Below are 72,089 nucleotides of genomic sequence, written 5' to 3'. Positions count from 1 at the left end.
GATATCATAAATGGACATATATTGATTGCAAACATGGGGCAGGATACAAGTCTAAATGCTATTGCTATTGCTAAAAATGCTTGTGAAAGTAATGTTTGTGCTGATTATGATATTCTTAGAGGATGTATTTATTTATTGTGAGGGGATGTATATAAACTACAAGGATGCATGACAAGCATTAGTTTGGCTTATTATGTTCATGATCTCCTCTGTAAAGTAGCCAATGAGTTGCTATGGGAAGCTGGTAATAAACTAAAGTTCCGTGGAACAGTACTGGGCCACGGCATGCCAGCAACTGGTCCGCATAAATAAGCAAAGCCCCATCCACGAGATACAGACAGCACACAAAACCACGCACCTTCCAGACCGTGGAAAAACCTCTCTCCATGGAACCGGTCCCTGGTGCTCAAAAGGTTGGGGATCTCTGCTCTAGCCCGAGTGGACAGGGAGACTTCAGATGGCAAAACAGGAAAAAGGGTGGAGCAAAGCACCCCAATATCATTTGAAGGTAAGTGGGGGATTAATAGAAGGTCATAGGTCCAGAAACAGTTACCTGTCTGTTCCAGCACTAGAATGGGTACTGCAGAAAAGCCAGCTTGGGTCAATCTTTTGGGTGACTTCTAGAAGCGTAATAATTTAATACTCTCGATCCTGCTTGATTTCTCAGTGGTTTTGATATGGTCTAGCTAGCACTTTATTTTCTTCAATCCTCTGTTTGAGATTGGAGAGTCATGTTTTAATAGTTCCACTCCCAGGAGCAGGAAAACTCAGAGAAAGATGCTTCTCCTTGCCCGGCTATCACAAGACAGTATTTTGTTGGCTGTTTGATGCCAGTTTCAGAAATGATTCAGAAGTGCTTTGGACCTTAATGGAAAAGAAGCACATTTCTCTGCTGTTCATTAGTTCAGCCTGACTGTTTTTTCTCAAGAATTAACTCCTAACCTCCTCCTCCTCCTCCTCCTCCTCCTTCCTTCCTTCCTACCTTCCTTCCTTCCTTCCTTCCTTCCATCCTTCCTTCCTTCCTTCCTTCCTTCCTTTCTTTCTTTCTTTCTTTCTTTCTTTCTTTCTTTCTTTCTTTCTTTCTTTCTTTCTTTCTTTCTCTTTATCTACTTTACATTCTTTACCTTACTTTGTTCAGGAGTGCCCCTGTCCTTCTCCTGCTTCCTCGGTGATTCATACTGCTTTCTTTTCTTCCTGGTAATGTCTCCATATGGCTAACAAATGTATGCGTGGTTGAAATATTGGATCATTGTGTCAGCTTTTGTACACCTATTCACCACATATCTGCAATGAATCTAAATGCATCACTGAGATGATGAAGTGAATTCCATACCAACTGAGGGTCTGGAACAGGCAACGTGCAGAAATACCAACCTATCTGCGTGCAGCATGTATGTAGAATATTAAATGTGCCCTTTCTGTGATATACAGTATGTAGGAATGCATAAGGACAGAAAAATCCTGTACACAAAATATTGAAAGTCATAAAGTGGAAGGTTGCCCAGTCACAATTTCCTGAATCCTGCATCACTTGCTGCATGGGACTCAGGGGCTAAAATTTAGGAAAAATGGATCGTTGCTTTCCTTTTGACATTTTTTTTCTGTAATATTAAGAAGATACAGGGGTCCATGTATCTTGTAAAATGAGACATTGCAGAATCATTTTTAATCTGATTGTCAAAAATAGCAATTTTTGACAGTTGATTCTTAATCAGTGATAGAAGAGAGTTTCCATACATATATACGGAGTGTTTGTATTTATGTGTGTGTGTGTGTATGTGTGTGTGTATGTACGTGTATGTGTGTGTGTGTACATACAGTATACATATGAGATAGGTAGGGTGGAATAAAAGGAATATAGTAAAATTGGAAGGATTTGGGGTTAGCTGTCATAGAATTTCTCCCTTGCAAACCTGTGTAAATATCTTTTAAGTCACTGCAGTGCTTTCCTGTTCATTCGCTGGTGTAGCATCTACAGTGACACCTATCAAGGTGAAATGACTGTAGTTGTGTGACTTGAGGTCATCTATTTGTCCTTTGCTGCTCTCTAGCCATTGGAGTTCTAAATAAATCATTATATTTATTTTCCTGTTGTCCAAATTCTATTCTATTCTATTCTATTCTATTCTATTCTATTCTATTCTATTCTATTCTATTCTATTCTATTCTATTCTATTCTATTCTATTCTATTCTATTCTATTCTATTCTATTCTGTTCTTTCAATATCATCCACTGTTCTGTTTCCTTTTGCTTGCTTTTAGTTTGAGGCATGCAATTATCATACGCCCACTCTTTTTCTTCGCTCCTGGTCCTTTTCATGGCTCGCTTAATTCTTTGTGAAGGTTGATGTTTCCAGCTTGCTTAAAACCTGCAATTATTTGAAGACACCTAATGAGATCAACAGTGATATTCCATGCTAGGCAGAGAGAAAGGGTTTCCCCCCCCCTCCTAATGGAATAAACAAGGAGAGATGACAGCTAGAGCACTGAAAGCAAATCTTCACATTAGACAACTGGAAGGAAAGGTCAGTTTTCTAAAAATGAGCATGCATGTATGTAGAATATTAAATGTGCCCTTTCTGTGATATACAGTATGTAGGAATGCATAAGGACAGAAAAATCCTGTACACAAAATATTGAAAGTCATAAAGTGGAAGGTTGCCCAGTCACAATTTCCTGAATCCTGCATCACTTGCTGCATGGGACTCAGGGGCTAAAATTTAGGAAAAATGGATCGTTGCTTTCCTTTTGACATTTTTTTTCTGTAATATTAAGAAGATACAGGGGTCCATGTATCTTGTAAAATGAGACATTGCAGAATCATTTTTAATCTGATTGTCAAAAATAGCAATTTTTGACAGTTGATTCTTAATCAGTGATAGAAGAGAGTTTCCATACATATATACGGAGTGTTTGTATTTATGTGTGTGTGTGTGTATGTGTGTGTGTATGTACGTGTATGTGTGTGTGTGTACATACAGTATACATATGAGATAGGTAGGGTGGAATAAAAGGAATATAGTAAAATTGGAAGGATTTGGGGTTAGCTGTCATAGAATTTCTCCCTTGCAAACCTGTGTAAATATCTTTTAAGTCACTGCAGTGCTTTCCTGTTCATTCGCTGGTGTAGCATCTACAGTGACACCTATCAAGGTGAAATGACTGTAGTTGTGTGACTTGAGGTCATCTATTTGTCCTTTGCTGCTCTCTAGCCATTGGAGTTCTAAATAAATCATTATATTTATTTTCCTGTTGTCCAAATTCTATTCTATTCTATTCTATTCTATTCTATTCTATTCTATTCTATTCTATTCTATTCTATTCTATTCTATTCTATTCTATTCTATTCTATTCTATTCTATTCTATTCTATTCTATTCTGTTCTTTCAATATCATCCACTGTTCTGTTTCCTTTTGCTTGCTTTTAGTTTGAGGCATGCAATTATCATACGCCCACTCTTTTTCTTCGCTCCTGGTCCTTTTCATGGCTCGCTTAATTCTTTGTGAAGGTTGATGTTTCCAGCTTGCTTAAAACCTGCAATTATTTGAAGACACCTAATGAGATCAACAGTGATATTCCATGCTAGGCAGAGAGAAAGGGTTTCCCCCCCCCTCCTAATGGAATAAACAAGGAGAGATGACAGCTAGAGCACTGAAAGCAAATCTTCACATTAGACAACTGGAAGGAAAGGTCAGTTTTCTAAAAATGAGCATGCAATCAATTACTGTGCAGTTGTCTCCTTCCAAAGGTTTTTAACCAGGCTATTTTTATTTGTACTTTCAAAACCTAATTGGAAGACCTTGGTAGGTTTTAAGCTGTAATTACAGGTGATGTTAACGCTGCCTTTAAACATCTTTCAGTTCCTGCCCTGCATTAAAAAAGAAAAAGAAAAAAGGTAACACTGTATCAAGGTTAATAATAGTTCCTACTTTAAACATACAGGCCATCTGGGTCTGGAAATGAGCTGAAGGACAACTGTTGTTGATTTTGAAGATGCAAAATTTAAAGTGAAATATGATAACTCTAGCCTCATACAATTTGACAATCTGGAAATCCTGATAAAACAAAGATAATTTATTCGGGGGAATGATTCCTCCCACTTCAGATGTGGAGGCAAATATCAGAGCTTCTGCATTGTTCAAGCATAAGTCCAAGGGTGTGTGTGTGTGTGTGTGTGTGTGTGTGTGTGTGTGTGTGAAATTCTACCATGAAAGAAAGGAATTATGACTGAGTAGAGACTGAGATAGATATTGGACTAAACGGAGGCAAAATAGAATAGACAGCTGCCTTTAAAGTATAACCTGTGATACACGTATGAAATTTTCTCTTGTATACGAGTAGAGAAAGGGCAAAGACCATGTCTATTCTGTATTTGGCCACCTTACTGTACATTAAGCCTCAAATTTGGTTTTGGTGCAGATACTTCTACAATATTTCTAAAACTGTTTAGGATTGTAGGCACCACCTGCAGTTAGAAATCTAGTATAGTATAATGTGAGAGCAGGGGTCCCCAACCTTTCTGGGTTGATGGGCCCAAGGTGCCTTTCCATGTGCGAGCATGCGCGTATGCAAATGGGTCCATGGCCCGCATGAATGGGACCGTGATTGCATGCGCGATGCAAATGGGGCCACGAGTGCACGTGCAATGATTGGGTGATGCTAGCACCCACGCAATGCTGCAATACTACCACTGCTCTTGCAGTGACAATAGCACAGCATGATGCTGTGACGCCAGTGTGAGTGGGGGTTGCACTCGTGGTGATGCTAGCACCTGGGTTCTGCCATGACACTAGCGCAAGTGGGGGAGTGCGAGCACACGCACATGTGTGCACTGGCCAGCCACTCACATGGCCCAGTGACCACAGCCCATGGCCCAGTAGTGGGCCACAGACCACAGGTTGGTGACCCCCTGTGTTAGAGAATCTGTGCAACATGTTTCTAATAGACTTGGACTGTGTCAGAAGTTGTAATGATACGTGGGGAAGGCCCTTTCCTGGGAAGAGGGAATACATCCATCGGAAAAAAGCCCAAATTAGTGTGAAGAGATGCTGCCTAGGGAGCAATCAGGTAAGAGAAAAACATCATTGGGACAGCCATGATTCGGATGATTGAGAATCTCTGTAGACATTCTGTTAATGTAACTTTACAATAAAATAGCATTGAAGATGTTATCTAGCTTGGGTAATGAAATGCCTGCAAGGAAACAACAAAACTCAAAGAGCACCAAGGACCCCTCAGACTTAATTTAGCTGTTTGTGTTTTCTGTCTCATCTACCTGTTAAGACTATCAGAAGTTCAGAGACATGACACATACTAGCCACAAAAGCCTATATATAGACAAAATAACAGTAGTGTTGGGCCAAAGTCCAAAAATAACACAATAAAATTCAATCAAGTCCAATCCTTTATTTGCTTATAGCTAATGGACAGAATCTTGCCAAACTAAAGCTGTAATCTCCTACCCTAACAGCTATGTCCTGAGAGATTCCAGGGTGTGGATCTCCTGAAAAACTTTCGATTCCCCTCACCTCCACCTCAGGACAATGCAGTCTCTTAATTTGGGCTTTTCTCTGATGGATGTATTCCCTCCTCCCTGGGAAAGCTTTGTGCTGCCAAAACTCCTCTCCCTGCTTTGACAGGTGCACATTCCATACATTTATTATGTTTACTTTTATTGGATTTCAAATTGCTTATGTTATTTATGCATTTATATAAGCAAAGCAAGGTTAGTTACATATACTGTATAGTTTCTGCAAGGCAACAGATCATTATTCCATTTCAATGTCCTCACTCCCCAGGACTACATCAAGATGAGTTGCTGTCACTGACATGAAATTCTCTCTCTCTCTTTCTCTTTCTCTTTCTCTTTCTCTTTCTCTTTCTCTCTCTCTCTCTCTCTCTCTCTCTCTCTCTCTCTGTCTCTCCCTCCCTCCCTCCCCCTCCCTCTCTCTGATTCTTCTTTTAAAGAAATATATATGGAATACTATTTCAAAACATATTTTTTGGGTGAATTCCAATTCAGGGATTGGGATTCACCCATAACATCCATAACAATCACTAAAACATGAACACAGTTTGGCAAGATTCTTGATTAGAGTTAAGAACTGATTTTAGACAAAAGTATGTCAGATCCATTTACAATATGTATCAATGTACATATGATTTACATCCTATGTAAATCAATTTATTTATTTATTGAATTTTATTAATTCACATTCACAACAAGAACCAGACATATCACAGAAACCACTGCTATCATAGAAATGTGATAATATCACCGGGCTATATAACTAGTCATATCTGGCTACATGATGACACTACAGAGGTGATTCAAACTAAGAATGCTTTTAGTTCTTAATAGGTATGGGCTTTATAGAAACAAACGGACAACCCAAGATCCACTAGATCATCTTTTCAGAGATATTTCTTTACTTAAACAGAGAAACAGAATGACCATAGGCAGATTGATATTGTTTTGGTTTTAAAAGAAGAAAACATCCTTTATTAAAAAAGAAAGGTGCAAAGCAAGACAAATGTAGATTTTTTTTGTATGCTTTTGATGACAACCTTTGTAGTTGATCTGCCATTTTTTAAGAATAGTGTATCATTTACACTTCTTTTTCCTCAGCTTAAAGCAATATGCAGCTGATCATGCTGGAATACTGTTTTTTCCAGATAAATCAGAACCATAAAAATGTCATTTTTGAATCCACCAATGTTTATCTTTACTACAATAAAATTCTTGTGGGGTTCTTCCACAATCATCTGTGTTCTATTGCAAAGTCTTGAAAAATCCAAGATCCTCATTAAAATGATGGTAGATACTATCTTCAATCTAGCTAGCTAGCAAAGTTACTATCTTTGCTACAGCACAAAACATTGGTATTTCCCATTCTCTAACAAGATAAGAACTAAGAAATCCCTTAGGCAATGATTTGAGAAACTACCCCACAATCTTACATCTTGTCTATATGACATATACCTTCCTGGGGATTTGTCACCAATACCCAATGTCTTCTAAAAATTATCTCCTTACTTACTGGTAATTGTGAAAAAGTGGGCTTTCACCAAGTAAAATGACAGCACAGAGAAAAATTGTATTATTTTCTAATTTTAACTGGCTTTTCTAGGCTTATCTAGTTTACAATTAAGAACTTCAAGCTAACTGGAAAACACAGGGTTGAAACTGCTGCTCTGTTAGAAGATTGTATACACACAGACATACACACACACTTTGAAGTTCCAACCTCCCTTTCTCTTTAGAATGTCTTAACAAAAAAAGGAAAGGGTTCTTTCTAGTAAGCACAATATGAATGTTGTTGATCATACAGAAGAATAGAGTTGAAAGCAGTACTTCCTTTCCACTTTTCTTCTCTGAATAGCATAAGCATGAAGAAAGACACCAGGAATTGGTGATTTCTTCACAGAATAGGCATACACAACAGTGAGGGCAGACAGCAGCAGAAATATTACATCGTACAAACTGTGCATTTTGCCTCGCTCTTTCTCTGTTGAACTCTTCTTGTTGAAGGTGGGTATTGTCATACTGAGGAATGCTCTCAGTAATTAATATGGGCCATATATTCTTGAGTTGACCTTCCCTTTCCTCCTCCAATTCTCACTAAGCCATAGAAAAGAAACAATGGAACTTGTGCCATCCACATGTTTTGGGCTATCATCAGCCCAGTGAACCTGGTCAGTAGTGAATGGATATAATTGGAGTTTTAGCACAAATAAATGAAAAAAAAACCCCACCAGAATCTATCACTTTAGATTATAGAAAATCTAAATTGCATAATCTAAACCTTCTCTAAATGGCAGTTTCCTTATCTGTTGCCCATTTCAAATTTGCTTCCAATACCTACTGTTTCTCATTTTTGTTCATGTAGGCTGGACTGATGGAAGGTATCCAAAACATCAAGAGGACACCAACAAAAGTGCCTGCAACTGATTGCAGTGCTTCTGAAATGATACTGATATATCCTGAAAATCTTGCCATTATGTATTTTTCTATCCCAACATCTAATTTAAGTAGGAAATCATGGCATTTGCAATAGTGATGTTATGATCTTTTGTCATGGAGTCTCCCACTTGTACCTTACCTTTGCACCTTGTTTGTGCCTATATCAAATTGGGAAAGATATATAAAGTTCATTTGGAAAAACAACATCTGCATTGTTCTGGCTTTCTTGTCAAACCAGAAGGTCCCGCATAATTTACTGTCTCCTCTGTTTTATTTGGGGTACAGTAGTCATAGTCCCATTTCACATGGATTTTGTTGGCTGGTCCAAATTTCTACTTGCTGAACTTTCTAGGCAAAGTTTTGCAAGATTGCTATTACAATTATAAGGCTCTGGGTTAGATTGTATGGGAGCCAGTTTGGACTAGTGGTTAGGGCACCAGGCTTGAAAGCGGGGGACCATGAGCTCAAGTCCTGCTTTAGCCATGAAAGCCAGCTGGGTGTCCTTGGGCCACTCATCCTATGTCAGCCCAACCCATCTTACAGGGTTGTTGTTGTGAGAAAAATAGGAGGAAGAAGATGTGTTGGGTATGTTCACTGCCTTAGATTTGCAAAAATAATAAAAGACATACATACATACATACATACATACATAAATGGTGCTGTCTTCCTATCCTGTCCCTTCACTAGAGCTTTTAGAATACTATGTGTTTCCTTTTGTACATTGCTTCTTCTTATGCATTGTAGAGAAATCTGGTTTTTTGTATCTGGCAGTAGATTAATAAAGTTCACGTTCTGTATATTTTCTTTACAAAATATTGCAGCTGGAGGTCACATTGACACGTAACAACAGTTTTCTTTTTTTCATAAAAAAGCGTGAACCTATTTTAAGGACTTTGGCTATCGAGGGCCACCCTTCCAATTATTTTTTTCATTTAGCTATTCAACAGATGAATCAGAGGTTGAAATGAAAACAGTATAAACAATTTCTCTGTATTGAAAGTGCATAAACAATTCCTGACAGAGCAGGGACTCAGTTGCTTATCTCTGCTATGAAAGAAGCAATCATGGAAACATTAGCGGGACTTAAATTATGTAGGTGTTATGGATTCAAGAAGAAGAAGAAAAGTGCAGAATAAGTGACTCAAGGTTACCACTATGAATTCCTTCTAAGAGTCAGTAGGAAAACACGGCTCACTAGAAGAGAAAAGTCTTCTGAAATCTCAGCCTGTCAGGTTTGTCCCAACTTGGCCATTTAGAAAGAAAGAGCTTTTGACTGCATTCATATTGAAAGGAATAACTTTACTAAAGCCAAGTGGTTACTAGGTAGAAAAAGCCAGACCTGAGGTTTGACCCCAAAAGCCAGTGGTGGGATTCAGCCGGTTCGCACCACTTTGGCAGAACCGGTAGCTAACCTTTTGTTGCCCAGGCCCAGAATGGACTTCCACAAATGGTATCCACGCAGAGAACTGGTTGTTCACATATTTGAATCCCACCACTGCCAAAAGCTGCGTACTTACTTACCTTTCCCCCACCCACCCACTCACCTATCACTCTTGTGTCCAATTAAATTCAAACAAAATGTTTCGGTGGACTCGGGGATGGTCCTCATTCCATTCTCATGGTTGTGACCTTGGGATCGGCTGGCCAATATCTCTGGCAGGCACTCAATTTCTTGTCATCCCTCTCTGCTTGCTGGCTCCTGATAGCCCCCCCCTCCAGATTCATGGTTGTCTGGCATCAGCAAAGGAGTGAAGGGCCAAAGCTGGGTAGCAGCACTGACTGAGCCATTGTTTTGGTATATAGGTCACATATTAGAAGCACTCTGTTTTTGTTTAACTCAGTCCTTGAACCTTCTCCATTCCCATTACTTTTTAACTTGTATTCTTTCTGCGCCAATAATTTGTGTAAGCTCTGAGACTATAAGACTTGCAATGCATTACAACTATATGTGGTGTTATGATTGCTTGCAACCGATTTAGCAGTTAGTGCTGAAGGGAACAATTCAACAGCCGTGGAAGTAAAATAAGGTGGACAAATGAGATTTGAATTCAGCAGGAACCCTTCTTAGAGGATGTGTTTCTAAAGCATCTTCTGACTGCTAAAATAATACAGAGGAATTACATAGTAGAAAGTCCATTCAGAAGACAAATGCTCCATATGGTTACTTTGCCTGAAGAGTATATGCTTGGCCTGTCTGTCAATGAATGCTAATAGATATTTATTGCAATTGAAGAAAAAAATAGATTTATTAAGAAATACCTAAGGTAGAGAACCCTTGCCTTTAAGCTGCATCTTGTAGTGAGTGAGAAAGTTTCCTCTATCTCTTAAACATAGAGACCCATTTTTCTTAAACATAGAGACCCATTTTAGCCTAGATAAGTAAAACAGAGAGAACATTTGAAAACTGTTCATCTTATATATCTGTGTCTCAACATTTACTCTAGTGGTCAAAACAGCCCATAAGAAAAAAGAGATGATGTAATCTCTCAAAGATAATCACCAAATTATAGACTTGCTGAATTAGACCGAGGAGGGGAAAATACTCTGCTAAGCTCCATAGAAATCCTTCTATTTCCAGCCAACTTGGTTGTGTTAGATTAGAATGGATCAGCTCCATGGTCTTATAAAAAGGATATTTTTGTTTTAAAAAGAAAGCTTTTGGGTTCAGACTGCAATTAGCATCAACTCTGCCATTTTAGAGAATAGTTAAATATCACTACATTAGAACAAGTGGGGAAAAGTGAGGTTTTGACTGATTTCATAATAGGATTTTGAGATGAAGGTGGCAATCACTCACCTGGGAGAGGATCAAGTAAAGGGTAAGTGACTCACCACTAGCTATAATGAAATGATAATTGATGCCAAGGAGCATACCATAATTAAATCTTCTTTTAATAAAACAAAGCAATATAATGCCCCGAAACAAACCTAAGGAACATGATTAAAAGTGCTTTAAAATGTTGCAGAGATGAAGTGTATATGGAATTATCAGACTGTACACAGGAGGAGGTTAATTAATATTAATTGCAAAATTTCAAATAAAAATACACAACCTAAGATAGATTCAGTCTTCATTCATCTCTTCTATATTCACTTATTTTGATTCTTGTGATTTATCAGCAATGTAAGCTCCTTAGGTTTAGCAAAACATTTTTTCCCTTAAGTGCGGTACCACGTGTTTTAAAAGTTGTTGCAAAATTATAATCTAATGTGACTGGAGACAAGTGTATTAAATAAACGACTCATGACAAAGACTATGAACTGAAATGTAAATGAAATCAAAATTACTCTGTATTTTGAATCCTTTCTTAAAACATAGCTTCTAATATAGACTACCAAAGGCCAAGAGTGGCCATGGGTGCAGCAAAATGATTTCCATCCTTACGTTTTGGATGTCACCTGAAAAATATCTTGGTGTCAAGCTATATGTGGACTAAGTTGAAGTGTTGTACTGTATTTGTCAAGTTTTGAAGCATGGTTTTGCTGGTGCGACAAATATTGCTTCTCAGCTTGCCATTGAACTTGGGAAGAAGAGAGAGGTTTGGAATGCAAACTTCAAAGATTGAGAAGCTAGATCATGAGACTCAAGGACATTACACAGTGGCTGGCCAGACCTAGAGATTCTTTCTCATAACAATATTTTCCACTTGATTGGGCAACATGACCTGCCCAGAGGGAGGAGGGAGAATTCAATGTTTTTACTATATGGGTTTGGGAGGGGTCTTGCCAGAGCTGGTTCTGCTTTCATTAGTGCTGAAGTGATGTACTCAATAAAGTTTTACATTAAGAGATTGAAATGTCTTGAAGGTGTTTGCTTGGTTGGGTTCATCAGTCAGAACCTTGACAGTATTTGTCATTTGAGTCAGGAGCCATCCATATCTTGACTGAGAAGTACTGACTCAGAAAACAGTGATGTAGCCTGGCCCATGCTCAGTACTCATCTGATGTGTTGGCTTAAGTATTTAGCAGTTGGACTTGTTCTTCCTATAGGATTTTTAGAGACTGTGGAAGTGAGAATAATACAGATTGAGCCTGTGCTATTTCATATACCTACATACTTGTGAGGTTGAACATTTGCTATAAATTAATTTACTCTTTCAAGAGATTGAGGATCCCTTTATATTACTAAAGCTGTGTTCACTGCTTAACACATGAGATGAAGAGAAGGAATTGCTACACCCACAGCAGTTTACAGCCTTTAAATGCCAGGAATATATTTTCTACTTGGGTGGCATGTGGCCTAACTGAACATTAAAAAAATTAGTTTCTTCATACCAAAGTAATAAGGAAATTCTGATTCAATGCACTTATACATATGGCTAGTCATTTTGATCCAGTTAGGAGAAAATATATATGTAGAAAGAGTTGAATAAGATTTTCATGAAATTAACCAAGCTTTATAAAATATTTTCTTTTTTGCATTGTCCTGAAATTAAAGCTAAATATTAAAGAACAATGAATAAATAAATAAAGGAGGAGAATAGGGGTTGGATGGGTGGAAAATGTTCCTGGACATGATGGAAATTGTAACAAAATTACCCTTGGAATTCAAAATGCAATTTGCAACGCTAATTAGATTAGCTTGTGTCTGATTTTTTTAAGTTAATGAAATAAAACTAATGTAAACCTAGGACAGAGAAGCAACAGTTACCTGATCTGCCTTTAACACTTATCAAAATATGTGGGTCCATTGTAAAGCAGAAAAGAAGATTGAAAATAGTAGTATATAAGGCTATACTACAAAAGCTGGAAAATAACTTTGGAAGCAAAATGCTTATATTATAACCATATTATAATTTAATTTTATAATATAATCATATTATATTATAACCACCAGGACCCATGCTGGCACAGTGGTTAGAATGCAGTATTGCCGGATAAATCTGTTCACAGGGAGGAGTTCGATCCTGACCGACTCGAGGTTGAGTCAGCCTTCCATCCTTCCGAGGTTGGTAAAATGAGGACCCAGATAGTAGGTACCATATGCTGACTCTGTAAACCACTGTAAAGCACTGTGAAGCAATATATTAGTGCTATTGCTATTACCTGTTCATAAAAATATTTCTTCTACTTTCTTTTATATCAGTATAATTATATCAGTATATTGCATCCTGAATTGTTTACATTTTTCTTCAGCTCATTGCCTTGAAACAAAGATGCATCTAGTGTCTATAATTGGACCACCTATGTCATATTTGGCAGATATTGTAATAGTCTTTCTTTGCAGACCCAGTTTGAACATAGGTCTGGTTTACATGGCTCCTGGATATTTACCATTGCAAATGAAATGTGTACAGCAGTGTTTCTCAGCCACAATAACTTTAAGATATTTGACTTCAGTTCTAGAATTCCACAGCCAGACATGAGAAACAATGATAGATGTCTCCCTGTTGAATCACAAGGCAGAAAACCAACCAAACTATCTAATATAATTTTAAGGGTATGGACCTGGATGAAATTATTTTAAGAATATTATACTAGTTGTATTCAAAGCTACCCACACAGGGAAATTAATCCCAAGAAGTGCAATCAAAAAATGAATACAATGAATAATTTGGCTGCAGATTCTTTTATCTAACCTGACTGGACTGATCCCAGATTTTATTTTATTTTTTTACCTTCCCATCCATCCATTCTGGATAAAGAGCAGTGTTTAAAGGCAAAAAGATATAAATTTTAAAAGCATTATTCTACAATTCTACAAACCTCTACATTTGAGGTTTAGTGCAAATCGATGTTTTCATTGCTTTCATTAGAGCTGAATTTCTTCCAGCTGAGACGTATGAAAATCAAGAGATGGAATCTTTAGCATTTGAATAGAAATTAAGTATTATAAAGAAAAAAAATCAAGGGAATCTCATTCAAAGGCAGCAATTGAAGAATAATATGCCATAACAATTCTAATTAGAAAATAATGGGACCCATCAAAAGTAAATACATTGCATGCAAATGAATGTTAAAAATAAATAAATAAAATGTGCAGAATTAATATGCAGATATTAAAATAGACCTTACTGAAGACAGTATGAATATTCACCAGGAAATCCTTTGTCAGCATTTAAATTAACATAAGGGATGGCAAATTCAGTGACAGTAATGTTTTTCTAGGAAAGATAAAAGCAATATCATGGAATGAAAGGAGTTATGATCCCTCTATCAATCAATAGACAAGGAATTAAAAGGGCAATGAGATGAAATGTGATCAAAATAAATTCCAAAAGATTTAAAGTCTTCCAATCACAGTTGACAATTCACATCTGACAATTCTTGACATAGCCAGATTATACTTTGGATGTAGGATTATTCATCTGGAATAATAACTCTAGACATAGTCTTTCAAATGGGTGACAGTACACATTATGCAGTAGACATTTTCACAGCTAAAATATAGTAGCATAATAGACATGCTTACATCTACCAAGGAATAAAATTAATTAAATTTAGAAAACCACAAGTGTGTATAAACTTATATAGGATCAATCTGCATAGTTCATTGACTCCTGTGGGACTTCGGGTAGGTGTTGAATTAAAGAGGTCCTTTGTTGCTCATTTAAAAAAAATGCCAGAAGAAAGTGCTTTTTAGTGCACTGTTCAAGATGGGATGGACTAAGAAATTATACTCTGCCAATAGTAAAAGCAAAATATATTTTCCCCAGATGTTTATATTTAGAATATCATCATTTTTTAGCATCAGAATGCACAGTATTTGGTCACATGCAGCTAACCATTGCCACATACCCATATTTTGTATACTGTATTCTGGTAGGAAGGATGTCATTCAGTGTGGGGAAAAGTCCTCTGTCTCCAGAATGGGTCTGAATGTGTCCAGAAGGAGGATAGGCTCCAGCATGAGCCCTTTGGTTCTTGTGACAGACACAGATTGGATCCTGCATCATCACTTGAAGTTTAAAACAATGTAGCCCAACCTGTAAGCAGAAATAATGCCCAAATGTTTAACCATTCCCAAATACAAAATCCTCTCTGGACCATGCTATTAAGTGGCCATGTTTCCTAACGCATTCAGCTGGTTCCTTTAAATTATGTAAAAAATATTTTTTAAAATGCCTATATACAACATCTACGAGATCAAAGGTTGAAGTTCTTTTCTCCAAAATCTTCCCCAGCAGCATCTGTGGGGACATGTGTCAAAAAGTTAACATGGCAGTTGCACATGCTATCTTAACTGTTTTGAGCTTCCCTGGGGTGATCCTTGGTCTCTTCTCTTTGTTGTGTTCATGCCTTTTCTTTTATCATATATCACAAGGAAGGTGTGTCTTTCACTAGTCAGAATAATAGAAAAACAGAGTTGGAAGGGACCTTGGAGGTCTTCTAGTCCAAACCCCTGCTTGTGCAGGAGACCCTATACAATTTGTCCAGTCTCCTCTTAAAAGCCTCCAGTGATGGAGCAGCCACAACTTCTAAAGGCAAGCTGTTCCACTGGGTTGATTGTTCTCAATTTTAATGCATTAATGTATTGTAATTCTTATTTTTCCTCAAGGATCACCTGACAAACTGCTAAACATGAACAAGAATTTGTTTGGCTGTCAGAATTTTATTTAATTAATTTTGATTTCTTTTTCTAGTGTTATCTATCACTGAATTTGGCTGGGGAGCGAAAGAGAGGGAGAGAGGGAGAGGGAAAGACAGAGAGAGAAAATAAATGAAAACAAATGCAAATTATTTTGAATCAAGAAGAAAATGCAGAGATCTCTATGTATAGAGCAGGATGGATAGAAGAATTACTTTGTAGTCTTTGTGTTTCATAGATAAAAGTCTTTGCCACACTGTGTGTGCTTAATTCATAATTTAATGCAATATTTTTAAAACATTGCAGCATTTTCCTTTTTTAATATAATTTTTTTTTGCTATGTGAGTAGTACTATGTAATAAGAAATGGTGGAGAAGGTGAATTCAGCAACTTCTTAAGATTGAGCAATTATAGGCCTCGCAGGAATACATGGAGCTTTTGACAGAAATCCTAGAAGGATTAATTGGAGGATCTTTTCTCATGTTTCCAGTTAATTTATCAACTATTTATCAAGAAACAATAGGAGGAAGTAGCTTTTCATAGGAATGGCTCTTGAAAGATGCTCAGTGATGCCAACCACAGGGGTTTCTCCCATATAAATAATATGGCAGTTGGAAAAAGAGAGTTTCCAGTGCTCATGATAAGGGATTTTGATGTGGATTTAAGTACTCAGCCTTTGTGATATGGATTTAAGTACTTTGAAATAAATGGTCTTTCTTTTCTATGCCCAGCAGTTGCCATTTAGCAGTCTTGTAAAAAAAAAAGCCTGCTGTTTAGAGTTCTGCACACAGTAAGAGCCTTGGTGGAGCAGTGGGCTAATGCCTCCTTAAGTAACACCAGCTGCCTGCAATTAGTGCAGGTTCGCATCCCACCAGGCTCAAGGTTGACTCAGCCTTCCATCCTTCCGAGGTAGGTAAAATGAGGACCCAGATTGTTGGGGGCAATTAAGCTGACTTTGTAATAATGCCGCTTGGGGGACTGTGTGTGAAAGCCCTAATAAGCAGGCATATACATAGAATGAAGGCTACTGCTAAGCTTGTAAGCCGCCCTGAGTCTTCGGAGAAGGGTGGGATATAAATGGAATTAAAATAAATAAATAAATAAATAAATAAATAAATAAATAAATAAATAAATAAATAACTGGAATATTCGGAGAGTTTTTGTTTTGTCTGCTTTAACCTCAGCAAATTGAACAAACAAAAAAAAAGCATTAAAAGATGCGTATAGGTATTCTTCTCCAGCAGCTGCGAAGGGAGCAGATTCCAAGATACCAATTAGCCTTTTGTGAGAAAGTTTGTTTACTCTACACAGGTGATGCAAACAATGTAGCAAAGGAGAAGAGCGTCAGGCAGTTCAGATGATGGAGACTGAGCCAAAATTTAGATTGATGAGATGCAGAAAAAAGCTTTTCTGTTATTTCTGTTTATAGTGTTTTATAATAAAGATTATTTTAAATATGTATTTCCCTATTGTAACATGACATGTTCTTTTTTTAACCTAAAAATCCCTTATTGTTCAGGCACATTTATTTAACAAACAAATCTGCCTTATTTTTTTAGCCAAACAAATCTGAATTTAAATGAAATGCAGTGCTATCATTAGTTTTTCAGCTCTGCGCCCATTAAAATTGTGAGATTTCTTTTATATTCTCAACTCCTCAAGTTATTCTCTTTGAAACTTCTTAAGAAATTCCAATATGACTCAAACCTCATATAGCATTTCTTTAAGTATATTATATACTTTAAAAGTTTTAACTGATTTGCAGGCAAAGCAGCTGTAGGTTACTAGAAGAAAAGTTCATATGTCTCTAAGGTTAATTTTGTTGGGAAGAACTGTTAGAGAATAGAATGTTAGTTGGACATTTTCCCCAGAAATAATCCCCTTCTAAATTGGCTAACTGGACATCAGAGATAATAAGTCTGCATTAGATCTTTAGCTGTGCCAAAACCATGGAAAAATCAGTACTTCATCTAGCTCTTGATCAATGTTGACATTTGACATAGCTGCTTTGTGAAAATCTATGGCTATTATAATTTGTGTACTGTTCTGTTAGGAATGTGTAACAGTAGAGAAGCCAATAGTTTGAGTCTAGACATGGTAAATATTGCTTGCCTTCTTTCAATAATGGAAGCATCAGGCTTTTAAAGCCTGAAAAAAGTAGCAGTTTACGATTTGAAAGATACATTAGATCAAATCACATAATCTGTGAAATTCATTACTGCGTATATGGTGCACGCACGCGCGTGCACACACACACACAGAAACATACACACACGGATATACCAATTCTTATGAATTTGCTATACTATTTACTTTAGGAATATAGTATTTGTGACTTCAGTATTGTATTAGGCCTCCTAGAGTTTGGGTGTGAGTGAAGAGTCCATACAAAAGTTGCCATTAATGGCAAATTATAATTTGACAAATAGGAAGACTTATTAGTACATTACATTAGCAAATCAACTTTATCTTTTATTCTGAATTCTTCCATTTGGGAATGGTTCTCCAGCATTCCCCTTAAAGACCCAGGCGATGCTCCATCATAAAAATGTTGTTTCCAGCTATTTTTCCAGAATAAATAATAAATAGTAGAGTTTTAGAAAGATATGTATAGTGACAGCCTAATTCCTAGGCATGGAAGAAGTCAGTGAAATAAAAATTCAGTATCTGAGATTTGTTGTTATTCAAATGCTAAATAATATTGGAATAAGCATTTCATTTTGCATTCCTTTGAGAATGACAAGTAACTCAAAAATATGAGTTTTGCATTCTGAAATGATCTTTATAAAAAAATATCAGAAAGGAGGAAGTGCGTTTTGCAATTCAAGGCACCTGTTCATTACTTTCTTTTATTTTCCAGGCAATTTGCAATCATGACGTCTCAGTGTTTTCCTATGCGAATGCCCCCTATTTGTCTTCGCCTATTAATTAGATGTTCTACAGCAGGGGTCTCAAACTGCCGGTTGCATCATGGGCCGGTTGCATCATGCGGAGGCTGTGCCCACCCTAGCTCCGCAATGCAAAAACAATTGTGATATGTCGTAACACGTCATGTTTGACACCCGTATTCTACAGGATAAAAAGTTACATAGAATATAACTAGTTATGGTTCTCTTAATGTCTGCAATGACATTGGCACTCTATGTGGTTTAAAAAAATATGTAAATCTGAAACCAGTTCATACACCATGGCTCTACTGAAAAAACTTTGTGAGTAACTATCCAAGCAGAGGCTACTCCGAATATGTTCCCAAGCTGACGTGTAAAATATAAGCTGACACTTTATATATATAGTGAAATATTAAAATTACATGATTAAATTTGGAATTTACCTTAGAGATCTTCTATGTCAGTCTGTTGTTTGGTAGCTGCAATATAGGAGGCAGTTATAATATCCATAAGGATATCCTGTTTAAATAGGTTAATTTGCGGACTACTTATTTGGTATTTATTGGATACATCAGTATTATGTATCAGAAAGAGCTGCTTTCTGCATGATGCTGGGTTACAATGATGTATGTTATATTTTAATTCTCATTAGCTATCTTATAATATTTTCTCTGAATAAAAACTCAAGTTATAAATCAAATAAGTAAACACATGTACAGTATATTTGAGGAAGTATGTTCTGAAAAGGCCCCATAATCTCATAATTTTGCATTATTGTTGTTGAACTGTGGCAGTACTATAACTTGAAAGGACCTTAGTGTCCCATAAAATGAACATATATTATGAAATAGTAAGAGACTATGAAATGCCTCTTTCTAGGGATTCGGTAGGGATTCAGTACTACTACTCAAGCGTTAACTAGGAAAAGCAGTATGGATGCTAGTTCTCAAACACACACATATATCTAAGCATTGCATATTCAGTTTTATGTGCTCAGGCTTTCTCCATGAAGACAAGTAAGGTCTGATTTCAACCATGCCAGTGGTGGTGGTAAAGAGGGGAGGAAAGATTTAATGAAAATGTTCCAGGGATGATAATATCCATACAAGATTAATGAGGTAACTACACAGCATAAGTCATGATCCTCACATGTCTGTAGAGAAGAATTGTCCAGATTTGAAGAGGTTCCTGTTACACTTTGCAAATTCTGGCTTTGACTGGTCCTTCTGAGTACAATAGTTCAAGATGGATATAGCTATAATACTGTAAATATGTACTTCACAACTGGGAAAGTCTTGTATGATTGCACCAAAAGATTTTTGCTGTTGTTATTGTTGGTCTGGTTTGTCATATTTTTTTCTGCTGTTCTAAAATAATTGGATTCACTCACCTCTTCACTTCCCATTCTGAGAAGCTTTTTCAATAATGTGCGCAGAATTCAAAATCATTGATAATACGTCCTGAAATGTGTTTAAAGAAAAACAACAACAACAATGTGCACTTTTACCAAATGAAAATAAATTGGTGGTCACAGCTAAATGCCTGCATTATATCTGATCATGCTTCTTACATAAAATGACATTCTCTATCTTCTCTTGGTGAAGTTTAAATCGATATGAAAAAGGAAGAAGGTATACAGGAACAGTCAATTCCTGAAAGCAGTGAGTTTAGAAACAAAGATGAGTCAGTATACTTTTGAGGTCACTTAATTAAATTAGGAAAAGGGGGGATTTTGAAGAATTTTCTCCATGTGTTGGGTTTGTATCTGCCATATCTTCTTCTCAATTTCCTAGAATATCAATACAAGGAATTGTGAAAATGCAAAATATGGATGAGTTTTCCAGTAAAACTGCTACTTGAAAGAAGGAGACGAGTGGAAGAATGTGGAAAGAGACACTCAGGGGCAAAAAGAAACACATCTAATTATGGGGACTCTTAAAAGGTAAAGGTAAAGGTTCCCCCGCACATGTGTGCTAGTCGTTTCCAACTCTAGGGGCCGGTGCTCATCTCCGTTTCAAAGCCGAAGAGCCAGCGCTTGTCCGAGGAGGTCTCTGTGGTCATGTGGCTGGCATGACTAGATGCCAAAGGCACACGGAATGCTGTTACCTTCCCACTGTAGTGGTCCCTATTTTTCTACTTGCATTTTTTACGTGCTTTCGAACTGCTAGGTTGGCAGAAGTGGGGACTCTTACTGCCATACAAATTACCCTAGAATTTCTCCAGTATTCCCTTTTCTGCAATACTCTCTCACTCAACAAGAATTATGGACCAAAACACACACAGTAAAAGAAATCCATTAGCCTGTTAATGACAGGAAATGAAATGGTGGTTACTAAATTTAACAGATATCTTTTTTTAGTTCTCCAGCTTTCTCTTTTTCCTATTTTAACAATATTGCAGTGAGATCAAAGCAGTCTTTATTCCTTTAATGTTCATATGTTTCAGGAGGAACAGAATAAAACTGAAAGCAGAATCATATTTAAACTGTATGAAGACAGACAATTTTGATTTAGTATTCTGACAAGAACATTGACTGGTTTTTGTTTTTTTACAATTTCTTTTGTAGCACATTGACTCATATAAATGTTGACTCTTGAATATACTGAAACTAGGCACAATAACATTTCCGTCCAAAACAAGAAGAGTTGCTTAATTATACACAGTTAACAAACTGGCATGCAAGGTGTTATATTTATTTGGGTTATAAGAGCAACTGCCTTATAAGTGCTTTTCAATAAAGTGCACTGACAGACTATCTAGATGACAACCTGAAATAAATATATTCATAAGAAACTTTTGCAATTGTAGCTCATTGGATCAATACTTTTCTTTTCGTTATATTACCGTACTTTCATTCTGTAAAAAACCCCTCAAGTGCCTTAATTTATGTATGTACATATCCTGTATAACTTTACTTGATGTATGCACATTCCTTTATTTTTTTAAAAAAAATAATTTACAGCTCCTCTGCTACAAAATCTGTTTTGTAAACATATCACAATCCTATCTTCCAAAGAACATCCACCAATAGCAAATTGAAAAGACTGTTCAAACAATGCAAATTAAAATAAAATTGGCCAGATCAAGCTTTGTGATCAATAGGGTCAGAGATGTTGCAGCCAGGTTGTTCTCACATCTAGTACAAATTCTATTAACATACAATTGAACAGACAACAGTTACAGTTATCCCACTCTTGTGAATTTTTAAAATATGGAAGTAAACTTCTCATCCTTGAAATGCACTGCTTTCATGAACTTCATATATCAAAACTAATTATGGTAAGTGTTAAGACTTGGAGCATTTAGTCAAACATAATTGTGTATTTTTATGGATTAAATATTCAGATTATGAAATTTTGTTTTCTATTATTTTCCTGTTTTTGTTTGCCCACTAATGTGACAACAAATAGTGCAATAGTATTAGCAAGATGATTGATTTTTGAATCAATGGAATTCCTCGTTTGCAATAAAACGATAGCAATCAATCTCACTGATTCAAAAATCAATTGTTTTTAATTGCTTCCGCTCTATCTGGGATTATGTTAAGAGGCAAACAAATGAAAGTATAAAGAAATGGAAAACCTCATATTCTCCCTGAGATTTGATCAGCTCTGACCCACTTTATCTTCCACACAGCTTTTATATATCTGCTAATTTAGTGGAATTGTTATGTATTCATTTTTGTCAGTTGGTTATTTGCCACTGAGATATATATATTTTTAATGGATTGTCTTATTATTGTTTTTCTAAATAAATAAAATCTCATGTTCTGAAATCTAATAGAAAAATGGAATTGAAATTTCAAATTCTCAAAATGGTAAATTGAATGCTATTTAAGATTTCTATCTTCCTAGAGAAAAAAACCCCAAACAAATCAGTACTAATTCTATAGCATTACAAATATTTTCAGACTTTAGACTGCTCGACAAAGTGCACCCGAAAACTTTTGACATAAAGTCTTGGCAGCTAGTTATCTACTCACATTTGATTGTTGAATTCTTTAGATTCTTTTTTAAAAGGTCAAGTTACAACATTTTTGCTAACAGAAATATGAAATATGAAATCACTCAACACAGTTTGCAAGTCTTACAATTACACAAAGGCTGAACAAGATAAACCTTTTCCACAAATAGTAGAATTGAAAGTATGCTGAAATCAAAAGAAGTAACCAAGCTGCTGATTTTCACCATACAGTAGTTTAGTTTGAAAACCTAGAAAAATAAGCCCAATAAGCAACTGCAAGTAAGATTTGGGATTAAAGATTAATATTAATATTAAACAATCACATTATGATAATTGTGTCATGTTATAGGGACTCATTTTATGATTGTATAAAAAACCTGGTGACTAAAATACAAACTGTATGAATTTACAAAGTGACATATAGATTTAGATCATTTTGGGAAAAAATGAATATTTTATATTTATCAAATTATATATTACTGGTACTCTATATTTCTGGCAGACGATTACATATTAAACCATTCATTATAAGCAATGGATTTAACTGGTATCATGTTAAATAATAATAAATTTGGTAATTACCACTGACATAACTTTAATAAAATGTCCACTTTATGACCAATTTTTATAGCCTGGAATGTCATTGACCATACACATAATAGCAGGCATCAATTCATTAGTTTGCATGAGTGATTTCCTAAAGATCAAATTACAGATTTAGTGTTGAGTTATGTATCTTACAGTCAAAATAAGAGTCTTGAGCCCTCTGTTTCTGAATAATTAAAAAAATAGATATTCTTTGGGTGGAAGGGGTGTTCCTCAAAATTGATTTCTGATTCCATTTTAGTGTGTGATAAAATAGTTAAAGGTACAATCCACCTAATGATACAACTACTCACCTAAAAAGTCATAGATGAATAGAATCATAAATAATATCAATTAAAGGTTACCTTCACTAATCTTTTAGATGACCATTTTGAAAAAGTTAATTATCTTGCATTTTTCCAAAACAGACTGTATAATTTAAATTGCAGCTATCAACAAAATGTTGTACTTTTCCCTAATGTAATGTCTCAGTCTGATCCCCAACATGGTAAGGCTGTTTTATTTCAATCTACTTTGCAAAGAGGAATTGTGATAACTGGTTCTTATGAGGAAATTAAAAAACAACAACAACTTCTTACTATTAATTTTGGGGAAAAGGCACTCTGACAGAATTGTATGGAATATTTATTGCTTAAAGTAATATTTAATATACTATATACTAATGAAAGATGGACTAAAATAGCTACATTAGTTATTACGCAATGAAGAATTAAGCAATTGCACCCTAGGCAAACATACATACCATACTTGAGATCTGCTTTTGTTTGTTAAAAATGAAACAAATGAAAACACATTAAATTGGAGAACCTGTGATACCTTCAAATTTTTTGGACCTAATGTATTTCAGTCTCAGGGTGGTCATTCATAGCAAGATAGTCGATTTCCAGTTTCAGATTGGACCAGCGCATTAGCATTTTAGCATATTTATTTTAAAGAATACTGGATTCAAATAGAAATGTCCAATTATGCTAAAATAGTTGATGGAAGACTTAAGATCAAAATAAATAACCCTGAAGATGTTGTTAGATTCTGACTTCCATGAGATCTTGTCAAGAATGCCAGAGATCAGATAATTATAGTTCAATTAGAGGGCCTTGCATATATGCCACAATATATACAGTATATTGTGTTTATTACATATGCACAGATAGAAGAGTGCCTTTCAACTTAACTCCAATCTAAATATCTTCTGCTTTGATCTTAATTGTACAATAAAATACTTCACTGTGTTAAAATAACAGCAAGTCTGAAGGAATCCAGAAACTTCACAAAAGCACTCTGGAGAATCTTGCATGATTTATCCTTATACTCAGGGCTTTTTTTTCTCATAGAACGCTCAGAACTGAGTTCCGGCACCTTTTTTGGATGGAACCTTGTAGGGTAGGCAAAGTGGGTTGTATAACATGTGTGAGTTCCGGCACCTTTTTCTTTTACAAAAAAAGCACTGCTTATACTACTTTAGAATGGTCAGTAAAGAATTCTGAAGGCTTGTCAGCATATAGAATTCCATGAAATGAAGACGATTTGAAGAAGATGGTTTGCCAACATATAATGGAGAATGAAGTTCTTGCCTTATACCATGCTATAATGCAAGGTGTAAAAATCAGAAATTGTCTCTGTGTGTCTCTCTCTACACTGTATACCCAGTATGCATGCTTGTCATCTCATTTTTGTCATCATATGAAGCTGTATGGAAGATGAATTCATATAAATGGATCTTGGTAGTGAGTATAACTAGTGAAATAAAGATGTTGCTTCTCCTCCAGATGTAAGAATTAAGATTAATATGATAACCAGAAAATTACCTCAGCTTCTTAAAAATCAGATGGCAGAAATCTTCATCAGGGAATCACTTGTCCATCTACAGATGTTCTCAGCATACGGTCAAATGATGAAACTAATAGGCATCAAACAAGCCTATTTTATAACTGTTCCCCATAAATCTTCAGGAATCAAGTAGAAATTTGGGATTTATAACATGGAATGAGAGTTAAAAACCAGATTCATTTCACCACTTTCTACACTATTGATTGATACCTTGCTGCTGAGTGAGAACAATCTTATCATTTGAACATTAGCACAACCCTTTGGCTTTCCATTCAGCCATGTCAGATAGACAAATTCTATCCTTGAACTGCATCCTGAAGACATAACAAACTATGAGGGCATGATTATTTTCTTTGCAGGAGAACATTATGTTACTATGTTTGAGGAAAGGTTATTTTGACAACAGATAAATTTGCAACAGACCCTAAGGATAAGTGCAAAAACAAAATGATTGAAACCAAATGTTTTTTTTTAAATGCAGTGATGATAGTTATCTAGAAACAGTAATACAAATTAACTGAAAATTATTGTGTCTTTCTCTTGTTTAATAGTTTAAAAAGAAAATAATAATGACATGGAAGCATTCTCATAGAAAAGGTAGCTTCAGCTGACCTCAAATTGTTATTGAGAAGTAAAATTAAAAACTATCAGTTAAAATACTTGAAAACTGTACTTGTATCACATAATTAGTCATTTTATTATAAGTAATATGTCAACTAAATAGGGAGGGAGGGAGGGAGGGAGGGAGGGAGGAAGGAAGGAAGGAAGGAAGGAAGGAAGGAAGGAAGGAAGGAAGGAAGGAAGGAAAAAGATGCCAATACTATTTTATATGATTGTGAGAGAATTTTGGATTAGATCCAGTGGTGGGATTCAGCCAGTTCACACCACTTCAGTAGAACCAGTAGCTAATTTTTTGTTGCCCAGGCCCAGAATGGACTTCCAGAAGCGGCATCCATACAGAGAACCAGTTGTTTACATATTTGAATCCCACCACTGATTAGATCCATACATAGTTAACCCCAATTCATTGCAGGACAGCGAAATATCATTCATTTCTAAAGAAAAAGTAGTTCTTTGTGTAAATGGATATCTTATTTGATATCAAAAAGATCTATGAGGAAAGTATAAATATGTTTAGATGGACATGGTCATAACCTTTTATAGGAGCAGGAACCTTATGCTTGGCTGTTCATTCCCTACAATTCTTTTTTTGAGGAAGGGCTACATTTTTTTGGAACGCTTGAAGTGGATTTAAATAGGGAAAATCATGCATGCAAAACAATTTTTGAGCAATGATGTTTGCAGAAGATGTAAAACGAGGGAAAGTTCGTCTGCTGAACGATATATTGAGGACAAAAACATGGTAATTTTTAAGGAAAGTTATTTAGATGCCCCAATTCTGAGTGGCTGTCACATTAATATGTAAAAGTATAGTATTCATTTGGTGTGTGGGCATGTGTAATGAAAAGAGAGAGACAGAGAGAGACAGAGAGAGAAGACACAACTTCAGATAATAAATATTCTTTTTATGATTCTAAATTCAGCTGAAATTCTCAGAAGGCATATTTTTAATCAAAGCTGAGAGATTTTTGTTTCCTCATTCTGAAAAAATATCACTTTGCATAAACCAACCAACCTTCCTTCCTTCCTTCCTTCCTTCCTTCCTTCCTTCCTTCCTTCCTTCCTTCCTTCCTTCCTTCCTCTCTCCCTTACTTATATCTAGGCAAAAAGAAAAACTGTTGCCATTTCCTCCCAAAGAGGAGAATTTCTCTTTGCCCTTATAGACGTTTATCCATACTTTCTACTCCCCTAAATAGAGTGTTTTTATTTTTTTACCCAAGAGACCATTTTCTTGCAGTTATAATTTTACCATACTACAGTTTCCTCCTGAACCCAACTATCAATGCACCAAAGGCTGAAAAAAAAATCAACAAGCAGGATAGGAAGTTAAGCCTGAACTCTTATCTTAAAATAAGAATTACATATTCTGGAATTTTTGAAGAATGGCTGCTAGTTTTAAATACAGTTGTACAGAACAGTGAGAAAGGGTCTTTTTAGGTGTGGCATTTTTATTTCATAAATTTGTGCCAAAAAAATAATAATGTTTAGAACTTGTCCAGCCTTTTTGATGTAGACCAATGGGCACAAACAGCACACTGGAAACAGGTGGAATACCAGTAAGTCAAGGGGATTCAGCGTCAGTAGAATTCAACTCTCAAGCCCATCCCAACATAACTCACAAAAGAGGAAAGAATCAGCCAAAGTCTGAATAATATACCCTTTCATTTTACATTCCTCAGTCTGAATCTTTTCTTATTATTATTCTAGAAATTTAGTTTTAATAAATTCCCAATGATACTTCCGGTTTAAGTGTTCCAGTTACTGGAAAGAAATGTCTAGCTTTGTTCAAATTCACTTGATGATAGTTTCAGACTTAAACACATTTTTTCATACATTGTTTTTTTTAACATAAATACTTTCTTAAATGAATACAATGAGTGCATAGGACTATCTGTGTGGAATCTGTGCAAATGTTTTGATCCAGTTCTGAGCACTGACAAAGGAGTCCTGTACAACATTTCTGTATACACCTCTTGAAGCTGTCAGTCAGGGCTTCAGGACCAGACATAACACAATGTTCACAATGAATCTTTTTGTGAAGATTACATTCTAGACTGCCAGCAGCCTGTATTTAGCCAGTGTACTGCAGACTCAGATTAATGCAAAACACACAGGCATTTTTTTCATAGTCAGAAAACCATAGCAATATGGTAACCATTTAGGTGAAATGTGACAGAGCTTCCTCTCTTGTGGGATGTTAGTGTAGTATAGAATTGAGAAAGACCAGAAGGAAAAGGCTAGACCTGTCCTCCAATGGACACATGCAGATTGCAAAAGATATTATCTCAAAAGATATTATCTCATACAGTGGTGGTCCTTCTCAACCACTGATATGGTGAGCCATGAAAGATTCTATATCTTTGACTAAAAATAGTGAAGCAGTATAGTTAATACTTGAAAACCACATAATATCCCCATTTTGACGTGTAAAAATGCTTTAGTGTATAAAGGGCATGAGCATCACTTTAAAAATATAAGCAAAGACATGGCCCAACAATAGTATCTTTCTTGTATTTGCACATCATGAAAGCAGTACCTCAGACTAAGAATTTGTAGATGAGATACCCTGATTCTCATCCAACAGGCTTATGTGCAATTAAGTATGACCTTGTATGGCCATATCTTAGGAAGAATAGTTATGTCTATTTATAACAGATCATGTACTTTATGTAATCACATTTCAGCAGGTGTCAATTTGATGTTACATATCAAAAGTGTCACAAAGTTGTCCAGTGTTTTCATATTTCAAGGGGATGGTAGGCATGTAAGCACCATCCTTTACTATAATCCAAACCAAATCCATATTTAAATAAAAACAAGATTATGTCTTTGTGGATATGGATGGACATATTTCATGAAGCTGAAGGAGATCCTGTAGGCTATATTGTATGCCAGAATTAAAAGGCATCCAGCTTTGCTTTGAAATTAATTACCTAAATTGCTGAACACTCAGCAGGCAGGCTTTCCAAAATATTGTCAGAAGATGATCCCAGAGATGCCAGCCTACCATTCCTCAGCTTTTGTCCACCAGCATTATGCTACATTTCAAAAAACAGTTCTTGCCTCTTCATTCATTCCCTTGCAAAAAATTCCGACTTTGTGATTCACTTCTGAGAGCTGATGAATTTATTGAGCCTCTTTTCAGCATCTTATTTATTATGTCTTTCCATGTTTTCTTATACTGATGTCGTAACAAAGAATAAACGAAGGGATCTGAAACAGCTTTACTATAGGCCAGACACTTGGAAATAACTCCCCAGTGAGCATTGATGGGAACTATTGATGACAATTCTAGTAATCTGCCAAGAAAAAAAGAGAAAGGAAAAAAAATTAGTCTCAGATAAAGATATCGAGCATTTGAATGTTCTACATTAAAACAACGTTCAAGAACTCTATCTCTACCAGTCATAACCTCTGAGAAATTTATATGCATAAGAAAGTAACAAACTATTACTGGACATAAATAAAACTGCCACTTGGTTTAATGCATGTTCTCCAATCGATATGTCTAGTCTCTAAGAAATACACTATCTTTTTTATATCAAAATGAGGTGGGTAACTTTATTCAGCCATGTGGGACCTCGGCAAATTAGCAGGCAGCTGGTTGAAGAGGGACAGTTGCCACCTCCGAGGCATGGTGCAGTCTTATAAGCATAGCAGGGCTATGAAGACATGGTGACAGGTTTCCCTCCCCCCAATCCTGTCCATCCTGGCTTCGCATGCTCTCCTTTTCCCAGGGACGACCCACTACATCACCTCCTCAGCTGTTGGCCGACCATCTATCTCAGAGGCGGCTTCTTTGAACTGCTGACAACGGGTTGCGGAGCCCCAGAGTGTGTCTGTCGAGGGGCTGGCAGGCTGTGGCTACTGACGGACACCCTTGGCCCCCATGCGCTTGCTGGCCTCTGTGTGCGGGGGCCGATGGTGTCAGGCAGCAGCTGCCCCAGCCCTTGTCTTGCCCCATGGCAATGGGACCCCACCCTGCCTCGCCTCACCCCACAGGATGAGTCTCCTGCCTACTGCCTCACTTGCCAGAGACCTCCTGGAGCTCCCCCAACCCTACCCACCCCCAGAGGTGTCCCTTCCCATGAGCAACATTGAGGTGACCACACCCACCTTGGCCACACCCACCCAATCTTCCATGACCACCACAGCCACAGCCACCCAGTGGGCCACTCCTACCTGGTACCCAGTGATAGATAAGTGGGTTTTGGGTTGCAGTTTGGGCACTCGGTCTCTAAAAGGTTTACCACCACTGTCCTAGACTTTTACAGCAATCTGAAGATCCCTGCTCTTGACTCCATTATTTAGCAAAAAAAAGTGGAAAAACAAACTGGATAACTCAGAATAAGCTCTAAATTTCTAGATTTTTCTTAATATGGAGCAGCAATCAAAATTAAGTCATTAAAATTCTTGAAGTAACAATTCTTCTGCATTTCTACAACAGCTCCCAGAGAATCTGATGAGAAAATATACTGAATTCTGCTGTTATGGACAGATTATTTGCACAATTTCAGTGAGCAATGATGAAGGCACACAATGCCCCATATTATCAGTACTAATAAATGGATGCTCATTATTTGTTAGATTTAACAAAATCTTTTCCTGCATAAATTTTATACACACACACACCTTTTAGGCACTGTACTGTCCAAGTTCAGATCCTGAGTGTAATTTCTCATGAAAATGGATGAGAGGGGAAGAAAGATGCAACAGGAATTTGAGTTCACCAAAAACACTACACAACATCTCTGAGGACATGTCTGCACCACATAGCATCGATCTTGGTACTAGCCCATTTATGAGGCAGGTTGAAGCCAAATCAAGTGGATCTGGTATATTTCATCACAAAATAGAAAAAATGTTCTCTACAAATATTCCATGTTGCACAGAGAGGAAATCTGTGGAGGGTCAATGAACTGCCCTACTTCGAGATTGCCTCTCTATCCAGCCACAGAGCACTGTTTTGGCTAACAGAGTGGACATAAACTTGTTTAATCACTGTTCCTTTTTATGGGGGGGGCAGGAAGATATTGATATTGATATCAATAGTGAAGATATTGATCTCCTAGTGACCTTTCATTTAATTTTTAATATGAGCTCTCTCCTTTTCTTTCTCCTTTAGCTGAAATGGAGACATTGGCTCTAGCCTAATCCTAGGAGGAAATGAAGTAGAAAAGTACAAAGGGGTAGTGGAAGAAAGCGTGCTGGGAATGATAACTTCAAAGAAAAGCAAATTCCTCCCTCCTCTATTGAGGCATTTGTTTTGAGTTTCCCTACAGATGGAACTATTTCCTATTTTTTGGTTGATGTTCACAAATGCTCTTTCTGGGTGAATGTGCACCCTAAATTTATGAGTTGAAGAGTCTGGCTTTTGAGACAGGAAAGGTTCTCAAGCTCCCATGCCTCACCCCCACTTCATTCTGTCATCAAAAAATGAGTGATAGTAAAAGCAGGAACAGAAATCTGCTGCCCTTATGTGAGGACCATGATTCTACTGGCCTCACTCCTGAGATCAACATACTTTCTTCCCATCTTTCAGGACCAAAGGAAAGCACATTGGTCTCTGTCTCTCCCCCTCCCTCCCTCCCTCCCTCTCCCTCTCTCTCTCTCTCTCTCTCTCTGTTTGTGTGTGTGTTTGTGTGTGTGTGTGTGAGAGAGAGAGAGAGCGAGAGGACAAATATGGGAATCTTCCTTCATAGAGAAAGAAGAGTCAAAGAACTTGCTCACAACTGCATCTGCAGAATGAACCAATACACCAAGAATATTTATGAGTACTACAATATAATGGTAGCATTGGAAAGCTGTAGCATATATGACCTTCAAGGGAACAATTAGTTCCACTTTCTTATAATTAATTTCTGTCAAACTGTCATTTTCACAATTTTCACATGCAGTGTGTGCCACTCTTATCTGTAAGATCTCTATTAAAAATATTTAAATGTATACAGGCCATTTTGGATTTTTCAGTATTCAGAAGGTTTTACAGTATTGTTATCAAAGAAAAGGAACAAGAGATTTTAAAGGAGAAGCTAAAGTGGCTCATTATAGGAAAAATATAATTCATACACTAATGTCAACTGATTTATCTTTAAGTTGACAATCTATATGTAGCTTTGAAAAAATAAATATGAGCCACTGGGACTCATTCCATGCATAATGAAATAAATATTTCAATGAATATTGAAAATAAAGAATAATGCCCTTTGCAGAGCTTGGTATTTTTTTTATGTTAGGGAATCAAGCAAGTGTCTTAGATGCAATTATGATTTGAATTTTAAAAGGGGGAATATAACTCCCTTTCTGTTTTTAGGGAGAGAGTAATAAAAGTCTACATAAACTACATGGCAAAGACAGCAAAAGATAACTTTAACCATTAATCTAAGAATAAACTCTAGGCAGTAGCTGTTATCATTATCTGATTGTGCCTTTCTGAGTCTAGATTAATGTTTCTCAACTTTAACAATTTTAAGATATAATCATAATCATAATAGTAAAGTTGGAAGGGACCTTGAAGGTCATCTAGTTCAACCCCCTGCTCAGGCAGGAAACCCTATACCATTTCAGTCAAATGGCTGTCCAGTCTCTTCTTAAAAACTTCCAGTGTTGGAGCATTCACAGCTTCTGGAGGCAGGTTGTTCCACTGGTTAATTGTTCTAACTGTCAGGAAGTTTCTCCTTAGTTCTAGGTTGCTTCTCTCCTTGATTAGTTTCCATCCATTGCTTCTTGTCCTGCCTTCAGGTGCTTAGGAGAATAGCTTGACTCCCTCTTCTTTGTGGCAGCCCCTGAGATATTGTAACACTGCTATCATGTCACTCCTAGTCCTTCTCTTCATTAAACTAGACATACCCAATTCCAACAGCCGTTTCTTATATGTTTTAGCCTCCAGACCTCTAATCATCTTTGTTGCTCTTCTCTGTACTCTTTCCAGAGTCTCAACATCTTTTTTTATATCGTGGTGACCAAAACTGGATGCAGTATTCCAAGCGTGGCCTTACCAAGGCATTCTAAAGTGGTATTAATACTTCAAGTGATCTTGATTCTATCCCTCTGTTAATGCAGCCTAGCACTGTGTTGGCTTTTTTTGGCAGCTGCAGCACACTGCTGGCTCATATTGACGTGATTGTCCACTAGGACTCCAAGATCCCTCTCACAGTTACTACTATTGAGCAAGGTACCCCCTATACTATACCTGTACATTTGGTTTCTCTTGCCTAAATGTAGAACCTTGCTTTTTTCACCATTGAATTTCATTTTGTTAGATAGCACCCAGTGTTCAAGTCTGTCAAGTCTGGACTTCAATTGCCAGAATGCTGGGAATTGAATTCTGAGACTTGAAGTCCACACTTTTTAAAGTTTTCAAGGTTGAGACACATTAGTCTAGAACAGGGGTCCACAACAGTACTGGGCCATGGCATGCCAGCAATCAGGCCGCACAAACAAGCAAAGCCCCATTCGCGAGATGCAGGCGGCACACAAACTTATGTACGCTCCAGTCTGCGGAAAAACCTCTCTCCAGAAGAACCGGTCCCTGGTGCCGAAAAGGTTGGGGACCTCTGGTCTAGACCATTTCTTGATCCAGCCATGGGATTACAAATTTGAATGGTTTCAGTATTTTCAAAAAGATCTTTGCATCTGGAATTTATCAGAGACAGACAATAGCCGAGCTCCCTAGCATGCTTGCTTTATAAAAGGAAAAATTATTTTAGCAAATTTAGAAAATACTAGCCATATATTAGTCCTAAAAGCCCTCAGAATAGTATACAGATCATCTGGTTGTCAATTTATTTATTTCCCTTCTTTATTATTTTTATGAATAATTCAAAGCAGAAAACATTCTTTTTTCTTCTTTTCTTCTTTTTTTCCTCACAATGACAACCCTGTAAGATGAATTGGGCAGAGACAGAGTGACTGGCCAAAGGTCACCTAGATTGGTTTCCCAGTTTCTAGTATGGTGCCTTAACCATTAGACCAAGGGTAGGCAACCTCGGCTCTTTTATGACTCATGGACTTCAACTCCCAGAATTCCTGAGTCAGCTATGTAGAAGCTCTGCAGCTGTGTAAACTTTGACACATGTTTAATGATGCTGTTGACTTTCTCTATGATGGTGCTAGATTATTTTTGTCCTTAAGAACATCCATTCTAATCGCTCAGTTCTGCTGTGTAGAAGAAAACAAGGTTATCATTCACATGTGCTCTTGCATTCTATTGCTACTACTACTAGCAATAGCAATAGTAGACTTATATACCCCTTCATAGTGCTTTACAGCCTTCTCTAAGCCAGACATGTCAAACTCGCGATGTCATGTGATATCGCACAATGTATCGGGATGACTTTCCCATTGCCGGCAATGGATGGTGTGGCTTCCGGATGATGTGTCTGGCTTGCGGGCCGACAGTTTGACACCCCTGCAGTTTACAGAGTCAGCATATGTTGGAACTCATTGTTGGAATGTATTTTTGTGCAACAACCACCGTAGTATTTAGACAGTAAATGGCAGTGTTTACAAGTTTGGATCTATGGTATATCTATGGTTCTCTTTGTCTTAGGTAGAGTTTCCTGTTTCCTGTTACAGTTAAATCAGATAAAGCAGCAAAGCACATGGTGACTGTACCCTTTGTTTGTTCTGCATTATATCCTTTTTTTACAACCTGACATTAGGTATCTTGTTCTCTTTGTAGAAAGGAATGCTTGAACTTACTGGCAGATCAATTGCCATCAATTTTGCCTTCTAAAAAAAGCATTTAAACAGTCAGCATAAAATAGAAGACAAAAATAAAACTACAAAATATTGCAATTTAATATTAACAGACACTCAAATGTATGAATGCTGTATAAGTAAATTTGTTTATATATTTTTAGAAATTGGTGGATAAGGAGAAATTGCCCAATACAAGGAGAAAATCTATGTTGTTACTAAGAGTTGACATGATGTAATGGCACATAAACAATTAGTAAGACAAAACTGAGATATATATTTAGGAGAATAAAACCAATTCTTGTTCAGGAAAATAGTTACAGTGAACCATTTCCCAGTACTGGTAGCCTAAATGTTCTTTAAATTTAATTATATTTGATAAAGCACATTTAACATTAACTGATCAGTACTGGTATCAGATAATAGGGTGATTCAAGTATTAGCCTATCACAAGTTATATGCCTACAGAAAACAACTAAGCACAAAAAATATTGGACACTAATTAAAATAAGTAATAATCAACCCCTGCAAGATGCTATTGGCTAGGGATGATTTAGAAGAGTTTCGGAACATGCACAAGCAGAGTACTGCTTATAAGAACAGAAAGCTGCCTTATACTTATTCCAGTGACTATGTAGAAATGACAAAGATCAAGCTATTACTTTTTTGCTAAACACAAATTCATGGTGCATTTATATGGATTTGTATATTGATTTATTTTAGACAGTATTAAATTATATTTGTTATTTTAAATTGATCCATTAGAATATCTATCTATCTATCTATCTATCTATCTATCTATCTATCTATCTATCTATCTATCTATCTATCTATCTATCTACTATCTATCTATCTATCATGATCTATCTATTGTCCATCATCTCTCTCTCTCTCTCTCTCTGCCATCTATCTATCTATACTTTATAAACACATTTTATAGTGATCAGGCAGAAGAGATTTTTGTCTTTCAAAGTTGTTCTTAACCATCTTATTTGATCATATAAGCCCAACTACATAATAGTAAATCCATCCATCAATCCATCTATCTATCCATCCCAATCTAATTTCTCTACTCATAGGTCATCTATTTATGGTTACCTCAAACTAACCACTATGGGAATGAGTCCAAGCTATAATGGAAGAGTATTTCACAATCAATATGTCAACTGACAAATTATCAAACAAAACATCAAGTAGTACAATGAAAAACAGTCATTTTGCACTATTATGTCTTTTGAGCCAGTAACCACAAAAATGAAAAATCTGATTATATACCTACTCTCCAGAGAAGAAACTAAAAGAAGCTATCTCTCATTCCAATACCTTGCAACACTAATCCATTATCTTTTCTCTCCCAAATATATCGCTCTGTCCCAACATATTGTTTTCTCCAAACACTGATCAAATAGCAGGATAGATTAGTCTTATAATGATGGGAAAAAAGAGACTCTGCTAGGTATTTTCAACATATTGAGAGTACCTCATCTTAAATTCCCTAATTAATCCCCTTAATTTCATGCAAATATGAAATATTTTAGGGGAAGAACAAATATTGTGGCCTCACAGCACAATTGCCAAGATTAAGCAATATTATATCACTGTTAGTCTCTGAAATCGACTGGGGCAGTAAGGGAAGAATTATTTTAATACAATGCCTCAGATAAATCTGGATGATGTAATGATTATCTACCAGGGACTATTTTGTTCATTTTCAGGTGTTGCTCAGTAAAATAAAGACAAGAGTCCCGATATTTGCCTCTTGAGCAATACATGTTTATTCAGCTGAATAAAGATGGGCCCCTCAAAGCAAGAGGGAACCCTGAACACACTGTGATACTCATATTTATATACTTACTACATTGCTTACTTCACCACTCAGAAGAACTGGCACTCTACAGATAAAATAAGGAACTACAGAAATAGTAAACCACCTCCCTTGGTGTCATTCCAAGGACATTGGGTAGTAACTCAGGGGCTTTGGGTGTTCCCTGCAGGACTTTCCATGACCCTAAAGGCCTGCTGAGGTAACTGGGTTAACTGCACGTATGTCCCTTCAAGACTATAATTAGATTACTGATCAACAGGACCAAAGCAGTTTTCTCTTCAAATTTGGAATTTGATTTAACATATTTTAAACAGCCTGCCTGATCTCAATGTCTGCGAATGTATCGGTAAAACAACACTCAGAATTCTCAATAGGCATAACCACAGATCATTATAACTGAAAATTTTGGACACTGAAAATATTTGAAATCCAGCAATATGGAGATACCAAGGCTGGATAAATAATTTATTCAAAGAACACTTGATAAGAGCTATTACATGTACCAGATAAACATTTCAATTCATGAGTCAAAATATAGACGTGAAAGATAAGAACTGTATTTGATAAACTCCTCATGTTTGGACATATGTACATTAATTATTAGCACCAGGAAACTAACATCAGTATGCATACTGCTTTAAGTTTCATATGTGTGCCAAGATATTCTTATTTTTTCCATTCCAAATGTTCATAAAAGCTAGCATAATCTCTCAGATTTTTGCCTCTTGTGCTGTTTCTGAAGTACCACAATCAACATTTCAATAATTTATTTCAACTAGAACAATTTTAAATGATGTTTTTGATTACAGTTTTCCCCTCAGTCTTTATTTTGCAGTAGTAGTGAGCTGTTTTGACAATCGTGGTAGAACTGAGATTTTTGTGATCTTGTGTTAGTTAAACTATACACTCTTATTTATTAATAACTCTATCACTGGCAGTCCTTGCTTACAAATTGCCTGAACTAGCAATTGTTCAAAGTTACAATACTATAAAAAAACAACTTTGCAACCAATCCTCACATTTACAAGCACTGAAGCATCCTGAAATCATATAGCTGCCATTTGTGTGTTTCCCAATCAACTTGTGATAAGCAGATTTGCTGTAATAGACAATGCAGAAGTAAAATAAGAAGTCACAGACACATGATTTGCCTCACCGTGGTTGTCAGTCTCAAATGTGGTCACTAAGCAAGGACTACCTATGCATATATTTTGGCTATATACTCCCTTCGTATTATGTTACTATTACTAGAAGCATTTTTCTAATCTTCTTTAATATATTTAGCAGTGATAAATCCTGGCTGAGGTTCCAAAGTGATAAAGCTGGGCTATTAGTAATCATCACCAAGTGGAGGTCACTCGAAATGTTCTTTTACAATAATATATTTGTAATATGGCACAGAGCAAAGATGTCACTAGTAATAGCCAAAGGGAGCAAAGTAATATGAGAGAGTGTCAGGAAATTATCCAAGGTTAAATGGCCAAACTGCTGAATTTTATTAGAGATGAACATCATAAAATACAGGTCTATAAGCATTATGGAAATATATGACATGACATCTTCCTCAAAGATGTTTGCTATGGCTTGAAATATCAATACACAAATAAATGTGGGTACAAGTATTTATGCATTACAGAGCATAATAGACCTGTTGCATTTTAGGGTCAACATTCTAAAAACTTTCTGATCTTTTTCAGTGAGAATCTCATTCCAGTCTTCACAACATTTATTGGAATATTTATAATGCAAGAAACAAAATGCAAGCAGTGTAGTGGAAAAAAAATCCTGAGCAGAATGTTGCCTAGTGAACATTGGGTATATCTTTGTTTGGAAAGGATTGAAGTGGCATAAAACTTACCTTGTGATTACATACGGTGCAAAACAAAGTATAAAAGTGCCAATAAATGTACTGATCTTCTTGGTTGCTCGTTGTCTCCGTCTCTTTTGTTCTTCTAGACATCGCTCTCTTACACTATGCAGCATTTGACACAAACAGAAAAGTCAATTATAAACTGAGGTTGTATTTCCACATTTTTCTTTAGCCAGTTCAATATGCATATTTCCAAGAGGCATTTAAATTGTGTAGGATTATTTTTCTGGATCTTAATGTTTCTTGACAAAACATTAAAGAAAATGTATCCTTTGCAACAAATTATATTATAATATAAATTATATTTATGGATATCCTACATAAGTAGATATATGGTAAGTTAATGTACCCCATGTTGCTTATATTCATGTTGTAAAAAATAAAGTTTGAATATGTATATGTGCGCTTATATACAAAATCTATGTAGGGCTGCACAGTTTTAGTTTTCAGAACCTTGCGGATTTGCAGAAAAGAAGTAGCAATAGCAATCTGAAGTCTAAAGGATACAATCCCATAAAGCCCTAAATGGCATGGGTCCAGATTATTTATGGGAGCACCTTCTGCTGGCGTTAACTTCCCATCGTCCTGTGCGCTCCCACAGAGAGGGCCTCCTCAGGGTGCCGTTGGCCAGGGAATGCCGACTGGCAGCCCCCAGGGGGAGAGCATTCTCTGTGGGCGCGTCCGCCCTCTGGAACCAGCTCCCTGTTGAGCTCCGGACGGCTCCCGACCTTCACTCCTTTTGCTGCAACCTGAAAACTTGGTTATTTGAGCTTGCCGGCCTGGACTGAGGGATTGGAATCCTAAATTTTTAGAATGTGATTTATTTGTTGGGGCTAATTTAATTTAAGTTATTTTTAACTTTGTATATTGTGTTTTAACTGCCCTGTACACCGCCCCGAGTCCTTCGGGAGAAGGACGGTATATAAATCCAATAGAATAAATAAAATAAATGAATGAATGAATGAATGGATGGATAGATGGATGGATGGATGGATAGAAGGAAGGAAGGAAGGAAGGAAGGAAGGAAGGAAGGAAGGAAGGAAGGAAGGAAGGAAATATAATAGGAATAAAAAACTATATCCCCCCCACCTCTGATCTTCAGTAGGATCCAAATGAGAGATTTTCCTATTCCGCTTTCATTTACATTAGATTTCTCCCTTTGGTCTGACATTTCAAACAATATATATGGATTCAATTATAATAATAAGCAATCTGACAATGACCTGTAAAGCTGACATAAGTGATAAATCATATATTGAGCCCTTATTGATTCAGGCTATTACCAAAAGTTTAACTAAAGTTAATGTAATAACTTTTAAATATTAATCTGAAACATGCAAGTAAGCTTGCAAATTAGAGGAGCAGGTTATTTAGAAAGAGGGATAGATGGCTCTTTAAAAATTGGCTTCACTTTATGGAAAAGACAACTTCTATTAAATATAGCTCTAGCAACATCTCTGGGAACCTTCCCTTTGGACTAACAGCAGTTTCAGGTTAGTAAACCTTAGATGAACCATGATTTGCAATCCAGTCTGGATATTCCTTATTTCACTGTTACAATGGAAAGACAGAAATACAAATCACATGAAATACAAATTATTTTTATAAGTTTTTGTTGATTTTTTAAATACAATTCAACAGTGCTTATTCAACAAATGTGTTGTCTGAGTTTATCTGAGTTGAAATACAAGTGAATTTTTAACATCAATCCTTCAGACAAAAATTGTGTATAATTCAGTATAAGAACATAATTAGTAGGTCCTGTTGTGTCATCTGACAAAATGTAAAATATTATCCTAATCTGGCAGTCCAGATAAACTGAAAACATTTATGAAGTTTATCAAGTTATCTTGGAATATCATAAATGACTTGTAAACTGAGATCTAGCTGTTTGATTATAAATTGCTCAAGCCCGATATCATTATAACTGATTCTACTTTGAGCACAATATATTTTGAATTTGCCCATACAATGTTAATTTTCATATGATGTTAATACATTCAAATAAGCTGTTCTACATATATTTAAAAATTTCTTTTGTTAAATATATGTGATAACAATTGTTAATCAAAGCAACAAGAATTTGGCTTCCTTCCTTCCTATCCTTCCTATTCTTATTTTGATAATAAGGAGCAGTGCTTTTTTTGTAAAAGAAAAAGGTGCCGGAACTCACACATGTCATACAACCTGCCTTGCCTACCCTACAAGGTCCTATCCAAAAAAGGTGCCGGAACTCCGTTCTGAGCGTTCTATGAGGAAAAAAGCCCTGATAAGGAGGAACCAATAAGTGGAGAATAATAAGAGCTAGTTTGGTGTGGTGGTTAAGGCATCAGGTTGACTCAGCCTTCCATCCTTCTGAGGTTGGTAAAACGGCAACCCAGATTTGGGGGGGGGGGCAATACGTTGAGTCTGTAAACCACTTAGAGAGGGCTGTAAAGCACTTCGAAGCAGTATATAAGTCTAAGTGCTATTGCTATCAGGTTAGCAACTGAGAAATCATGCCACCGCGGTTGTTTGGGTAATCTTGTGCTAGTCAGTCTCTTTCAACTCTATGGCAAACTACTTCTGAAATCTTGTCAAGAAAACTGCAGTCTTCTTTAGAGAGTCACCAGGAGTCGGGATTGACTCAAAGACATTTTTAAAAAAAGAACCAAAAGCAAAAAAATGGCTTGTAAGCTGCATGGCAAACGTAGGTTATTCTGCCTGGGAATGGGCTAAGGTAAGGGGATGATTAAATTTGCATGAGATGCAGTTGGATCACAATGACTGACAAATTGAGCCAATTCTGGGGTTTTTTCTGCCATGTGAAAAGCTATCAGGCTCCTAAAATAACCATGAGAACCTGATAAAACAGTTTATTTTTTGTACATAGTTTAGAAAAGTAACTGTGGTGGAGTATAATTTATGTTTGTAAATTTGTTTGTTCAATTGATGTGAAGCCAAGTCACTGTGAAATAGGACAATTGGGGGAACATTTTAGTCATCTGAGATAGGATGGATGTCTTTAATTCACCATGTAGAATAGAATAGAATAGAATAGAATAGAATAGAATAGAATAGAATAGAATAGAATAGAATAGAATAGAATAGAATCTGAAAGGGACCTTGGAGGTCTTCTAGTCCAGCCCCCCGCTCAAGCAGGAGAACCTATACCATTTCAGACAAGTGACAGCATCCAAATGAATATATTCTGATAAAGTTTATAAGTGATATACCTTATAGCCACTGTGTTCGCTTTTTTGGCAGCTGCAGTACATTGCTGGCTCATATTTAAGTGGTTGTCCACTAGGACTCTTAGCTTCCTCTCACAGTTACTGCTATTGAACCAAGTACCACCTTTTCTAAACCTATGCATTTGGTTTATATTGCCTAAATGTAAAACCTTATTTTCCCCACCACTGGACTGCACTTTGTTGGATAGGGCTAGAGTTCAGGTTTGTCAAGATCCTTTTGGGTCTTGAGCCTATCTTCTAAAGTGTTGGCTATTCCTCCCAGGTTGGTGTCATCTGCCAATCTGATGAATTCATTTTCTATTCCCTTCCTTTATCAATCTGCTTTAAATAATTAAGTGGAACTAGCATTGATATTGCTCTCAAAATATGTAACAGTCTGGATGCAATGTTTCTGATGCAATATTTTTCATATTACCAGAAAATAATTATTCTTTACTACTGAATTGGGGGAAAAATCAAGAAATCTGTGAATGTTGGGTGGTAAAAGAACAGGGAACTTAGACTGGAAAGAAAAAAAAATGACAGAGATAAGAAAAGAAAAGAAAAGAAAAGAAAAGAAAAGAAAAGAGAAAAGAAAGAAGGAAGGAAGGAAGGAAGGAAGGAAGGAAGGAGGAAGGAAGGAAGGAAGGAAGGAAGGAAGGAAGGAAGGAAGGAAGGAAGGAAGGAAGGAAGGAAGGAAGGAAGGAAGGAAAGGATACATTAGAGATATGCTAAACCTTTCAAATTCAAAATATTTTGAATGTGGAATATTATGGATTTGAAAACAATTGTTCTGCTGATTCTGGAAATGTTTGAACTCCAAGTTATAAGTTGAAATAATTTTTATGCTTCAAACTATTCAAATACTGAATGAAAGGAAGAAAGATAGTGATGAACCTGCAGATTCCATTTTGATTATAAGGTATATTTGGTTGATTTTTAGGTCCAATTTGAACAATTAATTAATTCCTTAACCTATTCATTAAATTAATACATGCAACCTTAATTCAACAGAACAGTAAATAGCTATTTTGAAACAGAGCTTTTGTGTATTTTTAAATACTTTGAATCGAGTACTGTAAAATTTGCTGCATCAGTAGGATAATGGGAGGAGTTAGTTTAAATGCTTAAAGTAGGCTAAAATAGGGATTGTGAAAGTTGGGGATTCAGGACACTAAAAAAATCACACGTGAAGAATGAATAAGACATTTTATCACAAAGAAGGCTATATGTAGATGCTATGTCTTCAGATGGTTTGCCTATGAAACATCATTCCCTTCTAATTTCATGATGCCTTAGCATTCAGTCACCAGGGAGATCAAATTAGTACATTATCTTGATATAAAGGGCCTTTGGGAATTATTTTGGGGGAAATTCTCCCAGTCGTAAATTTGCAATATACAATCAGTACAGTACTGTAAAAATACGGGTACCAAAATCAAAAAGCTGGGTGTAACCAGTGCTGAATTTTCCAGTGTGTACCAATCCTATCACAGTGGTAAATTATATCAGGCTATAGTACTTCTTGACATTTTGTCCGACTGTAATACAAATTTCAGTGCTATAAGAGGAATAGTATTTATAGCTGAGCTTTTTAATTCTTTTCAATCAAGGACTGAACTAGCCTTTAAATACTGGGTCAAGGACCAAATCTCAAGGGGTAGATGGAACAAAGACAAAAACAGGAAAAAAGCAAAGATGATCAATAAATGGGTTCATTTTTAAATGTAACATCTTAAGTTCAATTGCAACCGATAAGATCTTTATGCATCTTATCTCTTTTCATCTCATTGAAAAGTTATAATTTGACGGCACCTTTTTGAGGAGTTTTGGAGTCACGTATTGCCATGATGAGTGTCTATGAATTTATTCTATAATGAAATGTATATCCCATATTTGTGCTTGAGTAAACAATCAAGGCAACTTACAGAATTTTAAGAATGTCAAATACAATAAAAAATTAAGATCATGATCAGTAAAATGCAATAAAATAATTAACATCAAGAGCTTGGTGACAGATACTTTTTGGCAACTTTCCTAAATACTTAAAAGAGAAGAGGCTGCATCTACTTGGAAGAACACCCTCTCTTACACCATTAAAAAAGCTGAGCTTCTTATAGTGGAGGCACCTTCACATGGTCCTCTAAGTCAGGGCTTTTCAACCAGTGGTACATGTACCACCAGTGGTACTTTGGCATGTGGCAGGTGGTATGCAACCATCCTAGAGAAGTGTAGTGGGGGAGGGGAATGAGCTGAAGCAACCTAAGCCTGAGGGAGAGGCAGCTGTAGGTGCAAGACTGTCAGGGCTCAGCAGAAGCCCCAGGAACGCTGGCAGGGCTCCAGCTGATTGGCACTTCTGGAAGCAGCATGGAGCTGGAGGTGAACTGGAGAAAAGGGTGGTGAGGAGCAGATATAAAAGGAGGTGATTTTGGTGGGAAAGGGGGAAAAAAGACAAAAAGAGAAGGGGACAGAGAAGAAGCTGTGGAAGGAGAGCTCAGCAGGCAGGGAGGAAAAAGAGACAGGGAAGAAGAAGCAGTTGTTGCTGGAAGTAAAGGTCCCCTGGTCCATTTTCTCCAGCCAGGAGAATGCAATCAGCTCTGTTGAAATGAAAAGCCAGGAGGCAAGAATGTCGGAAAGAAGGTTGATTTATTTCAGAAACCAGTGGGTTTCTGGTCAACTGGCAGCTTGATTGAATTACCATAAGGATTTTTGTATAGTTTTTACAGCATTTTATAATTCAGAGGCTCATTTGTGTGCTTTGGTTGTTGGAATATTTTAGTCTGTTTCACAAAGGCTAGCAATGAGTCCAAAGTGTTGGCTTCCGTAGGTTTAATCCCTTTAAACAAATGTAATTAGTTTTACTCCCTTATCTTGAGTCTGTCTATGGCTTTTAGCAAGTTTTCTTTGTAGGTAGACAAGCTTAATTTAAAGTTATCACTTTTTGCAATTGCCGGACCCTGGTTGCTAGATTGTTTACACTGAGACATGCCTGAGGCAGCTTAAATTAAAAAAAAACTTAGTGTTTCTTTATTCTGGGAGGCTTTTTTGAGCCTTTCTTGCTTTGCACTTGATGCCTGTGTCTTTGAGGGTACAGTGAAGGGACCGGGGTGTGTGTGCATTTTTACTACACTGTGGAAGGAGCGCTCAGAAGGCAGGGAGGAAGAAGAGGAGAGGGAGAGAGGAAGAAGGGCCGACCAGCCAGCTGGTAGTGATGCATATTAATAAATATGGATAAGTTCATCATACATTTGTCAGTACAAAGGGAAAGTGATTCAGCAAAGGAACTGTCACCAGACAAGTTAAAACTGGTACTTTCCCCCTTTTTTCTACAGTTTGTAACATTTTATTAGATTATAGAATAAAATACAAAAATACGAAAGCAAAAAACTTTAAAACTTTTCAATAAAAAAAAATACGAAAGCAAATAGTAGGGCACAGTGAGGAGGAAAAGGAGGGGGGGAAATTTATTTATTTTTATTTTATTTTAATTCCATTTATATCCCGCCCTTCTCCGAAGACTCAGGGCGGCTTACAAGCTTAGCAGTAGCCTTCATTCTATGTATATGCCTGCTTATTAGGGCTTTCGCTCCCCCCCCCAAGTGGCATTATTACAAAGTCAGCTTAATTGCCCCCAACAATCTGGGTCCTCATTTTACCTACCTCGGAAGGATGGAAGGCGGAGTCAACCTTGAGCCTGGTGGGACTCGAACCTGCACTAATTGCAGGCAGCTGGTGTTACTTAAGGAGGCTCCACCAATGAGGGGGAGAAGGGAAAAAAACAGACTGCCTCTGTTGCAGTAGAAGGAAGCATTAACATTGAACCTCAACTTTTTACTTTTCCATAATATTATAAACTAGCCATCTCTATAACAACAAATGAATCTAATCAGTAAGACCCAAAATCCTCCCTCCTTTTTTTTAGTCATCAGGTTTTTGACACCTTGCTAAGCACTGGTGGTACTCAAATATAGTCATGTCCTAAAAGTGGTACAATCTGTGAAAAGGTTGAAAAGCCCTGGTCTAAGTTACCAGGCTGGTTCATAGCAGGAAAGGCAATCTCTCAGATACAAGTAGTTCTTCACTTACAACCATTCATTTAGTGACCATTCGAAGTTAGAATGGCACTGAAAAAGAGACTTACAACCATTTTTCACACGTATGACTGTTGCAGCATCCCCATGGCCACGTGATCAAAACTAGAGGTTGGCAACTGGCTCACATTTGTGACGGTTGCAGTGTCCCAGGTTGATGTGATCATCTTTTGGGACTTTTTGACAAGCAAAGTCAATGGGGAAGCCAGATTCACTTCGCACAGTGTTGCTAACTTAACAACTGCAGTAATTCACTTAAGAACTGTGGCAACAAAGGTTGTAAAATGGAGCAGAGCTCACTTAGCAAATGTCTTGCTTAGCAGCAGAAATTTAGGCTCAATTGTGCTTGTAAGTTGAGGATTACTTGCAACCAAGTTGAAAGTTGTTTAGCACTTAAAATTGTGCCCAGCAGAATAGGAGGTGGGAGTATTGGATACATATGCTGCTTTGAGTTCATAAAAAATAAAGGCAGGATAAGACAAGTAAATGTCATAAAAAAATAAATAAATGATTGGGAGCCAGAACAAATTATTGCTGTAGAAACATACTCTTTATTATACCACTACAAATCCAATGACAATTAGGTATTTAGGAGCACTCCCAAAATGGATATTCTATTTTAATTCTAATGATATTTTCTTACTGTTCATGGCCCAGAGTCCATTAGGATGGACTGGGGAAGCCTCGAAATGTCATTTTAAAAAGTAGATAAAGGACAGAAAGAAAAAAGGGCACATCACTCAGCTCTGAGATTAGATAGAGTTAGATTATTCTATTGTGGAATATCCCATATCTAACCTGTCTCAAAACCTGTTTACAAAAATAAAAGTTTCATGCCTTAATTGATTTTGATGAGTTAAAGTCCAAATCGGCAGATAGAAGGATAAGGAGAAAGGATTCTAAAAAATATAGTGATATTTTTGGAGAGGGAAAAGACAATAATAAATAAAGAGAACACTATTCTAAAATACTATACTAAAAAAATATTTTATTGTGATTGAAGAATGAGAGTATTTATGACAAATAATGGTATTAAAGGTGAAAAAAAAACATAGCTACTTGTTGATAAAAAATTTCTGGAGGTTTCAAGGACACTTCTGTGTAATTTCCTTAGCAACCGTAGGGAAGAGATTTGCCAAAGTCTTCTTTCAGCATGCAGAATTAAATAAAACATTGAACTTTGCTTTGCCAAGACTCAACTATTTCAGTTTTAAAATACTTTCTTCCTTTGTTTGGTTACAATATTGTTCAAAGGTTATTTGTTTGCTCCAAAGAAATAAGTACTGGTTACCAAAATGCGGTAGTTGGCATTTTAGCTCAAGCTTTTTAAATATCACAATATTAATACTTAGGCTTTCACTGGTTATATAGCTCAGTTAATGGTCTAATGGATTTTTTTTAAATTCCATTTATATCCCGCCCTTCTCCGAAGACTCAGGGCGGCTTACAAGCTTAGCAGTAGCCTTCATTGTATATGCCTGCTTATTAGGGCTTTCACACACACCCCCAAGCGGCATTATTACAAAGTCAGCTTAATTACCCCCAACAATCTGGGTCCTCATTTTACCTACCTCGGAAGGATGGAAGGCTGCTTTCAGTAGAATTTATTCCCAGGATATGTTACTCAAAATGTTTATAAAACTCCAAGATTAATTCATTTTGTTATATAAATAAAACAGCCTTCCTATTATTAGATCAAAGAGAAACAGAATGTGAGACGTCATGCTGTATCATTTATATATTTGTTCTACTAGTTCCACTCTATACTGTATGTACATAAATATCTTTATGTATGAATTCTGGTAATATGCAGTTTTCCTATTTAGAGTAATTTTGAGTATCTCCTCTGGTTTATCTAAGCAATGATTCAAACTTTTTGACACATCTATTTTTATAAACTACTTTCTGCTTTATCAGTTTTCCCACTAATAGTCTTTGTTATCAAGTTTCTTGCAATTGGGAATATAAATGTGCTTAAGAAATGCAGACATTCCATGGAAAATGAATTCTACGCCAGCATATAGCTAGCAGAAATAATCTTGCTGCGCAACTTTGATTAAAGTTTCCCAGCCAGCCATGAGTGTGGGAAAGCTAGGAACATGATGCTCAAGCCAACTTGTAGTTTGTTAGCTAGCACTGGAAAACAAAATAATACTAACGGTAGAGCAGTCTTTCAAAATTAATTCCATGTAAAATTGAGTTTTTGCTTTGAAATTGGAATTTGCATCTTTATATCCATACAATTTAGGAATCCAATTATATACACATAAAGCAAATTGCCCTCTTGTCTGCCATCCTTACTTAACATGATGTTCAAAAAAAGCTGTGATGGAGGAAGTTAATCCTAACAACAATGCCTTAAGTCAGAGGCATCTAAGGTTACAAGATTACGTTCATGTGGAGGTACACAATCTGTAATTAAAATCATGTTCAGTACTATATACTAAAAAGCAAATGAGATAAAGAAAATGAAGGGTGAGCTAAAACGGCAAATGATTAGAACAAAGAATGTTGAGTGTAATTTTTCATGTAATTAATCCATTTATTTATAATTATTAAAATTATTAATATGTTACTTGCTTAAGCTTCACAAATGAAATATACAGATAATAACTATTCTCCTTCTAACCATAGCCAATGACATATCCTCAAAAGACCTAAAACTTCAGCTGCTACTGCAATCTCATGTGGACATTATTCAATATGATTTTTTTAAAAATTCTAGCTAGAAGGCAAAGATGTCATCAAAGTTAATCTTCAGTCTCAACAATAATTCCAAAGGTACCATTTTCCAATATTGTTATTTGTTTTCTAAATAACAACAACAACAACAACAACAACAACAACAACAACAACAACAATAATAATAATAATAATAATAATAATAATAATAATAATAATAATAATAATAATAATAATAATAATAGAGTTGGAAGGGACCTTGGAGGTCTTCTAGTCCCACGCTCTGCTCAGGCAGCAAACCCTATACCATTTCAGACAAATGGCTGTCCAATCTCTTCTTAAAAACTTCCAGTGTTTGAACATTCACAACTTCTGGAAGTAGGTTGTTCCACTGATTAATTGTTCTGTCAGGAAGTTTCTCCTTACTTCTAGGTTGCTTCTCTCTTTGATTAGTTTCCATACATTGCTTCTTGTCCTGCCTTCAGGTGCTTTGGAGAATAGCTTGACTCCCTTTTCTTTGTGGCAACCCCTGCTATCATGTCACTCCTCGTCCTTCTCTTCATTAAACTAGACATACCCAATTCGAGCAACCATTTTTTATATATTTTAGCCTCCAGTCCCCTAATCATCTTTGTTGCTCTTCTCTGTACTCTTTCTAGAGTTTCAACATCTTTTTTACATCGGGGTGACCAAAATGGATGCAGTATTACAAGTGTGGCCTTGCCAAGATGTTACAAAGTAGTATTAACACTTCACGTGATCTTGATTCTGTCCCTCTGTTAATGGAGCTTAACACTGTGTTGGCTTTTTTGGCAGCTGCAGCACACTGCTGGCTCATATTTAAGTGATTGTCCACTAGGACTCCTAGATCCCTCTTACAGTTACTACTACTGCGCAAGGTACCACCTATATTGTACCTATGCATTTGGTATTTCTTGCCTAAATGTAGAACCTTACTTTTTTCACCATTGAATTTCATTTTGTTAGATAGCGCCCAATGTTCCAGTCTGTCAAGATCCTTCTGTATCTTAAGCCTATCTTCTGGCTATTCCTGCCAACTTGGTGTCTTCTGCAAATTTGATGAGTTCCCCATCTATCCTCTCATCCAAATCATTGATGAAGATTTGAAGAGCATTGGGCCAGGAACAGAGCCGTGGGACACCCCTTACACACTTCCCTACATGTAGATGCAGTTCCATTGAGGACCAGATATTACATATACATAGAATGAAGGCTACTGCTAAGCTTGTAAGCCGCCCTGAGTCTTAGGAGAAGGGCGGGATATAAATGTAATAAAAATAAAAATAAATAAATAAATAAATATTGAGTACAGCTGGTCAGCCAGCTACAAATCCATCTAAGACAGCTATGAATCCATCTGATTCTCATTTAACAACCTTCATCCAAGTACTCATCAGGGCTGACCCTGCTTAGGTTCTGAAATTAGTTAATGTCAGCTAAGTGCTGTCAGTTGTTGAGGCAAATTAAAATTTAACTGTTTTAAGTCAGCTGTATGTGAAAACAAACAGTGATGCAGCAAGGAGTTGTCCACCTTTGCTTTAGAGCAGGGGTGTCAAACTGCTGGCCCACGGGCTGGAGCATCACGGAGAAACCGTGCCCATTCCATTGCTGGCAATGGGAAAAAGTTCAGAGACGTCGCACAACGTCACGTGACATCGTGAGTTTGACATGTCTGCTTTAGAGGGTTTCAATTTCTCTGTAAATCCTTCACAAAAATTAACAAATTAGAAGTTTTAAAGCATCCTCAAAAGATACGTGGGCATTCTACTTTTTTTACAATTAGTGGTCAATCTTTAATCATTCAAGTGTAAAACACCAGAGATTCTCCCTTCTTACTTAAAATAGTACAACTGTCATTCTGAGCTCTTTTAGTCACTAATAGAAGGCCTATAAGTGACTTTATAATGTGCTATATAGCACATCAAGAAGTGTTGATTTGGTTACTTAGCATCATTCCTTCAAATGCCCAAATATAATCCATATTTCTGTAATAAGCATCACAGTCAGAAGGAAGCTTTATCTCATGAATTATAAGGTATGAAGGAAAAAAGAAATACAAAGGAGTGCAATTGATAATAGTTATGGGAAATAGCTGTGGTTCCCAGAAGTCATTTTAGTTGTAGAATCACTAATAACTTTGAGATCAGTTGACTGACACTGATATTTAAATATATATATATATTCCAGAGTGTAGTTCTTTTTCTTCTGAATTATTCACTTATATTTAAAGGTAAAGGTAAAGGTTCCCCCGCACATGCATGCTAGTCATTTCCAACTCTAGGGGCCGGTGCTCATCTCCGTTTCAAAGCCGAAGAGCCAGCACTTGTCCAAGGACGTCTCCGTGGTCATGTGGCCGGCATGCCTAGACGCCAAAGGCGCACAGAATGCTGTTACCTTCCCACCGTGGTGGTCCCTATTTTTCTACTTGCATTTTATGTGCTTTCGAACTGCTAGGTTGGCAGAAGCTGGGACGAGTAACAGGTGCTCACTCTGGTATGCGGCACTCGGGATTCGACCCGCCAAACTGCCAACCTTCTGATCGTCAAGCTCAGTGTCCTAACCCGCTGAGCCACCACGCCCCTCACTTACATATCACATACTAACCTCTCTTTCATCTTAATTAATAGCCTAAACTACTTAAAGGACATATAGGGAAAAATATTTAACTTAATGTTTAATTTTAATTTTAATATTCATTCTAATTACAATTATAAAAGGCCCTTTTGGTGTTTACAAAATTGGTTTCAGATCTTGGTTTTGTACTGGATTTATAATATTCCATTTTATAATTTGTCCAAAAGCACATTGTCACTTTAGAAATAAAGGAAATACTCCACTTTCAAATTAATCTCAGACAGGTGTCTGATGATGAAGAGACTCTGCATCTATTAAAGTGCTTATCCCATAATACTTTGACCTCTGATAGAAATACATGTCCCCTTGATGCAAACTTTTTTAACCAAATGAAGTTCTAGTACTACTTCAGTGGTGGGATTCAGCCCGTTCGCACCACTTTGGCAGAACCAGTAGCTAATTTTTTGTTCTGCAGGCCCAGAATGGACTTCCGGAAGCGGCACCAACACAGAGAACCGGTTGTTCACATATTTGAATCCCACCACTGTATTATTATTTTTTATTATTACATACTTGCCTTCTATCATGTGTTTTAAATTGTGTTAGAGTTCTTCTATAAATTAATTTCCTTGTTCCCAATTCACATAACTTTCATTCCATTTTACTGGAAATTCCATTTTACTCTGAAAAAGCATTCAAAATAATTTGCCTCAAAATGATTCAAGTTTGACCTAGCTGTGTTATATATAAGACTTCTAAAAGTTGTCTCTAGGTTACTAAATTATAGTGATTTATAGAATGCTGCCATTGGAATGGGTTCACTTCCATGAATGCTGCAACCTTGATCTAAATTACAGTCCGGTGTTATTTTTAAATATAAATGTATATTGGGACATTTAATCATAACTTCCCGATAGTTTGTGTACCTTGATTTTAAGTGGTCTTGAGATGTCAAGCAATGGATTGGCCATTAATCTGAATTTCATTTCTGACCAACTCCCATAGTAATGATAGACCTTTACTTCCTGTCTCATGCTAGCCTACGGCTGAGGTTTTTTTGGGGGAACGGGATGATTTATTTATTTATTTATTTATTTATTTATTTATTTATTTATTTATTTATTTATTTATTTATTTATTTATTTATTTATTTATTTATTTATTTATTCGTTCATTCATTCATTCATTCATTCATTCATTCAGTTTATATGCCACTTACTTTGGCAACCCCTCAGTTTCTAGTTCCATATATCATTTTTAAAAAAATCTTTCAGTACCCTTAATTTTAAAAATGGGATGCTCGACTAATAATAAAGCAAAGAACTTCAGCACAATATTCTTCCCCTATGGATCACTTCAATTTTATCTTAGAAAATAAGAAAGAATGGCAACAGTGACTCTATGCTTTAAGTATACTCAATTGCCCAACAAAAGGGCAAGGCCCTTAGGAACATTGTAAGAGATGGGATTAAGATGATTGGCATTCTAATAAGTTAGTATTTTCTGATTGGTTATTTATTTATTATTTAATTTATTAGGCTTATATGGTTGCCCATTTCACCAACACAACTCAGGGTGATGAATAATAATACAATAAGATAATGCCCGTGTAACAACCATAATATAAATATATAAAAATTGGGGTTAAAAATGAATACTATTAAAACTAAGAGTGAAACATACAAACGCCCCAATGACCACCATTTTATTAGTAGAAAAGTTCCCAAGCAGCCATTTTGTGAGAACACCCACAGCATGGTCTCAGAATTCAAAATCTGCTTACCACTCCCCTAAAAGTAGAGACCCATTGTAAAAATGCGTGATATTACTCCTTATTCTTTTCTCTGCATAATTGTCTATTATTTCTTTGCATTCTGTGTTATAAATATCATTATCGTTTCAGTAATCCCAAATTATTTTTTCTTGTTAGAGGTGACAAGCTACTAGAGTATATTACTTCTACTTCATTTATTCATATATGATAATTGCACCTTGTGTTCACCTTTATTTATTTCTTCCAGTGACATCTTTACAGTCAGTTTCTATATTATCCATCACATTTCTTTTTTTCCGGATGATCCTTCCCCCACACACCTCTACACGTAACACACAAATACTTTGAATTCTCAGTAAACTAAACAGATTGCTCTGTGATTTTGCCCCTTGAAATATTTCTTCATCTCCCTACAGCAAAATCTAGTTTAACTAAGATGATTAGATCAGTTTTCCCACTGAATCTTCTCACTTCTTCTCTGTAAGTCTCTATTTCACAGATCTTCCAGTTATATTTCCTCATTCTATACCCAGTTTCTACCTTCCCACTGTTTATGCTTTCTTATCATAATGATTCCTTCTTTCACCTCTAGCTTGAGATTCACCTTACTGTACATAGAAAATGTGGGTTGATTTAAGGACTCTTGAGTACACTTAACTCAACTTTCTTTAGTTGTCAATATGAATTTGAATCTTAATGCTATTTTTTGATGTATTTTTACTAGTTGGTTGCTTGTGTTTATTTTGGAATAAATATTTCTCTGGGCATTTTCCTTCAAGGAAAGTTATTGACTTTACAGTGACATTCCAAAATGCACAAAAACAAAACAAAACAAAACCCAGAATAACATGTAGTATGCTATTTTCCCACTGACATATCTTAAGGGCAACCAGAAATTTCTATTTGATTTTGTTCATACAGCATGTATGAATAACACTGATTAACATTAATGAACAGGCATTGGATCTATTCACTCACTAGCAAAATTGTTGAAATGCACTACTCTAAAGGAAATGCATTCATATGTAAACTTTGGGGTTCCAAGACTGCCTTCAAAACACATTCCTAGATGAGTTTTCTTTCTCTGCCAAACACCCCTAACACATTTTCAAAATATTATTGGCAATAAATTTTATGGCTACGGTGGAATCTGGGAATAGAAAAATGCAGAAGAAAAGCAGGGAAGAGCTGCATTTTAAAATAATTGGAATCAGACAGACGATAATTTTGTCCAACAAAATAGTAGTGTGTGATCTTGTTAGTAAAAGATGAAGGCATCTCCTTACCTAGGATGGATGTCCACAAGGAGAACAAGGGTCTGCATAGTAATCACGTCAATCCTTTTACAGTGAAAGCGTGCCACCTTCAGCACTTTCAGATATGTGAAACACAAGACTATGAGAGAGAGGAGAAAGCTAAAGGAATGAAAGATTCCTGTGAAAATCATAAACTGGGTCCTGTCCTCCAGTCTCTTGTTGCACAGGGTGCAAGAGGCATAAAGGTGGTGGAATCTTACCCAAGAAAGAGAAGTTGCCACAATTGGGAAGGATATTGAGTGTAACCACGTGTAGCTCAGTATGAGGGCAGCATCTTTGTAGCGCATCTTGGAATGGTAGTTCAGAGGAAATACCACTGCTATCCACCGGTCAATGCTGAGAGCTGCCATGCTCAGCATGGAGTTGGTAGTCAAAAAAGTCTCTAAAAACCCCACTATGTGGCAAAGCTGGTCTCCTCCAGGTGGTTTCTTGTAAATGATCCCAGCCAGAGTGAGGGGCATGTTCAAAACAGTCATCAACAAGTTGCAGAAGGTCAGGTTGAGGATAAACAATCCCGGGACTTGCTTGCGGATATCTGCACTATACAGAAAGCAGATCAGCACCAAAACATTGGACAGCAACGATACAAGGATGAGCACCACAATCAAGAAAGCCAGGATCACTTCCCAAATGTTCATGGTGCCTCCATTCACAGGAGGAACATTTCCAAAACTGCACCCAGCTGGCATCCAGAAAACATGGTGTGAGGCACTCTCACACCCTCCTCCTCCTCCTCCCCAGCCTGCTCGCACTCCTGCATGCCCTCCGTATTTTTAGAAGAGCTGCAGTCCCCCCCACCCCCTGCTGCTGCTTCTTTCCACGTCAATGCTTTTTAGAGAGAGGCACAAAAAGCAATGGGAATGGTCATTAAACTACAAAGGGGGTGATTTAAAAAAACAAAACACAAAACAAACCGTGTGGATCATCCGTGTGGATCATCCTTTCTTTCTTCTAAAGAAAGCAGAATACTCTGAGCAGCAGGTCTTCTGAGATCTTTCATTATTGGTCCTAATGCTTCTCAGCAATTCAGCAAGTATATTTATTTTCTTTTATTCCCTGCCTCCGTCTTTCTCTCTCTCTCTCTCTCTCTCTCTCTCTCTCTCTCTCTCTCTCTCTCTCTCTCTCTCTCTCTCTCTCCCTTGCTCTCACTCTCTCTCTCTCCCCCGCCCACCTATAAGCTTTCAGGCTGACTCTAACCTGCTTTTATGATCACAGATATATCTCCCATTAATGGATTAAAGTGTGTACACTGCTGGTGATTTGCTGGCATGATTGATTTTCCATCATTTTCTTTTTATTTTGCCCTTCTCTGCATCCCCAGTGAACATTTCTTATATTAGTTTCATCCCTTAGTGATTTTGGAACAACCAATCCCAAAGTACCCCCCTCCTTTTCTTTTCACCCACTTCTACTCTCTCGTGCAACCTGAAATTAATTTTCTCTTCTGTTATTTGTCCCAGAGTTTGAGTTTTCTAAAAAATGACTTGCAGTTGCTTAACTCATGCAGACTAACCTATAGGTGTTTCCAAAGAAATTTGAATCCTTTGTATAGCCGTTGATTGTAGGGAGAATAAAAGATAGATGATACATGAAAGAAATGAGGAGAGAAAGGAGAATGGAGAGGGAGACAGAGACAAAGAGGGAGAAAGAAAGAGAAAAATAAAGAAAGAGAGAGAGACAGGAAGGCAGGAAGGCAGGAAGGCAGGCAGGAAGGAAGGAAGGAAGGAAGGAAGGAAGGAAGGAAGGAAGGAAGGAAGGAAAGGAAGGAAGAAAGAAAGAAAAGGAAGGAAGGAAGGAAGGAAGGAAGGAAGGAAGGAAGGAAGGAAGAAAGAAAGAAAGAAAGAAAGAAAGAAAGAAAGAAAGAAAGAAAGAAAGAAAGAAAGAAAGAAAGATAATATAAGAGTCTTGCTGGAGGGCTCCTGTTGATTTAGACTCTAAGTGGTGATTGATTGGCCCTATAATTTTCTATAGTGATGGGGAACTGGTGGCATGATTTTAAAATTTAGAAACTCATATTTTCAAGGACTGAACATGCTATGGAAAGGCCCTCTGTCATTTAGAATTTCAAAGTTGTGGGTCCATTCTCCATCCTAATATCTAGGCTCCTCCCCTCGCACATCTTTCAGCACTGACTTTGAAAGTTTTTAACTCCTGCCACAAAAGAGATGTTTGGAAGTTATCTATTCCCCTATCATACTAATGCTAACGTACCATTTTGGTGGATTTATTTGCGGGATCATGTATAGGATAAGGCAGGGGTGGGCAATTATGGCCCCTTTATGGCCTGTGGAGTTCAATTCCCAGAGTTCCTGAGCCAGCACGGTCACAAAACGGCCATAGTTGCCCACTTCTGGGATAAGGCATGTTATATCATTTCACTTGTGTTGTAAACATTCACCGTTGGAGCGGAAATAACCAAATCTTCAAGAAAGTAACCAAATCGATCTGACTCTGTTTTCCAGTTACTAATAACTCTAATGGCCAGAAATATCAAGGAGCTTTTATGTAAGAGACAGAAATATAGCAAATACAGATATGGATAAATGAGACTTGCATCTAGGTGATAGACTTATTTGCCAGAAGGAAAGCTTGTGAACTGCTATTAGTATAACAAGAAAGACTGTTAATAAATCATATTGCTAGAGTATAGGAAAAATATTTCTCAAGCTTCTCTCTCTCTCTCTCTCTCTCTCTCTCTCTCCATATTTGTGTGTGTATGTGTGTGTGTGTGTGAGAGAGAGAGAGAGACAGAGACAGATACAGAGACAGAGAGACAGGGACAGAGAGGGAGAGACCCACCACAATGGAGAAAATTTGTGTGCATCAAGGCTCGGTATATACACAAGCAAATGAGTAGATGTGGTCAGAAAAAAGCAGGTAGCAGGGAAATGACTGACCTGAGAGTAGAGGAACAAAGAACTTTCTTATGATTGGCAAGAGAGTTAGGAAATTCACAGACAGAAGAAAAGTGTCAGAACTGTAACCTCTCGCCTGTGCATTCCTGAAGTGACTTACAGACCACACGGAGACAGCTGGCTAAGTCTGACAGGTTTATTCGAGGAACCGGACAAGTGGGTGTTAGGCTCCAGCTCTTTTATAGCCGGCCGCCGGTCGGCTGGGCCAATCCGCGGCCGTTCTTCTCCCGCCGGGATTCCGGAGCCAATCAGCTGTGGTGTGTGTTTGACAGCTCTGCGTCCTCGTGGCTGGAACGCATGCGCGGTGTGATACTTAGTTTGACAGCGGAGAGCTGTCAACTGGCTGCGCATGCGCTACCGCTGGCGGCGGCTTTTGACAGCTGTCAAAAGCTCCCGCGTGTTCCCCTGTCACTGTGTTTACCTCACAATATTACAACAGTTTAACTCTAACATTCGAAACATATAACACACCCCTTACCCTTCCCCTGGATTAGTTCTTTCCTCCTGCTGTTGTTGGTTGCTACCTGCCCACTCATAGTCCTGCAGGTAGGCAGGGGCTTTTCTGGATTGGCTGGAGTGGCGTAGGGGTGTTTTGTCGTCAGGCTCCCTTCCCCCCTGATCTGGTTGTTGAATGTCGGCAGCGTTGGGCAGTGCTGGATCGGGAAGTGCTGGGTCGACTGCTTGCGGACAGACTCGGCCCTCTGTGGGTTGTTGAGAGTTATTTGGGGGGCTCCGTGCTCGTAATTGGTCTATGTGCTGCCGTAGTTGTCCGTTAGGGCCAGCATCTATTAGGTATGACAGGGGGCCGGTTTGGTGTAGTACGACCCCTTGCACCCACTTTTGCCCGCTTGTGTAACTCCTCGCCCAGATGGGTTGTCCTTGTTTGAAGGACCAGGGTGGGGGAGGTTGCTCTGTGTCGCAGTTCGACCTGTCGGGGTGAAGTCTGTTCAGTCTAGTTATTAGCCACCTTCCCCACCACAGTTCTGCCGGTGATTTGCCCGTGGTGGTGCAGGGGGTGGTGTGTTGTGCTAGGAGGAATTGGCTTAGGCGCCGGTGCCAGTCTCCTTTGGTGAACTTCTTTAACGCCTCTTTAGTGGACCTCACCATAATCTCTGCCATGCCGTTAGACAAGGGGTGGAACGGAGCCAACGTGACATGCTTAATAGAGTTCCTCATTGTGAACATCTGAAATTCACGAGAGGTGAATTGGGGGCTGTTATCAGAGACAAGGACATCGGGGAGGCCGTGAGTGGCGAAAACCCCTCTGAGAGCTTGAATGGTGGCAGTTGTGGTGGTTTTGTTGACCAGGATCACCTTGAGCCACTTGGAAAAACTATCTACGACTATCAGAAAATTTTGTCACCGCGGGGGCCTGGCGAAATCTAGGTGGATACGGGACCATGGATTTTTTGTAGTTTCCCATCTATGGACAGGTGCGTGGGGTGGATCTGATCTGGCTAATTGGCAAGGGTAGCACCCTCCCACATGGTCCTCGATGTTGTTATCAATTCCTGGCCACCACACATAGCTCCTTGCAAGGGACTTCATTTTCACAACCCCTGGGTGTCCCTCATGCAGTGTGCGTAGTGTCTGGGGTCTATTTTTCTCAGGAATCACCACTCTATTTCCCCAAAGAGCCGTCGAAGACGTCTGCAAATTGTTTGCAGATGGCTTCGAGGCTTGAGGCCTGTGTCGCGTTGACTCCAGTAATAGCTATGCCCAAAGCTTTAAACCAGTTAAGCCCTATTAGGCTGGTGTGTTCCCCTTGTGTTACTAATACTTCTAGGGGCCCCTGAAATTTTTTAAACTCTACCCACACTCAGGCTCTCCCTTTAAGCAGAATGGGGGTTTTCTGATAGTCTGCCAAATGTATTTGGGGGGGGCTCTAAGGGAATTTCCCTGTTGTTGTGCCGGCAATTTTTTTTGTAAGTTTTGAGGGAGATTAGTGACAATGCCGACCTGGAGTCAACCTCCATGTCGCAGGAAACCCCTTGAAGTTTGGCTTTGATTTTTACCTTGGGGCTTAGTTGGTGGACCCCTTGAGCCCTCTTGTCCCTGTCTAGCACCTGCACTAAACTCCCCAGGGGTTTTTGGCTAAGGGCTCGGGTAGGTATCGTACCTGGGGGGGTGGCCTCCAATTTGTGCAGATTGTCACGGGGTCGGCTCCGGCAAACTGTCCTGATGTGCCCGGTTTTTCTGCAGTTGTGGTACTTGGCATTACGGAAACGGCAGATGGCTCGGGCATGGTTGCCCCTGCAGCTGGCACAGGTGGCCCGTTGTTCCCTGGGGTAGCTCCGGGGGGGATGTAGCTCCGTGCTTTTTGTTTGTCGCTGTGGTCGCTTTGGCGGGTTTGGAGTCTCTCCATCCACCGTTGGATGGCATCCACGTCGGTTAGGTCTATGGTTCCGTCGTCATCACTGAGGGTCGTTTCGTCTTGATGCACGGTTCTGTGATGTTCGTTGGTTGGACGAGCGGGGTCTCCTCAGTGGCTGTCTTCGTACGCCAACACCTCCCTGGAGACCTACGCTAGATTCAGATCGGGCTTTGTGATAATCTTCTTTTGGAGACGCTCGTCCCTCAGCCCTATGACGATTTGGTCCCTGATCCGGTCTTCCAAGTCCGGAAATCAGCAGCTTCGCGCGGAGTGCCGGACTCCTGTGATGAAGTCATTCGCAGATTCATCCGGTCACTGGCGTCAATGTGCGAATTGCACTCTCCAGTACAGCTCCGAGTGGGCAGGCATGAAATGTTTGTTGAGTCTTTCGGTGAGCTCGGCGTAGGGTACCTCAGCGATCGGTATGGGGCTGAACAACCCCACAGCAACGTCATAGACTGGAGGCCCGCTTATGTACAGGAGGGCTGCCGCTTTTGCTCGGTCGTCAGTGATTTTACTGACCAAGAGAAACCCTTCGACCTGCCCCAGATGCGACTACCGTCGCTCTGGGTGGCGGGTATCGAATTCTCTTACGCGTCCGAAGTTGGCCATGCTGTCTCGGTCCAGTTATCTGCTTTGCAGTGTTCGTGGAAGTTATAACTTCCAAGTGACTCAGCCGTGACTCGCTCGGGTTTGCCAGGAACTCTCTTTCCTGGTGGTGACTTCAGCTCGGCGAAGCAGATCCCAGCTTCGTCGCCAGTGAAGTGACTTACAGACCACTTGGAGACAGCTGGCTAAGTCTGACAGGTTTATTCAAGGAACCGGACAGGTGGGTGTTAGGCTCCAGCTCTTTTATAGCCAGCCGCTGGTCGGCTGGGCCAATCCGTGGCCGTTATTCTCCCGCCGGGATTCTGGAGCCAATCAGCTGTGGTGTGTGTTTGACAGCTCCGCGTCCTCGTGGCTGGAATGCATGTGCGGTGTGATACTTAGTTTGACAGCAGAGAGCTGTCAACTGGCTGCGCATGCACTTCTGCTGGCAGCGGCTTTTGACAGCTGTCAAAAGCTCCTGCGTGTTCCCCTGTCATTGTGTTTACCTCACAATATTACAACAGTTTAACTCTAACATTTGAAACATATAACACAATTCCTATCATTCAGTGCCACTTTGTCATGAACCCTGGGGGGGGAGGGTAAAAGGGAGAGGGAATGCTTGGGGGAAAGCGAAAGTAACAGACATAAATATGCCTCTCTGAGACAGCGCTTCAAGGTCACTTCCCTGGGAAGAGAATGCAGCCGCAAGACAGCCTACATTCAGAGTGACTGTTACAAAAACGTCTTCTTTGAAATTGATTGGACAATGGGGGTGGGTGAGACCAGCAATGGAAGATTCCTAAGAGGGGGAAAGTTACACCTAGGATTTTGGCGGGCAAACTTCAGTTCTGGCTTTGCTTTACTGTAATCCACTTGACCTTTAATAAACTATCACTTTCTCAACAAATGGAGTCAAGGATCGTTCTTGCTTAAAGGTTCAAGTTGAGGCAGGATTGACAAAAAGATATGAGGCGCCCTCTAAATGTTTTTTATGATGATAATGAATTAGAGCCCTTTGGGTTTGCAATGCGTATCATGAATATTGCTTTCTTCCAACATTTTTTCCAAGCTACATTATTTGAAGATCACGACACTGTTGGATACAATGTGCCTTTTCCAGGCAAAGCAACAACAGCAATGCTATAACGTTTTTCTTGAAACTTCGGTTCTTATCTTGAAAGCCGAAACAATAATGGCTCATCTCAACCAAGAGCCTTCTATATTAAAGTGATCTGATTGCTGCACTATTAAGCTTTCAGAGCACTGAAGCAGTGCTGTAAGTTTTTTACACTTTATCTTTTGTCCTTGTAAATTACTAATATCTCCTTATCGTTTAGAGTTTTTTTTTTAATGCAAGGAATGGTGGAAGATGATTTGCCCTTTGTTTGTTTGTTTTTTGTCCTTGCCTGACGGCTTTTATGAAAGACTTGAAAATCAAATTAATCCAACAACAGCAGCTGCCCACACAGACCTTTGACAAGGAAATGTTCTGTAGATGGATCTGTGGGGGTGGAAAGCAGAGCTGTTTCCTGTGGACAGTTTCTGAGCATTGTTGAAGCTTTATTCCATATAATTAATGAGGTATTGAAAGGTGTTCATTTCCAGTAGTAGGATGTATGAACATAGACTTTCTAGATATAGTCACTGAATAGACATAGACATAAAACCTATTTCTATCAACTTGTGTTGGATTTTCTCTTAATGGACTAGTATTTAAATGAGAAATTATCCTTTTTTTAAAAAAATCCCATTTATATCCCGCCCTTCTCCGAAGACTCAGGGCGGCTTACAATCTAAGCACAAATCAATGTGCTTAGCAATAGCCTTCATTCTATGTATATGCCTGCTTATTAGGGCTTTCGGCCAAGCGGCATTATTACAAAGTCAGCTTATTGCCCCCAACAATCTGGGTCCTCATTTTATCTACCTCGGAAGGATGGAAGGCTGAGTCAACCTTGAGCCTGGTGGGATGCGAACCTGCACTAATTGCAGGCAGCTGGTGTTACTTAAGGAGGCATTAGCCCACTGCTCCATCAAGGCTCCATCTTCTGCATTGTCAGAAAGGAGAACATGTATAATTTTATTGCAAAAAGAAATATGATGTTTCCTATGATGTACACTATTTTTTCCTTTCTTCTGAATACTAGTTGTTCAATTTCATAGAGGAGGAGGGGGGGAAACTGCCCTAGAAAGCCTTAGGAAGCAATTTTCTGAAGTCTGCCATCTACTGATTGTTGTTAAGGTGCAGTAAAGGTAGGCACGGATGAACAAAATTTACCTCCACATACTTCATGATTGAAGATGAGGCTATACTCAATCATTTAGAGTATAAAGGGATCAGGCTGTAAGAGTTTGGCAAAAACATTTATTCAACTGACCAAATGATAAGATGTTGACATGCAGTCTGGAAGAGGAGAGGATCTGGGTAGAGAAAAAGCAGCAGCTAAAATGGAGATTAGAGATTAGAAAAGGGTTTAGTGGACAGGTTTGTACATATTCCATTTGTTTGATGTTTGGACATATTTTCAGAGAGTTGAGCAACATTTTATTCCATGTATACTTACATGGAGGCTTTATAAGAGCTTGGACATTTTCTTTAATTTAAAAGTTAATTTAGGTTTGTTTTTTTTTAAAAGGCCAGCAGAGCAACAACACTGGGCTCTTTGAAAAGAGAAAATTCTTTCCCAGTACTATCTGGAAAGTCCATTTTATCACACAATAGTAAAAATGTAAAGCAGTTTACACGGTTTGGGCTTCCTTCCAAGAGCAAGATAGGCAAGTGTGTCTTTTTCTTTCTGTTTTTTTCCCCAGCACCCACAAACCTGGAATACTGGATGCCTCAGTGAATATGTCCTGCATAGGAGAAAAGAAAATTCACAGGGTGTGAAATATGTGCTTTTCTGGCCTCTTCCACAAGGCTGTGACAATGTGCTTTCCCTCCTTCTTCAATCTAGAACAAGGGTAGGCAACCTTGGCTCTTTTATGACTCCTGGACTTCAACTCCCAGAATTCCTGAGCCAGCTGGCTCAGGAATTCTGGGAGTTGAAGTCCACGAGTCATAAAAGAGCCAAGGTTGCCTACCCCTGATCTAGAAGTATGTAGCGGCAAATTGTGCTGGTCCATAGTCTACCTTTGCTGGACCTCAGCAGCCTTTGGGAAACTGCTTTGTAAGGCTTTCTAGGGAGAATTGACATGCCAAACATCTGTCAAGCAGCTCCCTCCCTCTCTTCCCCTCCCCTCCCAATTGGTCTGCCTGAGTAATCTGAAGAGCTGCTTTGAAATACGCCCTGAACCAGGGAACTCTCAGTGCTTTTGTGCCTCTCAATCTTTTTCTCTTTTCTTCATCTTGAAGCCGATTTCCCCCTTGAATCTTTTTCTCCAGCAAAAATCTCTTCTCTCATATTTCACAACTGGGTGTACGTGATGCTTTCCATACTTTATATTTCCTTAGCACACACGTGCATGCAAATGGACACACACATGCTCACATCCTATACACAAATGTCAAACAGCAGAATCCCTTGATTAATAACTCTATCAAACTCCTGGTGGTTCCATATTCCAAGATAGAGAGAAGAGGGTCAGGTGTTTGGTCTCTCTTGCAATCGAAGGACCCAAAATATAACACTATACATGTAGGCCTCTACGTATGACAGTTCATTTAGTGACTGAAGTTACAAAGGCACTGAAAAAGTGACTTATGACTATTCTTCACACTTACGACCGTTGCAGCATCCCCATGGTCACATGATCAAAATTCAGACACTTGGCAACACTTGGTTACACTACTGCCCCAGGGGTCATGTCATCATCTTTGTGACCTTTTGAGAGGCAGGGTCAATGAGGAAGCCAGATTCACTTAACAATCATGTGACTAACTTAATAATTGCAGTGATTCATTTAACAACTGTGGCTAGAAAGGTCCTAAAATGGGGCAAAGTTCACTTAACAAACATCTCACTTAGCAACAGAATTTTTGGGGTCAATAGGTCATAAGTATCATAAGCGGACATAAGTCGAGGACTATCTGTAGTTCAACTGAAGTATTATATTCTTCTATATGCTGGCAAGTAGTTCTTCATTTAGGAGATAACCAAAAACATCAATTACTTAAATTATCCTCTATTTTATTGGAAGCAAACCCTATCCTTACACACATTTATTTATTTTATTTTAATTCCATTTATATCCCATCCTTCTCCGAAGACTCAAGGCGGCTTACAAGCTTAGCAGTAGCCTTCATTCTATGTATATGCCTGCTTATTAGGGCTTTCACACACACACACACCCAAGCGGCATTATTACAAAGTCAGCTTAATTGCCCCCAACAATCTGGGTCCTCACACATCCACACACACTTAAACAAATGTGTTTTATTTGTACCTGACCAAAGCAGTTTCACTTCTTTCTGATTCACATACCTGAATAGGAACTTGGAGCGATCATGTAAGGTTTCTATAACCCAAAGTATTATGAGTGGACTAGTGGGTGTGAGCATAAATAGGAAGCATAAATAAATATAAATGGGGCAGAAGTGTAGCAAATAAAAAGAATAAAAAATGCAATCACGCTTGCAACATCTGGAATGTAACATTGGTTCCAAGTCCCTTTTTATTAAGACCAAATAACAAGTGATAAACAAAAACAAAATGAAACAGAAAAGAATTCAGGCTTTCTACTTCAAAGTATTATAAAGAAAGGTCATGGACAAATGCCAGTTGGACGAATAGTTCAGTTTAGAGCACTTGAAAGAGTTAAATTACAGTAGAAATGTGGAATTTTGATATCCCCAAAAAAGTCATTTGGGAAAGCTGTTTTTTTTCTAAGAGCTTGAATAGCAATTTACAAATATCTATAAATACACATATCAGGAGTTCTAACTTCCATGAAAATAAACTCCAGTAAATTGGGCTGACCCAACGAAAACTGTGGCAAGGACTATAGTTAATTTTTTTTTATTTCTAAACGAACAGACTTTCTTAAAATAGCCATAATGGGAGAAAATGACTAATCTGTGTTTTGCTCTTCCTTTTTTCTTCGTGCTGCTATATTTATCCCTTGCATTACATGGTTACTTCCTTTGTGATGAAGGGAGAAAGATGGGAAGAAAGGGGGAAAGGAATGCAGCGGTAGAAGTAAAGGGCAATTCAGTTTAAAACAGTACAGGCAGTCCTCGACTTACAACAGTTCATTTTTAGTGACCATTTGAAGTTGCAATGGCACTGAAGAAAGTGACTTATGACCACACTTCATACTTATGACCATTGCAGCACTCCCAGGGTCACATGATTTACATGTGGACGATTGGCAACTGGTTCATATTTATGACGGTTGCAACCTTCTGACCAGCAAAGTTGACAGGGAAGCCAGATTCACTTAACAACCGTGTCACTAGCTTAACAACTGCAGTAATTCACTTAACAAATGTGGCAAGAAAGGTCGTAAAATGGGGCAAAACTCACTTAACAAATTTCTCGCTTAGCAACATAAATTCTGGGCTCAATTGTGGCCGTAAGTCAAAGATTACCTGTATTAAATAAAATTGTTGAATGCAAAGTTGTTGGGTTCTTTTTTTGTCATTCTGTTTTCTCTGGAAAGATGTTTTCTGCAAATTCAAAATAAGGTAGGTTAGGGAGAGGGGAGGGTTTACGGTTTTGGTTGGATTCTGGGGGGTGTCCACCATCCGCTGGTCAGACCAGGCCTGGAATAGATCATGGTCGGACGGGGCTTGGGTGGGTTGCCTCCAGGGCGCCGGAGCGGGGTGTGGGACTACCTATTCCCACGACGTTAGGGAATGGCAGCAGGTGTTCGAAAAGAGGGCCACATCAACATTCGAGAGTGCGTCCCCGCTGTCTTCAAGCGGTGATGCGCTCTGACCCTCTGGTTTTGTCCCGTGGTCCTGGGAATGGGGATGTGCAGCCACCTGAACTCAGGCTGGTGTATTTTAATGCCAGGTCCGTAGTCAATAAGGCTCCTCTCATCCGTGATTTGGTTGAGGAGGAGAGTGCGGACCTGGCTTGCATTACGGAGACCTGGTTGGGCCCAGAGGGAGGTGTCCCTCTGGTTGACATTTGCCCTCTGGGTTTCTGGGTGCTTCACCAGCCTTGGGCTCTGGGTAGGGGCGGGGGTGTGGCAGTAGTTGTGAGGGAGACCCTATGTCCGCAGGAGGCCACCATTGTCCAAATAGCCGGGTATGAGTCTCTCCTCATGAGATGCAGCCCTAAGGCTCGGTTGGGCTTGCTGCTGGTGTACCTTTCACCTAGTCGCATAGCAGCAGCCCTGCCTGAGCTTCTCGACATACTCTCGGGGTTGGTGATTGAGTTCCCCAGATTTTTAATTTTGGGTGACTTTAATCTACCATCCCTGGGGGGATCATCTGAGTTAGCTTGGGAGTTCATGGCTTCCATGATGGCCATGGACCTGATGCAAGTAATTCAGGACCCGACTCATGGGGGGGTGTCACACGCTCGATTTGATTTTTCTATCTGGCCGGTGGTTAGATGATCTGGGTGGGGGTTCTCCAACTGTTATGCCCCTGTCATGGACTGATCATCATCTCCTGCGGCTGGTCTTCCATTTTGCCAATCCCCGTCGTGGGGTTGTTGAACCAACTAGATGGTTCCGTCCCAGGCGCTTAATGGACCCTGAGCGGTTCGAGGCAGCGCTTGGGTCCCCACCTGCCGCCCTAGTTTACAGCTCGGCCGAGGCCTTAGTGGAGGCCTGGAAAAAGGCTGCCATGGAGGCACTTGATCAAGTTGTACCCATGCGGCCCCTGACCTGGTGCAGATCCCAGTGGGCTCCGTGGTTTTCCACGGAGCTCCGGGAAATGAAGCGTCGGAGACAGGGCCTAGAGAGCTGTTGGAGGTCCAGCCAGTCTGAATCTGACCGATTGCGACTAAGATCCTTCACAAGGTCTTATCTCGTGGCAATGAGGATGGCAAGGTCTAACTACTTTGCCACCCTCATCGCGTCCGCAGAGAATCACCCGGCCGCCCTGTTCAACGTGACTCGCTCCCTCCTGAATTGGGAGGTGAGGGAGGAGCCCTTGCAGGGTCGTGCCGAGGAGTTTAGCCAGCATCTGTCGGACAAAATCGCTCGGATCCGGACCGATTTGGACTCCGACTGGGCAGAGTCTGATGGTGAGAACATGGGTGGTCTTGTCGATGTCATCTGGGAGGAGTTCGATCTTGTGACTCCAGAAGAGGTGGACAGGATTATGGGGAGGCTGAGCTCCACCACGTGTTTATTGGACCCGTGCCCCTCCTGGATGGGATATTTGGCTCGGGAGGGGACACGAGGCTGGCTCCAGGCAGTGATAACTGCTTCTTTGAGTGAGGGTAGTTTTCCCGCCGCCTTGAAGGAGGCGGTGGTGAGACCCCTCCTCAAGAAGCCTGCCCTGGACCCAGCTGTGTTAAACGACTATCGTCCGGTCTCCAACCTTCGCTTTCTTGCGAAGGTTGTCGAGAGTGTGGTGGCGCAGCAGCTTCCTTTGTTCCTGGAGGAAGCTGATTATCTAGACCCATACCAATTGGGCTTCAGGCCTGGGTACAGCACAGAGACGGCATTGGTCGCGCTGGTGAATGATCTCTGGCGGGCTCGGGACAGGGGTTGTTCCTTCTTTCCTAGTCCTATTAGACCTCTCAGCGGCTTTTGATACCATCAACCATGGTATCTTACTGCGGCGTCTTCGGGAATTTGGAGTGGGAGGCACCGGCCTCGAGGCCTCTCATTTGTGGAGTCCCTCAGGGGTCGGTCCTCTCGCCTCTCCTGTTCAACATCTATATGAAGCCGCTGGGTGAGATCATTCATGGCTTTGGGGTTGGGTATCATCAATATGCGGATGATACCCAGCTTTTTATTTCTACCCCAAACCACCCCAGTGATGCCCTCGACGTGATGTCCCGATGCCTGGAGGCGGTTCGGGTCTGGATGGGGAGGAACAGGCTTCGGCTCAACCCTGACAAGACTGAGTGGCTGTGTGTGCCGGCGTCTCGGGAAACTCAGATTGTCCCACCGTTAACTATGGGGGGTGAGATATTACCCCCCGTAGATAGGGCTCGCAACTTGGGTGTCCTCCTAGACTCACAGCTCTCTTTGGAAGATCATATAGGAGCTGTGACTAGGGGGGCCTTCGCCCAGGTTTGCCTGGTGCGCCAGTTTCGGCCCTATCTGGACCGGGATGCCTTGTGCACAGTCACTCAAGCACTCGTGACCTCCCGTTTGGACTACTGCAGCGCTCTCTACATGGGGCTGCCCTTGAAGACTACTCGGAGGCTCCAACTGGTGCAGAATGCAGCCGCGCGAGTTGTGGTGGGGGTGTCCCGATACTCCCATGTAACACCTCTACTCCGTGAGCTGCATTGGCTTCCAGTTGTCCTCTGAGTGAGATTCAAGGTGCTGGTTATGACCTATAAAGCCCGGGTTACTTACGGGAGCACCTGCGGCCGGCATCAACTTCCCTTTGTCCAGTGTGCTCCCACAGAGAGGGCCTCCTTAGGGTGCCGTCGGTCAAAGAGTGTCGACTGGCAGCCCCCAGGGGGAGGGCGTTCTCTGTGGGCGTGCCAGACCTGTGGAACCGTTTACCGGTGGAGCTCCGGATGGCTCCCGACCTGCGCTCCTTCCGACGTGACCTTAAAACATATTTATTTGAACAAGCCGGCCTGGTCTGATGGGTCTAGGGGTATTTTAATGTTATTGTTTTTATGTATTGAATCGGGCTGTAATATTTAATATTTTTTTTAATTTTTATATGTTATATTTTATTGTATTGCCCTGTACACCGCCCTGAGTCCTTCGGGAGAAGGGTGGTATAGAAATTAAATTATTATTATTATTATTATTATTATTATTATTATTATTATTATTATTATTATTATTATTATTATTATTATTATTATTATTATTATTATTATATTTTCCCCTTACTGACATTCAAAAATAGAGACACATGGCTAAGAATCCAACAAGGATTAGGGTTAGATTTCCATGAATTTGAATACCAAAATAGACATTTCCAATGGATTTGTTGTATGTCAGAGGAAGGAAGGAAGGAAGGAAGGAAGGAAGGAAGGAAGGAAGGAAGGAAGGAAGGAAGGAAGGAAGGAAGGAAGGAAGGAAGGAAGGAAGATAAATAAATAACTTAGAAAAAGAATAAAAGAAATAAATGCTGTCCACCTAAGAGCACATATACATGTCCAATGACATAGCCCACAATTTCATTTATCCAGACAAGCCCCTTTTATCTTTTTTTCCAAGTTCTTCCTTCCTTCCTTCCTCCCTCTGACACACGACAAATACATTGGAAATGTCTATTTTGCTATTCAAATTCATGGAATTCTAACCCTAACCCTTGCTGGATTCTTAGCCCTGTGTCTCTAGTTTTGAATGTCAATAAATGGCTGTTGAGCGAATGTTTTGACAAATACATTTCCCTGCTGAATACTGCAAGGGACTATTGTTATCTACATCTATTGTTATTTATGGTTTTCTAAGTTTTAATTACGTACTTATGTGATATAGTATCAGAGACCTTGAGAACTGAAGCTGATATGAATTTAAAATATAAAAGCTTAATAGTATTGGTTATAGACAAAAAAACCATATGTATAATTTGTGGCACTTTTAGTTTAGCAACAAAACTTTGTTTTTTGGAATGAAACTTCTTGATGTAGCCCAAAAATGGGGTATTGAGGCAAAGGATAGCACATAGTAAACATACGTTTACTTCATCTTGCAAATGTTTCTGATAAAAAAAGATGGACAGTTTAGGATATTCTTTCAGTTAAGCGATCCTGCAGTTAGGCTGTTTAACTAAAATTATTCTGCATCATCTTGGAGAAAATTTAATTTTAGAAATAGCTTTTTTCCATTAGTGGTAAGGAGATCCAAGAAAAACATTTTTTCAGAAACTCAGAATTCTGGCTGGGTTCACATTTTTCCACTGGATTTTGAAGTAACCTAAATCAGTGTTTTGACTTGAATGACATTTTACCATGCACAATCTTTCATACATACAGGGAGAAAAAATAATTGTGCATCATGTTGAAGGCTAGAAAACAATGTTGTTAAAACTAGATAAACATCATTCTAAAAGTGATGCTCATCTTGTCTGATGAATAATAAATCATTTATTTTCTGGCCACCAGAAAGTTACAGGACAGAAGATCATTGAAATGAACATTTGACTTTAGAGTAAGTGTACATAAATAGTGTACAATTCTGTATAGAAAGGACATAAAAGAATACACACTATTCCAAGAAATATATTACCATCCAACAGGTACTAAATTAATCCCCTGACTTTGGAGCTTATCTTTAATGCCAGTTTATTAAAAGAAGGAAGAAGAAAAAGAGTGTATATGCAGCTGTAGAAACTGACAGCAAGGTTTTTCGAATGAACTGGCTCTTACATCGCTTGCTTTGCTGTTTGTATTTTGGGCTGCATCAGATGTTTTCTGGAATGGAGAGTTCCTTCTTTGATCCAACCCAACACAGGGCTTTCGTGTTCACCTATGGAAGTAAAAACTTGAACTTGTTTGCATAACATCTTTACTGGGTTGGGATTTGACTTTGGAGCAGTAGATCCTATGAACATCATAACATAATCAGTAGCAAACTAGAAGGGATTAGTTTTAGCCTTAAACACCCCCCAAGGCTCCCTTCATCAACTATGTTGTCCAAACAAGGATAAGAAAGAAATATCAGGAAGTGTCAACCTTCCAAACATTTTAGGTTGACCCTATAGAGAAGTCTCTTTCAGATAATAAAATTGTCATACAAGAACTTAAAATAATGTGAACTTTCTTAGCGAGAAATTGACTAGGTTCATAGCAGATAATCAAGCATTAAGCCATTTACAGTTGCCTCTATCTTTTAGAGGCCTGGTAAACGCTGCATACCAAAACCTTGAAATGATGATATTCATGTCAACTTGTTGTTCCTCCCAAATAAGTAGACTTTCTTTCTTAGCAGTAAAGAAAACTGGCAAAAAGAGAAAAGATCACAGCTCAGTGAATGCCTTGCATATAGAAAGACCTAGATTTAATCCAGTATGACAATATAACCGAGCTTCTTATGACTTATCTACTCTGTCAGGTTGCCCCATTGCTAGTATTGTAGCAGGAAAAAAATATGGCATCTAGGTATGTATTCCTATTTTGCTATCCTGCTTTTGTCACTTAAAATGCTGCTGTTAATTTTGCTTGCAGTGATTATTTTCTTTTTCTAAGCTAGTCCCTGCACTTTGATTGGCTACTTTGCAGAGAGAGGAACTCAGCTTATCATTACATCTAATATTTTCTGGAGCTATCACCTTTTCTAATAGTCTTACAATAGTACAATTGTTTTAACAGTTGTCTAGCACAAGAATCTTTGCTGGTTCAAAATGTGGCAAAGCCTGTTTTGAACTGTTATTTTTCTTTTTCTGAGCTATCTACCTTTGTAAGGGTTTTTTTTTTTATTGAAAAGTTTTAAAATACAGTTTTCCTTTAAAAAACCCCCCTTCCCCTGTCCTCCTCCCCCCCTACCTCCCCCCCTCCCCCTCTCCCTCCCCCCCTAGCTCCCCCCCTCCCTCCCCCCTACTTCCCCCCCTCCCCCTTCCCCCCCCTGACTTCCCAGAGCTAAATACAAGGTATATATCTAAAAAAAAATCATAAACAATCATATACTAACAACTATAAACTCTAAAATCCATCACTCTCTAGCTTATATAAGATAAACCAATCCTTAATAATATCAAATATATATATAAAACTAAGATAAAAAGAAAACTAGCGTCATTCATGTTAAAAAAAAAAAACCTTCCTCCACTGTCTATATTTTTCCACAATTCTCTATTTTCTAAACAAATTCACATTTACACACCAGAAACACCTATCCCTATTATCCTAATCAATCTCTAACCAACATAGTCTATAATAGATAATTCTTACACAAATTAACCCACATTAGCCCATAAAGCTTTCTTCCATTTCCTCTGTAGTAAATTTAGTCCATTAGTTCCACTGTTTAACTATAAGTATGTAGTAAGTTTAGTCCATTAGTTCCACTGCTTAACTGTAAGTACGTTATAGAAGTTCCATAGATTTCTGCTAGCCTTATTTTTTAATCTTTTTTGAACGTTTTAAAGCAGCACGCGTCACCCTCTGTTTTCTAGGGTCATCCAAAAGAGTTGTGGCTTGATCTCCTCCTACACCCTTCTCATCTGTTTGTCCATCTTCATCCTCTTGATATTCTCCTTCTCCAGATCCCTCTGCAACTTCCGAAAGTATTGATGGGGTTGCTTTTAAAACATTGTTGTAAAAATCACGCGCTTGCTTCACAGTAACCAAACAATACCTTTTGCCTTCATATGTCAGGCTCAAGCCAACTGGGATCTCCCATCTGAACCTTATATCTCGTTGCTTGAGCTCTTGCACAAGAAATATAAAGTCCTTCCTTCTCTTTAAAATCTTTGGAGGAATTTCTTTTAAAACCAGAACTTCTTGATCAGCAATCACAACTTTAGTATCATAGGCAGCTTGTATAACTTCATCTCTAATTTCCCTTTTTAGAAAATAAACCACCACATCTCTAGGCAGCTTTCTCTGTTTAGCAATCCACGAGTTCACACGAAACACTTTATCCATGCCTTGTTTTATTTCAGATGCTGGCAGGTTCAATACCACCTCAAAAGCCTCTGAGACCAGCTGCTTTAGATCTTCCTTAATATTCTCTTTTAAACCTCTAATTCTAACAGCAAACTGCATC

The 72,089-nt window shown here is 38.4% G+C and overlaps 1 protein-coding gene across 1 annotated transcript; it reads right to left on the bottom strand.

The window, feature by feature from the left end:
- Positions 1–28,464: 28,464 nt before the first annotated feature.
- GPR26 (G protein-coupled receptor 26) lies at positions 28,465–54,151 on the bottom strand (the record flags this gene model as incomplete). The annotated part of the gene is made up of 3 exons (XM_083364532.1): positions 28,465–28,696; positions 37,781–37,894; positions 53,433–54,151. The coding sequence occupies 3 exons, from the start codon at positions 54,149–54,151 to the stop codon at positions 28,465–28,467; spliced, it is 1,065 nt and encodes a 354-aa protein (XP_083220658.1).
- Between the last annotated feature and the right edge of the window lie 17,938 nt (positions 54,152–72,089).

This window comes from Vipera ursinii, assembly GCF_947247035.1.
Source record: "Vipera ursinii genome assembly, chromosome: 5".
Lineage (NCBI taxonomy): Eukaryota > Metazoa > Chordata > Lepidosauria > Squamata > Viperidae > Vipera > Vipera ursinii.
Note: the sequence above shows the minus strand (reverse complement) of the source record. Positions and strands in the feature narration are given on the sequence as shown.